This window comes from Apium graveolens, chromosome 7, assembly GCF_009905375.1.
Source record: "Apium graveolens cultivar Ventura chromosome 7, ASM990537v1, whole genome shotgun sequence".
Classification (NCBI taxonomy): Eukaryota; Viridiplantae; Streptophyta; class Magnoliopsida; order Apiales; family Apiaceae; genus Apium; species Apium graveolens.
The window spans coordinates 271,264,597-271,327,546 of NC_133653.1; the positions used below are offsets into that span (position 1 = coordinate 271,264,597).

The 62,950-nt window shown below is 33.8% G+C and overlaps 7 protein-coding genes across 7 annotated transcripts; 3 read left to right on the forward strand and 4 right to left on the reverse strand.

The window, feature by feature from the left end:
* Window positions 1–17,977: 17,977 nt before the first annotated feature.
* On the reverse strand, window positions 17,978–19,999 carry LOC141672861 (zinc finger CCCH domain-containing protein 1-like). Its single transcript, XM_074479551.1, has 4 exons — window positions 19,974–19,999; window positions 19,346–19,624; window positions 18,489–19,273; window positions 17,978–18,337 (listed from the first exon to the last, which is right to left on the reverse strand). Exons 2-4 carry the CDS (start codon window positions 19,581–19,583, stop codon window positions 18,236–18,238), a joined length of 1,125 nt encoding a protein of 374 aa, XP_074335652.1. The 5' UTR covers window positions 19,584–19,624; window positions 19,974–19,999; the 3' UTR covers window positions 17,978–18,235.
* Window positions 20,000–24,864: 4,865 nt separating this feature from the next.
* LOC141672445 (glutamate receptor 2.2-like) lies at window positions 24,865–28,890 on the reverse strand. The gene is made up of 5 exons (XM_074479051.1): window positions 28,575–28,890; window positions 26,674–27,875; window positions 26,273–26,588; window positions 25,761–26,158; window positions 24,865–25,635 (listed from the first exon to the last, which is right to left on the reverse strand). The coding sequence occupies exons 1-5, from the start codon at window positions 28,858–28,860 to the stop codon at window positions 25,189–25,191; spliced, it is 2,649 nt and encodes an 882-aa protein (XP_074335152.1). The 5' UTR covers window positions 28,861–28,890; the 3' UTR covers window positions 24,865–25,188.
* Window positions 28,891–30,842: 1,952 nt separating this feature from the next.
* LOC141674969 (epi-neemfruitin B synthase L1AT-like) lies at window positions 30,843–32,114 on the forward strand. The gene has a single exon (XM_074481671.1). It carries the CDS (start codon window positions 30,843–30,845, stop codon window positions 32,112–32,114), a length of 1,272 nt encoding a protein of 423 aa, XP_074337772.1.
* A 1,098-nt stretch (window positions 32,115–33,212) lies between these two features.
* LOC141674970 (pentatricopeptide repeat-containing protein At1g19720-like) lies at window positions 33,213–35,327 on the forward strand. The gene has a single exon (XM_074481672.1). It carries the CDS (start codon window positions 33,213–33,215, stop codon window positions 35,325–35,327), a length of 2,115 nt encoding a protein of 704 aa, XP_074337773.1.
* A 972-nt stretch (window positions 35,328–36,299) lies between these two features.
* LOC141672800 (putative eukaryotic translation initiation factor 5-2) lies at window positions 36,300–39,677 on the reverse strand. Its single transcript, XM_074479476.1, has 2 exons — window positions 39,522–39,677; window positions 36,300–38,231 (listed from the first exon to the last, which is right to left on the reverse strand). The coding sequence occupies exon 2, from the start codon at window positions 37,922–37,924 to the stop codon at window positions 36,584–36,586; it is 1,341 nt and encodes a 446-aa protein (XP_074335577.1). The 5' UTR covers window positions 37,925–38,231; window positions 39,522–39,677; the 3' UTR covers window positions 36,300–36,583.
* Window positions 39,678–41,514: 1,837 nt separating this feature from the next.
* LOC141672006 (vacuolar protein sorting-associated protein 45 homolog) lies at window positions 41,515–48,661 on the reverse strand. The gene is made up of 13 exons (XM_074478485.1): window positions 48,508–48,661; window positions 46,853–47,054; window positions 46,650–46,729; window positions 46,137–46,364; window positions 45,825–45,950; window positions 45,638–45,718; window positions 45,396–45,537; window positions 45,083–45,261; window positions 44,203–44,358; window positions 43,508–43,615; window positions 43,314–43,435; window positions 41,928–42,059; window positions 41,515–41,803 (listed from the first exon to the last, which is right to left on the reverse strand). The coding sequence occupies exons 1-13, from the start codon at window positions 48,595–48,597 to the stop codon at window positions 41,743–41,745; spliced, it is 1,707 nt and encodes a 568-aa protein (XP_074334586.1). The 5' UTR covers window positions 48,598–48,661; the 3' UTR covers window positions 41,515–41,742.
* Window positions 48,662–54,566: 5,905 nt separating this feature from the next.
* LOC141671704 (beta-1,3-galactosyltransferase 7-like) lies at window positions 54,567–60,617 on the forward strand. Its single transcript, XM_074478018.1, has 11 exons — window positions 54,567–54,784; window positions 55,341–55,440; window positions 55,752–55,810; window positions 55,904–56,106; window positions 56,222–56,285; window positions 57,552–57,624; window positions 57,719–57,839; window positions 57,929–58,016; window positions 58,121–58,246; window positions 58,587–58,696; window positions 60,220–60,617. Exons 1-11 carry the CDS (start codon window positions 54,696–54,698, stop codon window positions 60,366–60,368), a joined length of 1,182 nt encoding a protein of 393 aa, XP_074334119.1. The 5' UTR covers window positions 54,567–54,695; the 3' UTR covers window positions 60,369–60,617.
* The last annotated feature ends 2,333 nt before the right edge of the window (window positions 60,618–62,950 follow it).

Consider the following 62,950-nt stretch of genomic DNA (forward strand, 5'->3'; position numbering starts at 1 on the left):
TCTTGCAGCTTCAATTAAAGATCTGTTCTTTCTTTCAACAACCCCATTTTGCTGAGGTGTTCTTGGAGCTGAGAACTCATGCATTATTCCATTTTCTTCACAGAACAGCCTTAATGTCAAATTCTTGAACTCAGTTCCATTGTCACTCCTGATATTTCTAACCTTCAAGTCAGGATGATTGTTGACTTGCCTGATGTGATTGATAATGATTTCACTTGCTTCATCCTTTGATCCAAGAAAATAGACCCATGAGAACTTTGAGAAATCATCTACAATCACTAAGCAATATCTTTTTCTTGCAATAGACAATACATTGACTGGTCCAAACAAATCCATATGTAGCAGCTGTAATGGTTCATCAATTGTTGTTTCAAGCTTCTTTTTGAATGATGCTTTCCTTTGTTTGCCTTTCTGACAAGCATCACATAAACCATCCCTTGAGAATTCAACTAGAGGGATTCCTCTAACTAAGTCCTTTTTGACTAGATCATTCATTGTCTTGAAATTCAAGTGGGATAGCTTCTTGTGCCATAGCCAACTTTCAACTGAGCTTGCTTTGCTGAAGAGACAAGTAATGGATTCTGCATCTGTAGAGTTGAAGTCAGCTATGTACACATTTCCTTTTCTAACTCCAGTTAGAACCACTTTGTTGTCTTTCTTACTAGTGACAACACAGGCTTCAGAATTGAAGGAAACTGTATTCCCTCTATCACATAGTTGACTGATGCTCAGTAAATTGTGCTTGAGACCATCAACTAATGCAACTTCATTAATGATGACATTCCTTGTTGAAATCAAGCCATATCCCATAGTAAACCCTTTGCTGTCATCTCCAAAGGTTATGCTAGGGCCAGCTCTCTCCTTGAACTCTGTGAGCAGGGAGAAATCTCCTGTCATGTGTCTTGAACAACCACTGTCCAAGTACCATAGATTTCTTTCATTTCCCTGCACACCATAAAATCAATCAATTTGATTTTGGTACCCAAGTTTCCTTGGGTCCATTCTTGTTAGCCTTTCTCCTAGACTTCATTCCTCCTGCATCTTTAGACTTAGGTGAGTTTGAGTCAACCTTGGTCTTAGATGTAGTTGGTTGAGGTGTAGGGTTAGTCACAGAATCATTTAGCACATTTGTAAAATTATTAGGCATTGATTGTGCAAACATGTTATTCCATATGGGCATATTGTATGGCATTTGAGGCATACTACATGCAGCAAGATAAGGATTGTTAAAATATGGCATGTTTACAAAATGTGCATAAGGATTTTGTTGAGACATAACAGGCATAGCATGCAGAGGTGATGCAGACATATTAGGCATAGAAGAGGGTACAGTTATGGGAGTCTTCTTAATGGATTTACAATTAGCAGATAGATGATTAACACTACTACAATGCACACAGCTTTTTCTAGGAGCATACCTATCAGGTGTGTAATTGTTGTGTTTATTAATTCCTACCTTCCCATTTCTGTTGGATTTTCTTTTAGATTCCTTTTTATCCTCAACCATCTTGAGCCTATTATTTAACTGTTCTAAGGTCATGTGCCCTACATTCACCTTACTGACATCTTTGGATGTGCTTGCTTCTTCTTTGACAAAGTTCTTTGAAGTTGAACCAAATTTTTTGTTGAGTTTCTTTAGATTCTCTCTTTTAGAAACATCTGCCTGTTTTAATTGAGGAACCTTCAACGGATGCTCCTTTTCTTCCTTCAACGGATAACTTTCATCATCCGTTGACAGTCCATCAATTAATTCTAGTTTCTTTTTATTTTTATTCCAGGCAGTTTCACAGAATGATTCAATTCCTTGGACCTTAGCAATTTGAGCACTTACATCCCTAGATGTCTTCCAGGCTTTAATCACCTCTTGCTCTTTCTCTAATTGATTGGAAAGTATTTCTACTTTCTTAACAGATTCAGCTAGTTCATTTTCAACAGATATACAATGCAACTTAGTTTTCTCTAGGTCAATCATCTTATCTTCTAACAAAGCATTTCTATTACTTAAAAACAGATTGTTCTCTTTAATCCTACTATTTTCTTTAGCAAGAGATTTAAGAGATACACGCAAATGATACAATTCAGTAGACATGTCATTAAAGGCATCATTGCACTCTTCTTTAGTAAGCTGTGTTAAGTCAGTAGTGATTACCTGATTGCTTGATGAACTAACTTCATTTTCTTCAGAATCAGCCATGAGAGCAAGGTTGACATACTCCACATCTTCATCCTCTTCATCTCCATTAGCTGCCCAGTCCTTTTCTTGAGTAATGAAAGCCCTCTCCTTTTGCTTGAGCAGATCAAAATATTTCTTTTTGTAATCTACTTGTTCAAATTTCTTCTTTTCAGAAGTTGGCTTTCTGCACTCACCTGCAAAGTGTCCACTTATACCACAATTGAAACACTTGAACTTGGATTTGTCCACAGTGTTTTTGTGAGGTTTAGTGGCTCTAGTGTTTTTCTTGAATTTCATCTTTGTAAATCTTCTGGACAGAAATGCAAGATGCTCATCAATTCCATCTGAGTCATCTTGGCTGGAGTTGTCTTCATTTTCAGCAACTTGCTCTTTCCCCTTGCTTGATTCCTGACTTCTTATACCATCTTTGGAGTTTGATGTAGATCTCGCAGTTTCTTGTCTGTATTTCCTCTCATTTTCAGCTACCAATGCAACTGAACTTCCTTTCTTTCTCCCCTTCTCCAATACCTCATCCTGTTCCAGCTCTAGTTCATAAGTCTTCAAGATTCCATACAATCTTTCAAGAGTGAAGTCCTTATAATCTTGAGAGTTTCTTAAGGAGACAGTCATGGGTTTCCATTCCTTTGGCAAGGATCTTAAAAATTTAAGATTTGAATCCTTCACTTGGTACACTCTTCCATACAGCTTCAGTCCATTCAACAGCTTTTGAAACCTATTGAATGTTTCATTTAAAGATTCATTTTCTTCAAAATGAAAGTATTCATACTGTTGAATGAGAAGCTGCATTTTGTTTTCTTTCACTTGTTCTGTACCTTCACACAGTAGTTGAACTGTGTCCCAAACCTCTTTGGCAGTTGTGCAATTTATCACATTATCAAACATATCCATGTTAAGACCATTAAACAAAATGTTCATAGCCTTCTTATCCTTGTGGACTTCATCTGTGTCTTCCATTGTCCATTCTGCTCTAGGTTTTGGAATGGATTGACCAACAGCAACTGTGGCTGTAGCAACTGTTGCTACTTTGTGGGGAATGTGAGGACCATTCTCAATGCAGTTTACATAACCTTCATCTTGGGAGAGTAGATGAAGGTGCATTTTCACCTTCCAATGGTGATAATTGTCTTTGTCAAGAACTGGGATCTTTACTCCAATATCCTTCTTACTCATCTTTGTTAGATTCCAAGATCTTTAAACTCTTTGTATGTCAAGAGCTCGCTCTGATACCAATTGTTATTCCTAGTGGACTAACAATGAGATTTACAGAAGGGGGGTTGAATGTAAATCTCAAAACTTTTTCAAGTTTTGAGCAGTTTATAAAGTTGTGTGTTCAAGAAGAACAAGTGTGTGAATTGCTTTAAGCTAATACAGACAGATATATATTCAAGCACAAATGTAAAGAACACAACAGACCTTAAAAACTTTTCTGGTGGATTTGTTGTTCCACCAGAGATGGTATTTTAGAAAATCTGTGATTAAACAACGTTGATCACAGCTGCATCCTAGTACAAACTAGATGAATTTTCTCTCAATATTTTTCTAAACAGCTCTGGAAAATTCTCTTCTAATTACTAGCTTCTACTTGGTTTATATATTACCAAGTGTACAAGTGAAAAACAATATAAAAATACAGTAATAAAATAAGTTCTTCACTTGCTTCTTTTCCTGTTCACTCCAGTACTTTGTTGACTATTGCATCTTTGTACTGAAGAAGAACGGCTGCTTTTTCTGTTGTTCCTGAAATTCGGCTACCACATCTCAGTTGTCTCTATCAACCCATGTGCCTCTGTTCTTACGTACAACTACCCCTTATCAACGGCTAATCATTAGAGCATCCGTTGAAGCTTTCATCCGTTGAAGCTTTAGAGACATCCGTTGAAGCTTAGCTTTTTATCCGTTGAAGGTCTTTAAGTCATCCGTTGATACCACTTCATTTATACAAAATTACAAGGCATGAAGTATTTACAATTGGCCTTCCTATCTGCATATCATCTAGTAGTCAACATGACTCATAGTTTCTCTCAACTTCCAAGAATTACATTTTAAATACAGAGACTGAAATATGCTACAACACTAAACTTATTTCTAAGTAAAGCTACACCATCAACGGATAGCCAAAGTGGTCTTATCCGTTGAGGCTACAGACACTAAATTTCTACTTAAGTATTTTGTTAAACATATCATCAAACTAATGCACATACATTCCTAACACACATTTTTTACATTGTTTTCTTGGAGCATCTGCAATATAAGCAAAATTGTTGCTTTTGTTTATCCCAATCTTTCTATTTCTATTCTTCTTCTGCTTTCTTGCATCTTCAGTTTTTATTTCCTTGACAGGTATCTTGGAATCTTGGTTGATCATGGGCTTCTTTTCAGCTTTGGAAGTTTGAGTTATTTCTGTATTTTTCTTCTCATTGTCTTCATCAGCAATTTCTTGATTTATGATCAACTCTTCTTCACTGAAATCTACTTCATATACTTTGAACATAGGTGAACTAACCTTTCTCAGCATAGCTGGGATATCTTCATTTTCTGTTGCTTTTCCTTTATCACCTACAGCTTTTTTTATTGTTATTCAAGGCATCATAATCAAGACCAATAGCTATATTAGCACATGGCTTGTTCTTCTCATGGTATTGACCAACCAACTCAGATGCATTCCTGAATGATTTCAGTTTCATCTCATTCTTCTCAATCTTTTCTCTTAACACGGCTTCAATCTCACTTGCACACTTTAACTTATTTTTCAGATATTCATTTTCATTCTTGACTGACTCAAGCTCCACAAGCAGCAGATCCATCTTTTACTTCTCACTCTCAAGCTTCTCATTAGCTTTTGTTAGCCCACTGATTTCTTCAATAGCTGCTACTAAGCTAGTGTGTATATGAAACATCTTCACACTCATCTTTTCCACAGTCTCCTTATATTGACTAGCTTTTAAATCAATAGTGGTTAGAGTTGGTACCTTTGATTTTGAAGTGAATGCTTCTCCATGCTCAAAAGTCATAAGTGCATAGTTTCCAACCTCTTCATCTTCATCATCAACATCAGTATCATCCCAACTATTTCCTTCTGCAATATAAGCTTTTCCAGACTGCTTTTTCAAGAGAGCTTCAAACTTTGCTTTTAGTTCAAGATAGGCCTTGTCTTTCTTCAACTTTTTAGGCTTTCTGCATTCAGTAGCAAAGTGACCCAACTCATCACATTTGAAGCAAATTATCTTTGATCTGTCCACTGATCATGTTTTGTAGCCACCTTTGCTGACTGGATTGTACTGAGTTTTTGGTTTCCAATTATTGCTGTTGGAAGATTGTCCCTTTTTTTTGAAGAACCTTGGCTTCTTGACTCTTATGTTGGAGAATTTCCTAGCCAATTAAGCCATGGATTGGTCCATTTCATCTAGCTCATCCAAGGTGTAATACTCATCTTCCTCCAGCTCCAATATAACTTGCTTCTGAGGTCCTTTGTTCTTTTGTTCCATAGCTTGAACAACTGGAACTTGATCATCTTGCTCATCTTCACTTTCTTCTCTGTCATTCACAATCAAAGCACTTGAACCATCAACAACATGACCATGGTGTGCTTTCAATGACTTTCTTTGTAGTATTTCAAGTTCATAAATTTCAAGATTCCATAAAGAACTTCCAAGGTCATTTTGCTTGAATCTCTTCCTTCTGTAATGGTTGATATTTTCTATTCAAGATGGTCAGGAAGAGCTAGCAAGAACTTTAGATTAACTTCCTCAGCTTCAGAGTATTTATCATGTAGCTGCAAGTCATTTATCAATTTATTGAACCTTTCAAAAACTTCAGTGATACCTTCTTTTGGTTTAGCCATAAACCCCTCATACTGAGAAACCAGAATCCTCCTTTGTTTTAACCTAACCTCCTCTGTTCCTTCACATACGATCTCTATTTTAACCCAGATCTGTTTGGTTGTCACAGTTGACAATGTTATTGTACATTACATTGTCAAGTGACTCTATCAAGATTAGCTGCAAGCCACTATCCAGAGAGACTTTTTCTTTTTCAGGTTCAGTATATTCTGAAGGATCTTTAGGAGCATAATCTGCTAGAATGACCATGTCTCCATCTGTAGATTCCTCAATTCTTACCATGGGGGTAAAAGGCCCATTCTTGAGGATCTAAATGTATAAAGGATTGTTCATCCTGATGAACAGCAACATTTTCTTTTTCCATAGTGTGTAGTTAGATCTGTCAAAGGTGGGGATTTTTATACTGTTTAGCTTCTGTGTATTAATTCTTCCAAGTTCTTTAATCTGTTTACTTTCAGATTTTGCTCTGATACCACTTGTTGGGTAATGAATACAACACAGAGAGGGGTGAATGTGTTTTGGACAATTTTAATGGCTTTTTGATTATCTTAAACTAGATGAACAAAGCAGACAAGAAATGTAACAATATTATGTTAACTGAACTAAAGACAATGCACACAATATTTTAAAACTCACTTAATTTTATATAAAAATCAAGCTAGTGTTTTGCTACAAATTTTTGGGTTCTTGGTATGTTCATAACTCAGCTTCTCTCTTGAGAGTTACAAGATTTTCTAGATCTATTTTTGTTACCTCTTAAAACAAAGCATCCAGTGTTTACTTTATAGAACAGTAAACACTGATTTTACACAGCTGGCAATAACATGTACCAAACCCTACTTTAAGTTAACTAAAATTTTCTATTTCTAGCTTAGTGTATCTTTGCAAAACGTGCATGCCCGTGACTTTACTTTGTTAGTCAATCTTGGCATTTGATCTTGTACTCTTCAAACTGCTTTTTGTAGATTTTTCAAATTAGTTAATGATTTGTTTGTTGATTGATAATATTGGATATTTAACTGATCTGCATTCTGTACTTGAGTTTTACATCGAGATCTCCATTTTGGTATATAAAGAACTTGACATCTCGATAAGTATAATGGCTTATCGAGATCTCTTATTACTCTATAGTTGTTTTGACTTTCTCTATAAGAGAACTTGGCTTGTCGAGTTCTCTAATCTTCATGTCTTCATTTTGGCTTATCAATATCTCTGAGTTCTCTATGAAGAAATGACTTGTCGATATCTCAGAGATCTCTAGTGATATTTAGACTTATCGATCTCAGAGATCTCTAGTGATATTTTGACTTGTCTATATCTCCAATCTTCATGTCTTCATTTTTGCTTGTCGATATCTCTGAGACTTCTCTATAAGCTTTTATTGACTTCTCGATAAGTCATTCTGGAGTTCTCGAATGACTTCTCTATAAGACTTAATCTGTGACTTGTAGATATCTTGACTTAGAATGTTTTTCAAAAAATAGATTTATTCAACTTCAAGCTTCTTCACACTGTCTCTGAGCCATGATCTTCTTCCTGAGTTTATTCTTAGACTTGAGACTGTTTACTAGAAAAATACTCAAGTCTAATCTATTTACACTTTTACAGACTTAAGTAATATAATACAGAATGCAAACTTAGATTATCATACAACTTAGTTAGGACTGTCAATTTTGACTTAGTCTTGTTAAAGTACAGGTATGTATTCAATATTATATAAAACTATAATAATTGAATAATTAAATGTTCTACTACTAAATAGAAATACAAAAAACTTCTGATCATATTATATGGCATTTTTCATACAGCAACGCATTGACATATCTAACATTAAAATGTTTCTTGGTTCTATCCCAACATGATAGTAGCCATGACCAAATTTGACATATTTTAACCAAAAAATAAAAGAAATTGAAAACCTCCACAATACAATATTTATGTATGAAATTGAATTTGTACAAATTTTTATCTGAATATGCATAAGTAGAGGTTCCGACAAATCCTACTTTGACTTGTACCGCCTAATTCCGTAAGAAACTTTGTCAATCCAAAATTTGATGCATATGTGCTCATTTTTTGATCTAGCAAAATAGAGTTAATTACATTTTGCAACCCCTACCTTTCATTAAATAATAAAATTATATACTTACTTTCAAAAATACAGTTTGCAACCCCTAACTTTAAAAATCAAATACAATATGCATCCCTTTAACTATTTTGTTAAAAATATTTATATTATGGAGGGTAAAATTGTTTAGCAAAATATTTAAATAATAATATAAATTTTTTTAAATTAAACTAAAATTTTAAATTATAAAAATAATTTTAATGTCAATTATTTTATTACTCAGTATAATTTTAAAAATTCTAAAATATAGATATATTTAGAAACTTTATGATTAAATATATAAACATATATTTTGCTTAATAAATATATTTTTAGTATTTATCACTATGATTAATTTAGAATATTACTAATAGAATATAGCTATAATTTTTTTCATGTAAAAAATGTATTAAAATAAATATTTTAATTAATTTGAAATTTTAGTTATTAATATTAATATCTCAATTTCAATTTTTTAAGCGCAAGTGATGCATGTTGTAGTTGATATTGAAAGTTAAGGGTTGCAAACTCTATTTGCAAAGTAGGTATACATTTAAATGAAAGGTGGGGGTTGCAAAATGCAATTAACTAGCAAAATATTACTTAGTTTTAGATTATAGTGTATCAAGGGATTATCCAATTGATTGTGAATATAATCAAGTGGTTTATCCACATTAATTGTTATGTTAATGGACAAGATGTTCTATTTAACAACGACCCTAGGCTTATAGGTATGCAAAATAGCCAAAGAACGGTTGAATGCTTTTAACACTGGAATCAAACTACCACCCACTAAAATTTCTATGAAACATATAAGAAAATTTAGTATTTTGTTGTCACAGAGCCAATAGGTGGCCAACTAGTGATACTAACACGGTTAAAAAAATATTATACTATTGTATTGGACTAAAATAAAATTACAATTCAATAATAAAATATTGGTTGATATACAGACATCGAAAGATAAAATAATATTCAATCATGAATAAAATATATTCAAAAACAAACTAAGTATAATTACTTAGATTTACACTACAAGAAAAACGGCTTTTTCCTACCAAGCAAATCAAACCAGAAAAATTTGGTTGGAATTGCTCTACCATTTCCTACCAACCCGTAAACTGGTAGGAATTGCTCTAGGTGGGGCCCAGATTTTGTACACGCAAGCACCAAAACCTACCAATATTGGTGAGAAACTCAAAACCTACCAATTTTGGTAGGTTTTGACCAAAATTTGATACCGAAATGGTTCCACCAACCACGTCATCAGCCCTCACTTATTTCATTGATTAAACTTTTTTTATGAAAAAAGAAATAATATCATCAATCTGAGACCATTTCCTACCAAGTTTGGTGGGAAAGTTTTTCCTACCAAGGTTGGTAGGTTTTGGTAGAATCTTAATATGAAAATAACCCCACCAACCATATCAGCAGGCCACGTATTGTTAAGAATATATAACATTTTTCTGAAGTATAAATAAATATCAATAATTCAGGTCGTTTCCTACCAATATTGGTAGGAAATGGGAGAAAACTAAGAAAAATGTGTTTTTTCCACTTTTCGCTCATTATTTGTCACATTTCCGTTGATCATACTCTAAAAACATATATATATATATATATCTATTCATTTTAATAGTGAAACTCTAAAAGTTAGTTGATTACACTAACAGTCCCGTGTTTCCATTTGTTTTTTGGATAATTATAATTATTACGAAAAAAAATATTAAATATGAAAATGATTCGATAAATTAAAACTTTTCAAGTGAATTGTCATTTTATAGTGAAATAAAACTAGGAAGAAAAATTGGGTAAGAAAACAATTATAAATAAGAAAATCGTTTAGAAAACAAAATGTCGAGATTGTTCGAAGATTGAGTTAGATTTTCAACTCAAAGTTTCGGGGATGGGTTAGACATTTGGATTTTTTTAATAATACAACCTTACGGATTATTATATATATGAGTTTTATACATGTAATTGAAATATAGAATTTTTAAAAATTAAGCTATTATGTTTTTATAATAGATTTATAGAAAAAACTGCAAGAAAAATATATTTTTTGTACATTTCGCCTATTGTTTGTCACATTTCCGTTGATCAAACTCTAAAAAACATAAACATCTATTCATTTTAATACTGAAACTCTAAAAGTTGGTTAATTAAACTTACAGTTTTGTGTTTCCATTTGTTTTTTGGATAATTATAATTATTACGAAAAAAATATTAAATATGAAAATGATTTGATAAATTAAAACTTTTCAAGTGAAATGTCATTTTATAGTGAAATAAAACTAGGGAAAAAAATTGGGTAAGAAAACAATTATGACTAAGAAAATCGTTTAGAAAACGGAACGTCGAGATTGTTCGAAGATCGAGCTAGGTTTTCAACTCAAAGTTTCGGGGATGGGTTAGACATTTGGATTATTTTTAATAGTCCAACCTTACGGATGATTAGATATATGATTTTTATACATGTAATTGAAATATAGAATTTTGAAAAATTAAGCTATTATGTTTTTATAATAGATCTATAGAAAAAAACTGCAAGAAAATTATTATTTTTGTACTTTTCGCCCATTGTTTGTCAAATTTCCGTTGATCAAACTCTAAAAACATAAATATATATTCATTTTAATAGTGAAACTCTAAAAGTTAGTTGATTACACTTACAGTCTCGTGTTTCCATTTGTTTTTTGGATAATTATAATTATTACGAAAAAATATTAAATATGAAAATGATTTGATAAATTAAAACTTTTCAAGTGAAATGTCATTTTATAGTAAAATAAAACTAGGAAGAAAAATTGGGTAAGAAAACAATTATGACTAAAAAAATCGTTTAGAAAATAGAACGTCCAGATTGTTCGAAGATTGAGTTAGAGTTTTAACTCAAAGTTTCGGGGATGGGTTAGACATTTGGATTTTTTTAATAATCCAACCTTACGGATGATTATATATATGAGTTTTATACATGTAATTGAAATATAGAATATTTAAAAATTAAGCTATTATGTTTTTATAATAGATCTATAGAAAAAACTGCAAGAAAAAAATATTTTTTGTACTTTTCGCCTCTTGTTTGTCACATTTCTGTTGATCAAACTCTAAAAACATAAACATCTATTTATTTTAATATTGAAACTCTAAAAGTTAGTTGATTACACTTAAACTTTTGTGTTTCCATTTGTTTTTTAGATTTTTTTAATTATTACGAAAAAATATTAAATATGAAAATGATTCGATAAATTAAAACTTTTCAAGTGAAATGTCATTTTATAGTGAAATGAAACTAGGAAAAAAATTGAGTAAGAAAACAATTATGACTAAGAAAATCGTTTAGAAAACAGAAGGCCGAGATTGTTCGAAAATTGAGTTAGGTTTTCAACTCAAAGTGTCGGGGATGTTTAGGATTACACACTTGGATTTTTTTATTTTTATTTTTTAATAATTCAACCTTAGGATGATTAGATACATGAATTTTATACATGTAGTCGAAATATTGAATTTTTAAAAATTAAGTTATTATATTTTAATAATAGATCCATAAAACAAACTTTTAATTCCTACCGGAATTGGTAGGTTTTGCCCAAAAAAGTTGTTTGTCCTTTTCCTAGTTGAGTATTTCCTACCAAGTTGGGTCTGAAATAGACCTAAAATTGGTAGGAAAAGGCATCACCTGAAAATAGTAATTAAATTGTTATTTTAACAATTTCGTATAATATTCGATTTTTAATAAATATTATCCAATTTTTTAACTAAGATATATTTGTTTGTTTTACTATATATTTTAGGGATATGATAAAATTTTTAGAAAAAAAATAAATATATTTGGTTTAGTAGTATTTAGTCCTATATTGATATTTAAATTTTTTTAAATATTTAATTTACTTTTTAATAATTGCACTCACACTAAAAATTAAAAAAAAAATCGTTAAACCCCATTACCTACCTATATTGGTTGTAGTTTCACGAATATTTTAAACATGAAAGTAAATTCAAAATTTTTAAAATTGGAGCTAAATCCAAAAATTCAAAAACAAAGTCCAACTCAAAACCTACCAATATTGGTAGGAAATGAACTTTAGTTTCACGAAAATTCAAATATGGAGCCAAAACTAAAAGTTTTAAATATGGAGCCAAAACCAAAAATTCAAAATTTTCATCAAATTCAAAACCTACCAGTATTGGTAGGAAATGAACCTTAATTTCACAAAAAATTCAAATGTGGAGCCAAAATCAAAAATGAAAATTTCAAATACGGAGCCAAAATTAAACTCAAAAATTTGAAAATTCCGCCTAAACCCATAACCTACCAATATTGGTAGGAAATAAGTGACTTCAACCTATAAACCACTATCTTCCTCTTTTCACTTTCAATTTCATCTACTCCACCAAAATTTCATTTCATAATTTCTCCATCCTCTTCTTATCTTTTGGTAAATATCTTCATCCTCTTCATTTAAACCATCTCATATATATGTATGCATTTCAATATTGTTAACATATTTTTTATCTTCATTCGTTTATATAATTACTTCTTTGTTTTTACTACATGTATTAATTCTTCATGTACGTTAATGACTACTAACATTTATAATCTCTTCTTATGTAGATTTTATTCACTCGAGACCAAGAAAATGAAACAAACAAAGAAGAAAATGGAAAACTCACAAAGAATGTAGACAAATTATTCAACAACGATAATGAAGAAATTACAAAAAATGAAGGCAAATGATTTAACAATGATGAGAACTTGAAGATGATTAGTCTTAACTTTTGAAACATCTATTAATTATTGTAATGAATTATTATTTCTAATATGCAATTACCACGAATATGTAATTTTTTTTAATGTTATAATGGTGATATGTCCGGATTGTGATTTATGATGATTTTTTCAAATTTTGGTTATTGTTATATGCTTATGATTTAGATATTAATTTATGTACAACTTGTTCTACATTGTTATCAATGAAATAATTTTTTTTATAAAAAAACTGTCCAACATTTCCCACCACATTCAAGCCATTTCCTACCACATTCAAGGTATTTCTTACCACATTCAAGCTAAACAGTGGTAGGAAATGGTTGGTAGGAAATGCTGATATTCATGTCTTCTGACATAAAATCTACCATTCATCAATCAAAACCTACCAGTTATGGTAGGAAATACTCACTCAAAACCTACCAATTTTGGTAGGAAAAAGGTCTTTTTTGTGTCAATTGCCACGTGGGAGGACACGTGGATGGGTCCCACATGCCAACTCATCAATCTGACCCCAATTTGTATGACGTGGCAGCTGATATGGCAGGTGACGTGGCCGCCCATGTGGCGTGCCACATGGGCGGCCACTTGGCAAGTGGGACCATTTGAGATACAAGCACCAATTCCTACCACAAAGCAATTCCGACTGGAGCAAATCCCACCAAGCCTTATGGTAGGAATTGCCCCCTTTTAATAATGGTTTTTAAGGGATTTTTTAAAAAATACTCGAGGCTAAAATTTTTTTTGCAAAAATAGTTTCATTTTTTTAAAAAAAATTACAAAATACTTTTTTATTTGTAAAAATACAATTTTTCAAAAAACTTTTTGCAAAAATACGATTTTTTGCAACTTCATTCAACTATATGCAACCTTCGATAAATTTATGTAACTTCATGCAACAAAAAAAACTCGATTAAACTAGTTGCATTTCTTGATTTTGGTTGATTCCGTATTTTTGTAAAAAAATCAGAAGACAGTAAAATCGCAAAAACCTTTGAAAAGTCAGTATTTTTGGTAATTTCTCTTTTATTTATGTGTATATTTCTAAACTATTAAAAATAATATAAATACGAAAATTGAAAGTTTTGTTGGTAGTCGTATGATAGTCTTTTAATCATCTGTAATTTGGTCATCCTATAAATTTATATTTATATTTAAAATAAAATAATTTCATTAATAAATTAATATTCATAATTTAATTATATGAATACAAATAGAATTATATCTGTATGGGCCAAAATAAAATAATATATATTTTATTCACCTTGACAAAAAAACTATCATATTGAACTGATCTAAAACAAATTTAAAATTAAAAGATTATTAGTTGGTAGGTACTGTATAATGGTCCCATAATAAAATAAAATAATATATACTATTCATTCGAGTTTAAAATAAATTATATTATTGATATAGGATATAAAAAAATAAATAAAATTATTTAATTTTGATGCATCGGATTAAAACTAAATAATAAATACTACTAATACGGTTAAAAATATTATACTATTGAACCGGGTTAGAAAAATAATTAGAATTAAAATATAAATTTTTGGTCGATATAATAATATTTGATAAAAATAAAATATTGTATACTACACATTCGGGCTAAAAATTGATATTACACCCTGATTAAATTAAATAAAAAATAAACTCGATATAATAACTTGGATTTGGTTAATATAATGGGTTTATATAAAATTTGTGGATTTTATTTTATGTATATAACAATTATACTACCTAAAATAAAGATAATAAAATAACTATTATTTAAAACAATCGTGCATCGCACGAGTAATAGATGCTAGATATAATAATGTACACACTACAGCTACATTATTTTATTATATAAATCAACTTTAGGTCTTCTTTCGGAATTGGTTTGGGTTACTTCATATTTGGTTTAGGATAATTCAGATGTCGAATTTTAAATCAGATATTAGTTATGAACACCTAAAATCAAATTTCAAATATAAATTCTTTCGCATTGAAATTATAAATCCATATTCAATAGTTTCAATTCAAATTGATTTGGTATCAGCATATCGAATTATTTTGTTCTTTGTAAATATTGAAAATAAGTTACAAAATAGGTGTTGTTCAAAAATTACAAATACGGTAAACAAAATAATTGTGCAATTATCTATGCACTAGATAGAATATTTTTAATCATCCCAACCGCTAAGAAATTAAAATTCTAAAAAAATACGAATCATAAAAAAGAGGAAAAATAATAAATCTTACTAATTTATTATCGATTGAATTCGATATATATGGTTACATCAAATTTATCAAATTTATGATACTAATTACGCTGGACATTGGGTTGGAATAGTAACACCACAAGTAGCAGCAACTTTTTTAGCGCCGGGAGAATTAATATACTTTGCATAAATCGGATTTTTAAGATATTGGCAAAAACAAGGTTGTTGTGCTTTGAGGTTAGAACAACATTCAGGTGTCGGTGGTATGTTGGGATCTATTATGGATGCAAGGCAAGCCGCTAATTCCACCGGATTGCAATCTGACTTCGCCACTTGTACCTCTGCTAACATAATTACAGCTATTGCGATCATTGTAATCACAATTTTGTTGCTCAATCTAGTTCTTAAAGCGATTGCCATTTGAGAAAATTTTGATGATTATCAGCTATTTTTAATTACAACGACTGATAGTGTAATATTTTGAGATGAAATAGTTGATTTTGCAATGGTATTTATAGGAAAAAGTAGTATCCCTAATAAATGTTACTGATAAGTAACTTATATCTAAGATTTAATATATTTTAATAAAATGGGGCCATCATAAATGAGAAAATTATATAATAATGGGAGATGATATTATATAACATATCAAAACAATATTTGAGGAGATAATTAGATAAATTTGTGGAGATCCCAAATCCCAAATCAAATGTAAAACAAAATCCCCTGGGCCATGGGAAACTATTATTCATTAACATGCATCTTCTAATAAATGTTATATATGTGTACCTTGATATAATGTATAAATATATGTAACTTATGAAACGTATATATAAATTAAGTGGGGCCAGTATAATTGAGCTAATGGATTGCGGATGTTATGGATAGTTTAAAATATTAATCTTTCTTTACTTTCTTTTTCTTGTCTATTTTTACAGGATTTATCACACATTAGCCCTTTAATTTTACTGAAAATACACATGAAGTTAGAAAATGTGTCTTTCTGCCTCTGATGTATGACTTTTGTGTAAAATTATGATATCTACCCTAAGGTAGAGGGTAATATTGAATCTATGTGTAAATATGTACAAATATGCATATTTTAAGGGTCAATACGCTCAGTTTGTAAAAAGACTTTTTTCATTTATTTTCTCTATCATTTTTTTTCAAAATTCATTATATATATATATATATATATCTATTTTTTAAAAAATAATAAATTTTAAGTATAACTTTATGTACTTCAATATATATATATATATATAGTTAATTGTCTTTGCACTCCTCAACTTTGATAAAAAAACAAATGTTTTCCAGAAGTTTCGGAAGTAAATTGCATCCCTTAACTTATATTTTGGCACTCATTATGCACCTCTTTCATAATTTCATTGAATTGAACAGCGGCAAAATTGAAAAGTCAGCAAAAAAATTAAGTATATTAAATTTTGTTTCTTTTAGATCATATTAAAAATTAAATTTTGATACAAAATTGCAAATTTTACATTTTCAAATAATACTAATAATTTCAGTTTTGATTTTCATTCTATAGTATTAATGCTAATATTTTACAATTCTACTAAAAATAATTTTAACAATTAGTTTTGATTATATACTTAAATTTAATTGTAGCGAGGTTGTAAAATTTTGAAATTAATTGTGTAAAAATGAAAATTGAAACTGAAATTAGTAGTATTATTTGAATATTCAAAATTTATTATTTTATATATTTAGAATAATTAATTTTTAATATTATTTTAAAAAAAATATTTTGATTAATTATAGTGCTGAATTTCTGATTTTACTCATCCTAGTTATGAAAAATATTTCTTGAAGACTGGCCATGAAGCAGAGACTCATCCACGTAATTACTTAGAATTGCTTTTGTTATATTCATCATGTTCGTCGATCGATTATTTGTTATATTCATCATGTTCGTCGATCGATTAATCCTAATCAGTACCTAAATATAATAATTAGTGCCTATTACCGATTCTTACGAACTTGGGTGAGAGTGATATTCCTTGTCTTATCTCATGCATTGGTGCTCCGTGATCATCCTTTTCAATTATACAGCAGCACTTTAACAATATCTCCTCATCTCCTCAATATCTTGAAATAATTTTCATATTTACTGACATACATGATACATGGCAACTGGTAACATATATAGTATTGGCAATGCACTGTTAGACACTCGAGATTATTTTTCAGCAGCCCGAGAAATTACCAGTCTTCTAAATAGAGCTAGCAAAGAGATAGAAAGGAAGAAAATAAGAACTTACCAAACCAGATCCTCCAAATCAACCTTGAAGGTTTTCGCAGTCCTTTGAATACACATGCATAGCTACTGATAGATCTTTGCATGATCAAAATCTCAGGTGCCGATAATGTAAGTGCTTATGCAATACCCGACTGTTGCCTTAAGCACTGGGTGAGCATACTGGCAACACTAGCAGAGTAGCAGTAAACTATGAGGAGGCGTTTGGATGCATCATGGGAATGGGAATGGGAATCGGGAATGGAATGGGGTTTAACGGGAATGTGAATGAAATGGAAACCCAAGGGGTATGGTGGGTTTGATTTCCCAGAACCCCCAAGATAGAAGGAGTTCTCATTCCCCACCACTAAATTGGTAATCCAAATACTATCACTTGGGTTTAAGGTTCCGATTCCCGTTAACCAGACACATTAACCATCAACCAAACACCCCTGAGTATTAAAAATTCATGGCGGATCAAGTGCTACATTAAGAGGAGGTTAAAATTTTTAGCGAAGAATAAAAAAGATTAACCGTTTATCATCTGCATTTAGGCTAAGAAACCCATGAACTAGCATGAAAAACAATTAACAATCAAACCTCGCCATAATAAAATTGCATGACCAGTCAATAACTACATTAAATGGAGGTTACAGTAGTAGGCAAAAGAGTGAAGTGATTGTAGTACAGTTTTAAAAACATTGCTCATCTTCATTTAGGCTAAGAAAACAAAAATAACCAGCATGAACCCAATCAAGCCTCGCCATAATACATCGCATGACTGGACTATAGCTACATTTGAAGGAGTTTACGATATCAAGCAGAGAGTTAAGTGATTACAAATACGTTCTGTTATACTTGTTTCTTCATCTGCTGAGCACCAATTTTCTGCGAATCTCTTGTGCTGTATTGAAAATGCCAAGCGTTGGTGCGTTGCAGACAAAGCACTTTTTGTTCTTTGCGTGGTGCTGTACACAGAAAGAATATAGTCAATATAAGCTAAAAATTTCAGAAAAGAAATCAAGGTTAATATTTTCGGCAAATTTGACTGAAATTTAGTGAAAATGAACATTTAAGTAGGAACGGAGGAAGCAGATAATAATTCACAGGAAGGCTAACCTTCAAAGCACATTGCTCGCAGAAGTAGTGCTTGCACTTGGTAACTACAGGATCACGAAATGCCTGACTACAAATAGAACATTCAAAGGGCAAGGAATCATCGCAATGTTCTGCATCCTCTTCAATTCCAAGCTCTTCTCGAGCCAACTTTTTCTGTATCGCCTTCTCTTTCTCATCCCACTCTTTCTCCAGCTGCCATCCTGACTTGTAATCTCCACGGTCATGCAAATACTTGCACGAATCACCATACCCACAGTACCCGCTTTCCTTGTAATCTTTACAAACATCAGGCTGATAATCAAACCTAGTCGACACCCTGATATGAGCTGATGCACGAAGAGGCCCATGTGATCCACCTACTTTCTCCCCTGCAACTGTTTGATCTCTCCTAAACCCCGCTTTATGATCAACATATGCACTAATTCCTCTGTACACCTTGTCATCGCCACCACTTTTAAGAACCCTCTCATGTCTTGCCCGGGCATCTCTCGTAAACTTAGTCTCCGTCTCAAGGGCTGCTGTTGCCCTGCTATCATTCTCAATTTGAACTTCACTAGAAGACTCAAATTGGAACACCGCCTGGTGGTTTTCAGTTTCGCGAGAAGTAATTAAACGTTTTAGTGCAGTAGAGAAATGTAACCTACCATCCGACACCAAGAATTTTTTTCTCTTAAGCAAATTAGTCTCAATTACGGAAGCTTCATCTTCCTCAACTTCATTATCCTCAGTACGATCCCGTCTCCTGGTATTCTCGTTTCTTGTTGTTTGGTTGAAATAATTGATCACTGCAACAAACAATATATATTAGCAAACATTCAAATTAAATTAGTACTAAAACAAGATAAACTACTAAGTACCTGACTCAGATTGTCGAGGATTAGGAGGATCGGGTAAATCTGACATCCCTGACTCAGATTGTCGAAGAATAGGAGGATCGGGCATATCTGCCTTCCCTAACTCAGATTGTCGAGGAGTAAGAGGATCGGACATATTTGCCGTCATTGACTCAGATTGTCGTGGACTAGGAGGATCGGGCATATCTGCCATCCCTGACTTAGATTGTCGAGGACTAAGAGGATCGGGCATATCTGCCATCCCTGACTCAGATTGTCGAGAACTAGGAGGATCGGGTTTATCTGCCATCCAATTAAAAGCCTATCACTAAAGACCGAAAACACGTTCTAACAACAGCTTCTGAAAGTACGACAATCAAAAACAAGTTACGCAAAAGGCAGATAAACGAGCATGAGATCAACGATAATAAAATCACGCGAAACAAGAATTCACTTATACGTGCATGAAACTGACACATGCAATATTCGACAATAAATAAAATCACGAAAATACGATACAAGGATTCTTAAAATCACGAGATATAGGAGCATGAAACTGATACTGGCTAATTAAAATATGATTTAACAGAGAACAGAGAGATTAGACTTGTGTATGTAAACTAATTAATGAATCTTCGAGCATTAGCTATACCTGAAACCCTAGGAGTGTGAGAGCGCGCAAGCGTAAACCAACGATAAGAGGAGGCTTATAATTTTTCGTGTCAAACCCGAGTGTATATATCCTTTTAAAGTCGGATCAGGTTTTGATAGGCCAGAAATAATCAGGCCAGATAAAAGAACAGAGGCCCAAAAGAGATGTCACCCCAGGCCCAAGCCAGAGTGGCCCCCGGTGCCACGTGGCATAGAACAAAAGAGTCAACTGTCTCATGTTACCCAAAATGGAACAATTGCATCTCAGCCATTCACGGGTAATCATCCCAAGACAGCTCTGATAGAGAAAGGACACCTGACCACACAGCCCATCTGGACCGTCCAACCTGTCACCAACCAAGAATGATCAAAGGCCAGGATGAAGAGGTACAAACCCCAAAAACCCTAAATCTTGGGACCTATAAAAGACCCCAAAAAGAGGGTTTTAGGGGTTGAAAAACATTGGACTGCTACACACATATACACACACCCTCACATATTTTTGAATAGCTCATTCTTCCCTCTTCTTCTTCTTTTTCAAGAAAGTCCATTTCTTATTCTCACGTCGGAGTTGTCGCGGGTCACAACCCCCCTCCGGTTCTGTTTTGCAGAGACCCTTACTTAGCAGGTTAACCGCACTCCAACCGCTACGGAAGTCAGGTCCCCGCACGTGTGAGAAAGGAGAAGACCTGGGAAGAAACCGAGTTATCATTGGCGCTAAAAGGAGGGGAAGACCTGCACAAGGAACAACAGTCATTAAAATGAACAGGGCAAAGATATATAACAGGAAAAATACAAGGAAAAAAACTACTAAGGCAAAACACTTACAGCCAACATTATACAATGTTTGATTATCTAAAACGGTGTCCCGGGTCCACTGGACACCAAGAGCAACCACAAAGTCGTACATCTTCGTCAAGGCATCTCCACCAAGCTTCTCGGATGGGAACCTGCTATTTTTCAAAGTAGTTTTGTACAAAGGCATAAACTCCAGGTCCCACCCCCGGACGAAGATGAACTCCTGGTGCCAGCCCCGGAGCGAGTTCAACATAAAGACTGGAGCCTTTTTGGCATCGGAAGGGAGCCCACAACCATCTATATTAAAGGTAAACTCAAAAAGAGGAGGCAAGGTGGACTTTTTGATTTTAAAAAGATAGTGAAAAAGCTTAAACGTCGGAAGGTACTTCTTCACATGGCAACAGGCCAGAAACCAGGAAACCCACTTAACAGAGTTCGGAGCTAACTGGGTGAAGGGTATCCCGTAGACGTCACGGCACAAGGACTTGATAAACTGATGGAGATTGGGTCTCATGTTACACAGATGTTCTAAGGGAATTCCTACCCAACCACCAGCAGGACGGTGATAAACTCTTTCGTGAGGCTCGTGCCACCTCCACTCCATATCATCCCCGAAGTAAAATACGGCCTTCACCGGATCATCTACCTGCTGAAAGATGTACTCGGAGAGGTCGGGATGACGGGGGGCAGGAACATACCTTGTCCCGGGGGTATTATAAAAAAGTTGATCCATACGGGCCCCATCATAAGGTTCTAAGCCCCCGGGCCTATAAGCAGTGGTAAGGTCCCTAAAGTAATAATCATGGGGAGGGCTGTTCTCACGAGTCCGAACGAAATAATGGTCAATGTCTATCCAAGACCCGTCTCTCCTACCCAAAGTCTGCCCGGGGTTTAACAGGAAGGTAGGCAGCTCCTCAACTATGGCTTGGCGACGGGGAGGCATATTTTCTAGTTCCGGGGAAGAGTCACTGGAAGAATGTTCGGGAAATCCAAAGTGGGGACGGTCAGGTCTATGTTTCAGGTTAGCTAATTGTTTCTTTCTACCCATCCTAACCATATAACCCCGGAGTCTATGCCATTTCGGGAAGAAAAATAAAAGAAAGAAACACAAAAACTACTCAGAAACAGTTAACCTCAAAATCAAAATACCAAATTATATCAAGCAACCTATACATACATATATACTCCTATAACATATGTTATGAACAGTCACGAAAGTGAAAATCAAGCCCAGTTTTACACAGATTAAAACCCTTATTCGCACACATACACATACCAAAATACAAACCCAGATTCTCTACAAACATCGACTTCTTCTTCGCAGAACAAAAAATATAAATCTAAACAGCAAACAACCTATTTGACTCGCCAAAACTCGACACAACAAAGATAAACAAATTCAAATACTTGAGTACACATGCATTCTAAAAACCCAAACTATAATTACTCAATAAGCAATCACGAAGAAACAAAAAGAAGAATGATGGCAAGTTTAAGAACTTACAAGAAAGCAGGAGAATAAACCGGCTTCAAAAAGCAAAGAGGCTCCCAAATTCGACTTGGAGAAAAATGGCTGAAAGATTTTGTGTTCGCAGTTGCGTAAAGGAAAAAGAAATGAGAAAGTGAGGGTATTTATAGGCACAGAAGGAGTGTTAACCCCCTCAACTACCCCGCAATCCGGTCCGTTGATCGAGCACACGTGGCGCAATCCTAAGCGTCTAGAAAATAACCACTGCAGTTAATGATTACATCGCTGTAATTATTTAACAGGCGCGACTTTTGAGGCAAAAAGGGGGGGAAAACTACAGCCTTTCGTGCATATACATATACTTACACATATATTTGTACAAGAAGCTCAACAGCCGTTTGACACCCCGGGAAAAACGCCAAAGTACTACCCACCTGTCGCACCTGCACCCAGACCTACCCAAACACAACCCCGTGGACTTGTATCCAACAACACCCCGGGGTTAGGGGCCACAAATCAAAGGAAAAATGGCGAAATTTTTCCAAGTGCCAAGAATTAAAAGGTCTACCCAAACACAACCCCGGGGACTTGTACCCAACAACACCCCGGGGTTAGGGGCCACAAATCAAAGGAAAAATGACAAAAAAATTCCAAGTGCCAAGAATTAAAAGGCCTAACCAAACACAAACCCGGGGACTTGTACCCAACAACACCCCGGGGTTAGGGGCCACAAATCAAAGAAAAAATGACAAAATTTTTCCAAGTGCCAAGAATTAAAAGGCCTACCCAAACACAACCCCGGGGACTTGTACCCAACAACACCCCGAGGTTAGGGGCCACAAATCAAAGGAAAAATGACAAAATCTTTCCAAGTGACAAGAACTAAAAGGCCTACCCAAACACAACCCCGGGGGACTTGTACCCAACAACACCCCGGGGTTAGGGACCACAAATCAAAGAAAAAATGACAAAACTTTTCCAAGGACAAGACCCAAAGAGCCTACCCAAACACCACCCGGGGACTTGTACCTAACGACATCCCGGAGTCATGAGACAAATCGAAGAAGTGAATGTTTTCCAACTACTCCCCCATCCGGGAAAACCCGCATGTGGGAGTGGGAGGCAAATGATAGGCCAGAAATAATCAGGCCCAGATAGAAGAACAGAGGCCCAAAAGAGATGCCACCCCAGGCCAAAGCCGGAGTGGCCCCCGGTGCCACGTGGCACATGACAAAAGAGTCAACTGTCTCATGTTACCCAAAATGGAACAATTGCATCCCAGCCATTCACGGTAATCATCTCAAGACAGCTCTGATAGAGAAAGGACACCTGACCACACAGCCCATCTGGACCGTCCAACATGTCACCAACCAAGAATGATCAAAGGCCAGGATAAAGAGGTACAAACCCCAAAAACCCTAAATCTTGGGACCTATAAAAGGCCCCAAAAAGAGGGTTTTAGGGGTTGAAAAACATTGGACTGCTACACACATATACACACACCCTCACATATTTTTGAATAGCTCATTATTCCCTCTTCTTCTTCTTCTTCAAGAAAGCCCATTTCTTATTCTCACGCCGGAGTTGTTGCGGGTCACAACCCCCCCTCCGGTTCTGTTTTGCAGAGACCCCTACTTAGCAGGTTAACCGCACTCCAACCGTTACGGAAGTCAGGTCCCCGCACGTATGAGAAAGGAGAAGACCCGGGAAGAAACCGAGTTATCAGGTTTCAATAGAAAAAATGTTAAAAATAACAATTTTTTTGATGTAAATTGCTGAAAATACTCATTCTGAAAGTGGATGGCTGAAAATACCAATTTGAATACGCATTTGTCATTTGGGTATCCTGTTTTGTACTAGATACGCATTTGTCAAACGGGTATCCAATTTTTTTTAAGATACCCATGCGTATCTCAATGGTAATACCCAAACTATAAATACGTATCTCTAGTAATTTTCTTAGATACCCAATTCTCAAATGTGTATTACACTTACCCAATTATAAAATGCGTAACCAAATTACTCGTCTTGTAAGGTTCACGGCCTTATCGAGCCAGAGCCTGTATTATTTTTAATATTATATATAAATATTTATTTATATATTTAATCGAATGAAACTTGAGCCGAACCAATCATATTTTGAGTTTTTGTTAATATTTGGTGCAATCGTTTCGAGTTTCTGAGCCGAACTCGAGACTATCAAATTTTTTACGAGCCGGTTTTTGAACTTGGAATTAAAGTTTCGATCAAACTCGAGCTTGAGTCCTAACTTTTTAATCGAGATCGAGGCTAGCCTACCGGTGTTCGATTTGGCTCGACTCGGCTCGATTACACCCCGAGTTATGTCCAATAAATTTAGAGAAATAAATGAATATGCTAGTACTGTTTTTTAAAATTTTACGTTTTGACTATTTTCTGAAAATATTTGCAAAAAAATATGGTTTTCAACAAAAACCAACCAAATATGCAAAAAAAATCATTTTTTAAAGATAACTGAAACTATTTTTAATTGCATTTGAGTTATGAATCTGATTTCGTCGAGCTATAAAAATCGTAATTCGCAAAAAAAACAAATCAAAATATTGTATTTTTACAAAAGTTAAAGTAACAATAAGTCATGTCTGCATTATAAGGCCTTGAAAAACTCTACCATCTCTTCACTCTATGGTACATGCTAAACATTTTTCAAAGAAACTGTTGTACAATTTTCGGTGTTAATGCATCAATCTGTAATCTGTAATCTGTAATCTGCAGCCTAGCTAAACATATTGGTACATCTCAAGAAATGAAAGAATGTAGATTTATACATCCCCTAGACAACTCCCTAAACCGAGCTATGATATCGTGTCTAGTTACGGGTCGCTCTAAATCTTTTAAGGCTCTGAGGTTAGTCCAATAGGATATTATACTCTTTAACACTGTTAACCGTTGTTCTGTATTTAAGCCCTGATTATCTAACGTGAGGAGCATCCTGATGATCTACAACGCTTTCTACATCACTTGCTGTACTAAAGGATTGTCTGGCTTCCAAGTAAGGATCATCAGGACGAATTCTCGGGCTTTCTACGTTGATAACTCTAGCAGATGTCTGTCTTCTGTAGCGTCTCCATCTCTTGATATAAGCTTTGAAAACATTTGTGTGTTCTGTCTCGGGCTTTAGAAAGTGTCGAATGACAAACATGACAAGAGCAATTGTTGATGTGCATCCGGTTAACAGAAACAGTATCGAAAAGCTATTTAAGCCAATGCTAGCCTCTGCATCTGAAATAGTATCTGCATCCACACACTCTTCAGAGTTTATGTATTTTTTCTCAAGTTCTAAAAGCTTACCGCTTTCAGTAATGTTCATAATCGCGTTGTTTATGCCTGGAAGCAGAGGAAAGCCCTTCTCGAATGCCTGCCATCGTATACATAAAACCATTGGTTTGATTGTATATTGTAAAAATAGAAACAGATGGTTCTTTGATGGTTCTTAACAGAGCTAGCTAGGAAAAAAATGTATAGGAAGAGATGAGAACTTACGAAACCAAATCCTCCAACCTTGAAGGTTTTCTCGGTTTTAATGAAGCTTTTACAGTACTGAGCAAGAAACACTTTAGCTGGAGGAACTTCAAGAAAGATCCCAGCTATTTCTTTAGAGTTGAGAGCTTTTGCATATCCAGCTGTTGATGGATACTTTCTGACCTTTCCAGGGTCAAAACCTAACGTGCCGATTATGTATGATCTAAGAAATGACCCTTTGCAATAGCCAACTGTTGCATTCATCTTCTTGAGTGTTGCAACATCCTTTACAGCCGGTTCAAGCCTTTGAGCAGTGAGCATACTCGAAAGGCTAGCCGTGTAGCTCTGTGTGATTATTAGTGCCACAAAAAGCCACACCACCATTGCCATCCTTGATAAATTACTATGCAGTCTGTCTCCTGTATATGTTTCCCAAAAGCATAATACTATTGTCACATACCTCTGGATAATAAGCCATCATGTAGTGCCTTCAACAAAAATTAGCATATAGTTGTGATAGTGCAGAAACTTACCGCGCAAAGTGAAGAGTGTGCTAAACGCTAGCCAATAGAGAGTTCCAATTTGGTTCCAGACAGGTCCTGATCTGAATTCATCATTGTGATTTCTCTCTATCAACCAAACTGTAAAGCCATTGTAGATGGTAATGGCTACAATTAGGCCCCACATTTTTCTCGTAAAGGGCTTCATGAAGAGCCACATTCGACTAGGTAATCTGGATCGAATTGGGACTATCAACACCATTCCTGATTCTGTGTAAGGCTGTGAAAAGTCTGCATACTTGTGTCTTGCTTCCAGAATTGTTACGTCGCCAGCTACTGCAGAAAAATTCTTATCAAATAAAAGTTGATTAGATTCCAAGAGCCATGGATTAACAAAGTAGCTAGCTACTATAACATTGTTTGAATAATCTTACCCCTAAAGATATTTGTTCCACCAAATCATTATATGTCCCTCCATTGAACGGAACATATTTGTAGGTCAGGTCTTTGTTTGCAATCTTCATCACTTCTTCGAACACTTTAATGGAAAATCCATCATAAGAAGTTACATTAGTTCTGGGATCAGTGTCAACCTTTACAAATTGTCTAAATATCGAATGTGCAGGCACACCCACCCTAATTGGCTCTGATCTACCTGCAAGAATACGCCTCTGTCTTTCGGTGTGCCATGGCTTTGCCAGCCACAGGACTTCTTTCAAAACCTCGACAGAAGTGTGGTGAAGTGCTTCATCATCAAGTGTTTCTGAAAATCCAAGTCCTTCCGTCCAATAACCACTTTGATAACTCTTCCCAACTACGTTTACTATCTCCACTACTTTAGCAGGAGCTATTTTCCAGTTGGCACATTGAAATTCTTCCCTGGATCCACTAAAATAATCTGTTGAAATTCTTTGAATGGCGTCGTAGGCCTGAGAGGCAAAGATGCCAGGCTCAACATATTCTTCATCAGGAAAAATATTCCTGAAGTGTGACTGAAATCTTTTCCTGAAATCTTGAAATTCCAACGAGTTCTCGTGAAAGTAAGTCTTGGTTCCAATGATACCCTGCAACAATGACATGTTTTTGGGACTGACAGAATGGAATTGATCAGTAATGCTGTCTGTTGCGATCCATACATAGCCATCTCCTGTCATGTTCAGTTTCTTTGCATTCTGGTACAGACGATATCCGGATTCAAGAGTTGCATGGATCACAAAAACTCTGTGATTCTGTTTCTTGAGCTGAATAAGCTCCTTTTGTAGTGAATTCAGAGAGAATGAGGTGATACCAAAAATGTGAGAGAGTTCACCTCCGGATCGTTGAAGTGCCTCAGAAAGTTGAGAAACTATCGACTCGGGTGAGGATAAGGTAGGCACATTCTCGTATATCAGAGTAACTTTATTCAATCCCCAAGATTGTATGATAGCTGCAATTGCATTCATTTGTACTTTCTGGATTGGTGTAGCTTGAAGGATGCAAGGGCATTTAGGCGTTTTCGGAGTTATATCAGCAAAAGATAGAAATACTGGTACATCATGAGCTTCTTCACTAGCTACCTCGGCAATTGCTGATGCTTCCTCTCGTGTATGAGCTCCCAAAATGAGTTTTACACCATGTGTTGATATAAGCTCTTTTGCTGCATCAATGTGCCAAATTGCAGGTTATTCAGCATGCAAACAATGTCTTATATGTGAATGTATAAAAAAAAGTCTTTTGTTCAATAGCGTAAGATGCTGTTGAGGAAGATCCTGTTGCGGCCTTTTTTTGACACCGTTGGATTTTAGATGGACCGGTTACTTAACACGTGTAACAAATGAGCTGTTACCACCCATTTGTGCGAATAGATTGGATTTTAAATTTGTCAAATTTTTTTACCTTTTTCTGACACCGTTAGATTTTAGATGGACCGGTTACTTAACACGTGAAACAAATGAGCTATTACTACCCATTTGTGCGAATAGATTGGATTTTAAATTTGTCAATTTTTTTTACCTTTTTCTGACACCGTTACATTTTAGATGGACCGGTTATTTAACACGTGAAATAAATGAGCTATTACTACCCATTTGTGCGAATATATTGGATCTTAAATTTGTTAAATTTTTTTAAATACTCACGCACACATGACTCTAGTAAGTCTTTTTTTTTTGACAAATTAGGCTTATATGCCTTACAATTGAGTATCTGTTCTAATCAAACCCAGAACCTGGGACGACAAGAGATAAGTCCTTAAACACTTGAACTATCTCATCCCACTCGACTCCAGTAAGTCATAATTTTTCAAAAGAGAGGAACATCCGCTAGGCTAAAACCTTGCAGAGACAAAGAAATGTACCTGCTACAGCTGCACGGCCAGGTTTGCCTTGGGAGTTTCGACACTGAAGAACCAGATGATGTTTCCAAATGGAACTAAAATCATCAATCGCCATCTCTACTGCAACTTTAGCCTCTTTCCCTTGTCTACACGTTTCATCAAAAATCGCGGCAATGCTAAATATTCCGTTCCCTTCATGCTTCACTGTCGGGCGGATCAGGCTGCCGTTCGCTGCTCTTACTTGTGTACCAAACAACGGGTACCGAAACGATATAATAAGAAAGATGAGAAAAGAAACAATGTTCATCAGCTCTAGTTAGTTGAATTATAAGGCAAAGAAAACTAACTTTGTTTAGTTTTATTTTTTTGATTCATGAGACTTATATAGTTGATGTGTGGTAGTTGTGAAGAGGACCAGTTCAAGCTTCAAGCAATCCTAGTACTCCCAAGTCCCCACACAAAAGTCTATGATAAGACTATAGTAGAAAGAAATTCATTGATACCTTCTTATGGAGCTTTCATGAAGTTACACAGTCTAAAATATTCATTGTCGAGAGTTCTGACTCTTAGCGACGGTTATCTTTTATCGTCTCAGAATTTCGATTCTCACGTTATCCCGATATTTATTAGAACATGATTCATTTATAAATGAACGTAAATATTATTATCAGAAGAATTATATTATATATAAATAAAATTGAAAATCCGTCTTGTTATTCTTTTTTTATTCGTAATCTTTCGATAATTAAATTGTGCAGTTAAACCTCGATAAATGAATATTCGTGGGATCGATATATTTTATTCATTAATTGAGATTATTCATTTATCGAGGTCAAAAATACACCGTTTCTACTACTGCATTCGTCCCTCCCAATTGTTATCGTTTCTATGAGGATAGTTCTGCACACATTTTAAGATGAATAGAAAGTATAGTTCTGTAACTTTTTTAAAAAAAAAAATCTTTTTCTAAATAAAAGTTTAAATATTCTATTATTATTCAGAAAAATAAAAAAAAATAAAAAATTTAGAACTATACTTTATATTCATATTAAAATACATATCGGACACTCTCATAACAAATGGATGGAATTGCAAGAATATATTGGAATCGAAAAAATATAATTATGTGAGGAAATTATTAATTTATCGAATATTCATTTATCGAGATTTCATCGTACTCGGGAGTATTAGAATTTTTCTTATGAAATTTTAAATTAAATTCTATCTTACCCCCACCAACCTTGTAGATGTGACAGGTCTACGAACTTTTCTAAGTACTTGCATGTTTAGATTTATTTTACTTCTTGTTTTCAGGTCAATATTCTCTTAGAAAATTATTTTACAAGAAATTTTAAAACTTTTGTATCCAGAAATCATTTGGCAGCCAATTTATTAATTTTATATATATCTAATTAAAGTCGCGTCTCGCAATAAGAACGAGATGACTGTTGATTAAGTCTACAGTGAACATGAAGTTATTGACTAGAAATTAAATTAGAGTAATTACATTTGTGATTTGACTGACGACCGAAATATGTAAGGGAGTTCTCAATTGAAACCGTTCTTAAATACTGATTTGTAAAACAATTCTCGAATACTGATTTGTAAGACGTATAGCTGTTAAAACAGTTTACTCAAATCACGTTGTCAAAACAGACAATTACAGTTAATTATCAAATAGGGCCCTTACCTCTCCATATTTTAACGTATCTGATCGTTTAAATTTTTGCAAGAGTTTAATTTTTTGCAACATGCACAAACTCTACTAATATGTATTATAATTATTAAAACAGTTTAGTCAATTCACTCGTCAAAACAGTCGATTACAGTTAATTATCGAATAGGACTCTTACCTCTCCATTTTAACGTCTCTGAATCGTTTAAATTTTTGTAACATCCACAAACTCTACTAATATGTATTATAATTGTTAAAACAGTTTAGTCAATTCGCTTGTCAAAACCGTCGATTACAGTTAATTATCGAATAGGGCTCTTACCTCTCCATTTTAACGTCTCTGACCGTTTAAATTTTTGTAACATCCACAAACTCTCCTTATCTGCATGAAACTGTTAACATTAATATAACATCATTTCGGATATCATAACCGCATAAATCCGTTGTTTTTAATATTAATAATTTTTCAGATAATCTACTTATCTGCACTCACATGAAAATGGTTATAAGATCCTTTTGAGAATGCTATTCTCTCCATGCTTGAGAAAGTTGTATTAGTCGAAACATTACAATTCCGGACAGGAAAAGCTCGTTTTTCTTGTAGTGTTAAGACAATGAATTTCAAGGCACAAGTTGTGTCTCGAGAAACTATTAAACCTGCTACTCCAACACCGAAACACCTTTCAACTTTCAATCTCTCTCTGAAGGACCAATTATCTCCCAAGTTTTATGTTCCCGTCGTTTTATTCTATGCATCGAGCCCCGTCGTTGATGAAAAGAATCCGAATCTCTTGAAGAACTCGCTCTGTCAGACCTTAAGTCACATGTATCCGCTGGCAGGGCGGATCAAGGACGTATTTTCCATCGAATGCAGAGATCAAGGCGTTGATTTTGTTGAATCTCGCGTTGCTGTCAGCGTGCCTACTATGCTTAACAACCTGAAAATCGATCAATTGAGGGAACTAGTTCCCTTTGATCCAGAAACAGTACCAACACGCGAAAATCAGCAGTGTTTACTAGGTGTCCAAGTGAACTACTTCAGTTGTGGTGGCATTGCTATTGGAATCTGCATTAGTCACATAATTACAGACTTTTCGGTGATACACAATTTCTTCAGAACCTTGGCTGCTATCACCCGAGGAGAAAAGATTGAAGCGAATTTTGTCAGAGACTGCACGACACTGTTTCGTCCTCAAGATGTCAGTGGCTTTAACCAGCTCGAGGTTGAGAAAGGAAAAAAATCGATAGCCAAGAGATTTATTTTTAGTAACTCTAGTATTTCTGCCCTGCAACAAAAAATCGAGATAGATGTAAAGAAACGTCCAAGTCGTGTAGTTGCTGTCTCCACGTTCGTATGGGCTTCAGTCATCGCAACAAGTCCAGAAAAAATCTGGTTCATGACAATGCAGATGAATTTACGGAACAAGATGGGCCATTCTGAAACCCTGCAAAACAGCATAGGAAATCTCACACACACTATAGTAACTAGTGCTGGCTCTGAAACTGATTACAGAGCTCTGGTCACAGAAGTTCTTGATTCGATACATGAAGTAAGTCCCGAGTTCTTGAAAATTTTATACGATAACAAAAATTATTTTACGGACTACATGAAGGCAGTGGAAGATTTTGCAGAGTATTCAGATGGAATAGGGTTCTTTAGTACTAGTAGCTGGTGTGGATTTCCTATATATGATGTCGATTTCGGGTGGGGAAAGCCTGTTCAGCTAGGGACTACTAGGATACCAACTAACTGTGCCTTCTTGATGGATACTAGGGATGGTAAGGGCATTGAAGTGTGGGTGAGTTTGCCAGAACAATGCATGAAGAAGCTGCAGAAAAATTCAGATTTTCTTGCTCATGTTTCTATGATCAGAAGTTGCCTGTGATTATGATCATGTTTAGCAGTTGAAGTACTTCATTTCCATCCGTTGGTCTTGAAAAATTTTAGAAATAAATGAATTGGTGAATTTGTTTGCCGCTTAATTATGACTTTTTGCTATTTTTCTATTTTTTCTGAATATAGTTTATTTCTTAAGTGGTATTTAGTTTAAATAGATTTCGCGATGAGAAAATATCGAACCCGGAAATAGAACTTTGATTCGAGTTGACACGGGTACTCAATGAACGAATACAAGTTCGGGTATCATTAAACGAGTTGAGACGCATATTAAAGTTAAACGAGTTCGATATCTGACAAACCGGACTGGTGTAATAGACGAGTCCAGTTTACTCGAAAGCTAAACGATGAGCGGGTTTAGACGAGTCGATCTGAGTTTGCTCGCATGCTCAACAATTAAAATAATATAAAATTATTAAAATTCAATATATATAATTTAAAATATATAAATTTTAAACGAGTTCAAGTCGAGTCTTCGAATTTGAGCATAACTCGAGTTAGATACATGCTCGTGTTGTTTAATTAAAAGAGTGGACTTGTATATGAGCACGAACATAATCGAACTTAGTTAAACGAGTTCTCACGATCACCCCGATTCAAATTACAGACCTAACTAGAACCTAAAATTAAAAAGAAATAAGTTCTTACAACTTTTGTTCTAAAAATTACCGATTTTATCGATTAATTACCCGATTAATTATTTCAATATGCTCTAATCTGATTAATCATTATACTTTTTTCTTAAATTAATATATCTAGTTTAATAAATTAATTATTTTTGTATTTTATTAAATACGTTAGATTAATCACCGATTGTCTAATTAATCACTGAAATGTTACTATACTGAATAATGTCAATTTCCGCTTTTTTGAACCATGCTTATAATTTGAATAAAATAATAAGTTGATTTTATTTAAATTCCATAGTTTCAATTTTTTTTTATTAACAAGAAAATCACTCCTATCCAAAACCTATATATCTCTTTCACTTGATGTTTAATTTGAAGAACATTTTACACAAATTTTGCGCGCGAAAATACAAAACTTATGAATCTTTGCCACTTCTATCTTCCACTATAATCTGATTATGGCAATTCTACAAACTGGGTTTCTTCCCTATAATCATCTTGTTTTCACAGACAATTTTTCCCCCATTTTTACTCCCCAAAAAACCAATCTTTTTTCGAAAAAATTGTCGAAAAATGAAGCCTTAACGGCTAGAAATCTTCATCTCAAACGCACAGCATTGTTAACTAAGAAGAACCCACATTCCCATTTGGGTTTAGAAGCTGATATTAAGAGAAGAAATTGTGATTATGAGGTTGAAGAAAGTGAGGAAAGTGGCTCTTTTTTGAACATTTTCGAGTCGAATTCGAGGTTTTTGTGTTATAATTGCAAGCAAGTTCATGGGTATTTTGTGAAATTAGGTGGGGGTAGTTGGAGTAGTTTGATTGGGAGTAAGATTGTGGTTTTGTATTTGAGGAGTGGTGGGTGTTTGGATGATGCACGGAAGGTGTTTGATGAATTGACTGAGAGGAGTGTGGGAGTTTATGCGGCGTTGATAGGATCGTATTGTCGGTGTGAAAAATGGGTGGAGGTTTTTTTTGTGTTTGGGTTGATGGTTTTTGATGGGGTGTTGCCGGATAGGTTTCTTGTACCGAGAATACTTAAAGCTTGTTCTGCGGTTAAGTTGGAGAGGGTGGGGAGAATGATTCATGGGTATGTTGTGAGGCGGGAGTTAGGGAGTGATGTGTTTGTGAGTAATGCGCTTATTGATGTGTATGCAAATTGTGGGAAATTGGGGTATGCTAGAAGTGTTTTTGATGTTATGCAGGAGAGGGATGTGGTTTCTTGGACTGCCCTTGTTTCGGCTTATATGGATGAGGAGCTTGTACATGAGGCTGAAGAAACTTTTAATTCGATGGAATTAAGTGGAGTGAAACCTGATTTGATATCATGGAATGCACTTGTTTCAGGGTATGCACGGAATGGAGAAGTTCATCGATCCATTTGTTGCTTGGAAGAGATGCAAGTGAATGGGGTGATGCCAAAGGTTACTTCGTGGAATGCAGTGATTTCGGGATGCGTCTACAATGGATGTTATGAAGATGCTTTAGTTGTTTTCTGTAAAATGTTATGGTTCCCTGAGAGACCTAATGCTGTGACAATAGCAAGTTCCCTATCATCCTGTGCAAAATTAGAAGATTTGGAAATTGGCAAAGCAATACATGGTTATACACTTAAACGAGAACTTCATCAGAATGAACATGTGGTGGGAGCGCTAGTTGATATGTATTCTAAATGCACCAGAAATGATTGTGCGGAGAAAGTTTTCCTAACTGCGGGAACCAAGAACATTGTCATGTGGAATGAAATGATTGCTGCTTATGTAAATGTAGGAAAAATGGACAGTGCACTGCAATTTCTTAGAACTATGCAAAATGATGGCATAAGACCTGATGAATTCACCTATAACACGTTGCTTGCTGGACTTGCAAGAAATGGTTACAAGAACGAGGCATATGCCCTTCTATCAGAAATGGTATCAACGAATTTAGAGCTCGACGTTGTTTCTTTTAATGTTCTGATAAATGGGTTTCAGCAAGCTGGGCTTAGTCGTGAAGCTCTTAAATTGTTTCGTAATATGCAATCACCTACTATAGGTTGGTTACCCAATCAAACGCCAAATTGGTCGGTAAGACCAAATGTTGTCACAACAACGGGTTCTCTTGCAGCTTGTGCTGATCTGCTTTCACTGCAGCAAGGAAAGGAAATCCATGGTTATATTATCAAGAACGGATTTGAAGACAACATATTTGTACAATGTGCATTGGTTGACGTGTATGCAAAATGTCATCAAATTGGTTCGGCAACAAAGGTTTTCTGGAACATGAAGGATAGAAACACAGTAACATGGAATACTATAATTTCTGGCTTCATTAAGAATTCACAACCTGGGAAGGCTCTCGAGTACTTCAGCCAAATGCTTCGTGAGAGTATCGAGCCAACCTCAATAACCTTTATGATTCTAATCACAGCATGCGGTGAAATGGAAGATCTAAATCTGGGAAAACAGTGTCATTGTTATATTTTGAAGAGTCTGCTTTCTGAACACAAGAATGCTCTTGTACATGCTCTTAGAATCATGTATGAAAAATGTAACTGCACAGAGGACGCCACGTTGGTCTGCGATTCAAAATGACTAGAAGTTCTTGGTATGTTACTTTCATTTACTAGAACTAAACGTTAGTGAACTCCCATTATCCCATACTCAAATTTAAACAGAGCAAAAAAAAATTAGGCTTTAATTTCGCAAAACAAGGAATAAGCAGATGATTTAAAGTCTCAACCATCAATCTGGATGATCTTGAAGAAAGATGTCGGAGAGAATTTTTAACAAGGGAAGTCTTAAGTGTAGCTGAAGCACTCTACAGGGACTGTTTTGACAAAAAACTAAATTACTAAGTTTACCAATGATAGCTTTAGAGAGAAAGGTGTGGCTAGCTTTAGAGCTTCTGTTATAGAAAACACTCATTCAACACAAACCCCAGCTCAAACTCTTAGCCTAACATCAACTGTGTCGACGAATTCCGTAAATGGATAGGTTAAAGAATGTTTTGGAAAGAATCCTGTGTCGAGGACCGATGTGAAACACATGACTTTTTACTACACCCACGAATACATCGGTTTTTAGCATGTGTAGCTCTTGTTTATTGACGATTTTCTTTTTACTACACCCACAAATACATCGGTTTTTAATATGTGTAGCTCTTGTTTATTGACGATTTTCTTTTTACTACACCCACAAATATATCGGTGTTTAGCATGCGTAGCTCTTGTTTATTGACGATTTTCTTGCGGTGGTCAACTTCCGTGCATCACTGCATCCTATATCATCGAAACAATCTTCAACCGGATATGTTGTGTTACTAACCTTACCAAACAACTGGATTGAGCTAAATCCAACTTTGGCTGGATCTAACTTTCATTAAAATTATAAAAAATAAGATAAGTTAATGTGTTTACGTATCACAACACTTGTAGATATTAGAACCAAGCAAAATGACTAGTGACAATTATGTCATCCACTCGAATTTATCAAATCAAAATTAATAACATATCAAGTAAATATACCGCTAGAATGAAGGCAAATAATTACCAACAATACTTGAAATAAAACAAAAACAACACATGACATAAAACTTTTAAACCAGTTCAAGAGTCAAGACAATATTTTAAAACATAGGAAACACTGACAAGCAGCACCACACATAACTACCATAGATGAGACTCCACTGCCTGGACGGGCAGAATTTATTCTCAGACCACAAAGACAATTCAAAACACCAGATTCCGACACCAGACACCATCTTATCCAACCGCAAACACACAAACAGAAGGAAAAAGAACACAAATGAAGCAAAAGAGCAAAACACCCAACATGGAAAGAACATGGGCTTATTCGTCTTCGGTTTCAGATTCAGCACTCTGAAGCCACTCAACAAATGGTTTAACATTCTTCCACATCGCAGAGCCTTTATTACCGCCATTCAGGCCCTTCTCATACCACTCCACAATAAACTCTTCCTCAAGCACATCATTGTCATAGAGAACTTTCAGAGCCAACGCCACCTCCTTCACGGCCTCTGCACTGGCTTTCACACAAAATGCTTCTAGGGCATTAAGTAAAACAAGTTGAGATCCTTCATTCTGAGTAATAGCTGCTAGATAGTTTTTCTTCTTAGTTACTTCCTTCGAAAAACCTTTCCCAGCTCCATCAAACATGGCTTCAAAGAAGGCATCAAAAACTTGCTGAGTTGTACCTGAGAGGGTATCCAGAAAAGGATTCAACTTGCTTGCCGGGGAACCCTTTTTGAGGTAATCCTTAATCTCAAGTACAAGCTTCTCGTGGGGGCTGCTAGAATTTGCAGATGCACCATTCGAGCCATTGACTTTGGGTTTCTCTTCACGAGTTGGAGAGTATTTTCCAGACTTTGGCTTCTCCTCGGTGGTATTTAGCATAACCATGCCAGCAGTCACAGCACTAAGCTGTTCTTGGATCCTCTGTTTAGCCGCTTCAGCTGAAGTATCAGTCTGCCATTGGATGTCATCATCATCATCATGGTCAACCACTGCTTCAATTTCATCAACCTGGCTTCCAGCAGGAGAGTTATCCTCGTCAGATACATTTGCTTTCTTCTTGCTTACTGCTTTAGAAGAGCCATCCTTAGTGCTTCCTTTCGGCTTTACACCTTCCTTTTTCAGCTTCTTCTGCTCTTCATCCAAAGCCTCACCTGCTTTTATTCGTTCTTTCTCAGCTCTCCTCATTGCTTTCTTGTCTTTACCCCCCTTCTTCTCAGGAGGATTCTTGATGATGAAGGTTGTGAGCTTGTCTCTCATATCAACATCTGACAAATGTCCACATGCAGCACATTTCAGAGTAACCATTTGTGTTTTTGTGATAATGATCTCAGTCTCAGGGTTACCACATCCATAACACTGAACATATTTCTTGATAAAGTTCTCCAGAAGGCCAGCGAGTTTGGCAGTGTCATGAGCCCCATTAACATGTGAAGTTGCAGTTTTCTCGTCGTACTTGGACTGAGCTCCAAGCTCACAACCAAAATACTTGGTTGTATAAGCAGCAGGCCTACCCAAGGCCTTGGCAATATCAACCATGTTGACAACATTAGTCTTGATGCCATTTCCTCGGCCTTCAATCTTTGTTATCATTCTTGGCATCTTATACCTGTAGAAGGCATCATCTTTGTTCCCAGCACCAATGTTCTGCAAAGCCATCTTTAAAGTAAACTCCGGAAAATAAAATATTAGAGAAGGTAAAAGGAAACTGTTTTAAATAAGGCAGCCTCTTCAATAGTTGGACAAGGTCGCATAAATTGGCAACCCTCGAAGTTTCTGTTGTATCCCTGATGTGCCTCAAAATGCATACAGCCAACTTTATCCTTAATCCTTGTTGACGGAGAATATTCACCTTGCAACCCAAATGTTGACAAAAACAGGGTGGCCTGTTCAGACATAAAAGAAGCTTCTGACTTACAAAAACTACACTGTGGCTAACAAGGTTGCAGATTAACCTTAATGTATCCTGAAAATAAATAAAACAAGAAGTCAGATATTGTCGATATTTAAGATAAAGAAACAATTGCAGAAAACAATATTCATATCTCAGTAGTATACTACTTCCATTTCCATAGCTAACAAAACAAAAAAAAAATCATCAGATAGATTGCATGATATGGCACAGACGCAGGATTGTGCTAAAGACACAAATATATGATTGGGTCAACTTCGAATCCAATCCGAATAAACATATAATCTGATATCATCTTATCTGTTTCCGAATATCAGAAATAATCATGTCAGTCCAAAAACAAGTAGATATACAATAAAAGGCCGTTGAATTACCAAAAAAACTAAAAATTTCAAATTACATGTTCCCGCGAAAGTTTATCCATACCCAGCAACATCATTTAACAGTTTTAAGCAATACAAAAGCAGGCTAAATCCCATTTTTAAAGCCCAATGCTGCTTAAACATGCCTTTTAGGTTAAACTCATAAAGACTGACAAAAATTCAGCATATATACACAACTAAAACACACAAATATATATTCGTATAATGCAGAAACAAAAATCTACAAACATAATAACAATAACAATAACATCAAAGTGTACTAGGCGGCAGCAATCCAACAAAGACACACACATATACCTTTACCGATTTAAATCAACAAACTAAATTTACAGTTACCGAAAAATTCACAAGACAAAAATTAAAATCAAACACTTACCACTCAAAATCTCAATACCAAAACCTAGAAACTAACAACTCTTCACTCCGATTTCGATAATTACAAGCAACATCCAAACAACACATGGATTCAATATAATACTGTAATCGAAACCATTCGATAAAAACAAAACCAAATAAACACTTGCCGAATCAGAAACTCGATACAAAAACCTACAAATCAGTAATAACTTACCACTCAATATCGAAAATCACATCAGTTGATCGAATTAACAAATCGATCAATCCGCAGAGTCAATCCAATCAATTTAGAACATAACAATACAATACAAAACATAGATCTACAAAACGACAGCGTTTAACACATATCAAAACTCGAAACAGTTGAATTGATTAACAGTTTTGAGTATTAAACATGAACAGATATTAATTGAACTAGATTTATCATCATATTACAGATTATAATAACAAAACAATTAAAAATTATAATTATTGAGGGGGAGGGAGAGAGAGATAGAGAGGGAGAGAGAGAGAGAGGGAGAGAGAGGGAGAGAGGGAGAGAGAGGGAGAGAGAGAGAGAGGGAGGGAGAGAGAGAGAGAGGGTTAGGGTTTGAGAGAGAGATACCTGAGAGAGATGAGAGAGAGAGAGGAGAGATGAAAATATGTAAGGAGAGATTGTTGATGCGGCGAGAGAGATATGAAGGGAGAGAGATGTGTGTAGAGTGGATGGGGTCTATATATAGATATATACAAACCCTGTACGTAAAGGATTTGGGCTTTGTTTACCTAGGGCTGCCTTCCTCACCGCCTCTCTGTCTCTTTTACTTTTCTACTTAAACCTAATTATTTGCGATTATTATTTATATATAATCTCTTCATAATTGTCTTTTCAATATAAAAAATATTGGATATGCTCGATCCTCTTTTATTTTGCGAAATGTTATTTTCAGAATAAATTTTTTATTTCCAGAACTGAAAAAGTATGAAAAGATAAAATTATCCCTCACATTATTTTTTTTCGTTTATTGTTACTCTGTATGTATGGGGCAGTTTTGTCTTTTCATGCTTTGTTTGTTGTGAAAATTAAAAATCAACAATGTAAATAGCATTTTCCATCTTCTTGCGGTTCGAATTCAATTCTCGCTCCATGCTCAATTTATATTAATTTTGTAATTTATCTCTCTTGATAATCATCTTTTCAATATCAAAAAGTTTAAATATCCTGATTCTATTTTATTTTGAAAAATGTTATTTCCAGAACAAATTTTTTATTTTCAGAGCTGAAAAAGCATGAAAAGATGAAACAATTCCTCGAATTATTATTTTTCGTTTGCTGATATTGTGAATGCTGGGGTAATTTTATATTTTCATGCTTTGTTTGCCCCGGAAATTAAAAATAAGCACCGTAAATAGCATTTCCCATCTTCTCGCGGTTCGAATTCAATTTTCGCTCCATGCTCAATTTATATTAATTTTGTAATTGTTATCACAATAAATGAATATGCAAATAAAATAAATGAATAACGATAAATAATTTTTATAAAAATGTGTATTTAGTATTAACTTTAAAGTTATATTGAAAGCAAAAGCTCAACTTTGCCCGCAAGGTTGGCTCAGTTGATTAAAGAAAGGAAAACTAACCTCATGGTCACAGGTTCGAGAGGAGAATTTATGATTATGCCTAATGAGCCAGAGTCTGTCGCTTAAATGCGATTTACCTTAGTTCACGTGGTTTGCAGACTATTACGTGAACCAGTAGCGTTTACCCAGTGCGCACCCGAAGGGTAGCGGCTGCGGGTTACCTACGATAAAAAAAAAAAACCCAACTTTTGTATATATTTTATTTCCATCTCAATAAAGATATTTAATTCAAAAATTGGTATAGATCATTTACAGTAGCAAAATAGGAAAATTATATGTAATGATATTCAAAATATATTTTGTGTTAAAATTGCAGTTATAGAAAAGTTTATTTACTATCTTGTCTTGATTATAAAGGTTAGTAGTTGGGATGGAGAAAGGGATTAAGAGATAATTCTAGCTGAAAAAGACTTGAGGAGAGGGCAACTTCACATATATTTGGAAACTTCATATCTTGGTTTATCTTCTATGAAGAGCATGTAAATAGCAACAATTGAACTTTCACAAAATTCAACAAAAATAACATTCAGAATGTCTCAAGATTATAAAAGCTAGGTTATTAAAAGATTGATTTCTTGTTGGTTTGAAGTCCAGATAACTTTCTTAAAATGGCAACAAACAAGAATTATTTCAAAGAGCAAGAGAATATGGATAAATTATAAAGCATATTCTTCCATGGTAGAAATGTTAAAACCTTTCTTCCTACCTGGGATAAACAAGGATTTTGATACAGGGAGGACATGATGATATTTACGGAACCGATCCAAATTGCTTCAATTTTCGAGAATTAAACCGGGACTAATTTTCCCTAGGTCCGCCACTTTCAAAGATTGCTTACAGTGTCGCATTTTGCATGTTTATCGGGGAGGAAATTGCAAGTATTAGATACACTAGGCATACAAAATTACTTTTTGCTATATGCATACAACCATATTCTGACTGAAATGGCAAAAAAACTATATTTGGCCGCATAACTAAATCTTATCGACTCTCTGTGCATATCCAAGACATCAAGTTAGCTGCAAGTCATTATCGTTACTCATGCTTAAGTTAGAAACTGGAGCATGAGATTAACCGTAATTTCTCTCACCGGGCATGTATATTTTTATAGACGGGAAAAGATTAAACAAAAACATCATATGATTGGCATATAGCACATATGTACATTGCCTTGGGAAGAGCAGCTTGGTGAGATGGATATAAAGTTAAATCACACTGGTCCCGGCTCGAGTAATTCTTTGAGCTTCTTCCAGGTCCTTTAGAAACCTACACACACAATTAAAATACGAGATGTATGGAATTAGTTAACAGGTCAAATTAACGCAGTAAATACTTCCAACCATATCAAAAGTATGATATTTCCACAACTTTAAGTACATATATTACAGACCTCTTAGAATTAAGAACTGCGGAACCACCAAGTATAAAGCGAATCCCAGAATTAGTGGCATTCTGTAAAGCAACTGAACGTGATTCCTCAAATGTTGTTCCGCCAATAATGAAAATCACAACCTCCTGCGGCCTAACAGCAGTGAAAATGTTCCCCAAATAACAATACAGTTAAGTATCATCACATAGTCATAGGTATCATACCAATAACTGAAGAGAGAAATGAACATAACCTAGACATTGTCTAGCAACTACTGCATACAAAAAGAAAAATTGGCCAGAAAATATACCAAAGGAAGAGTAAACAAAGAGTAAATTAATTAAGCTTGTAAGCTCTAGGTGCCAACTACAAAATGAGTGAAAAGTTAAACTTGTATAATTAAGTCCTGCCAATTGAAATGAATTACGAGATTAGGAGTGAACACAAAAACTCTTACTTCAGAAATACATATATCTCAAATAAAATGTGAAACTAATGTTTTAAAACATTTTGGCTGGACAACTAGATATCATAAACAACTATGCAAGGACTTGCTATGGGAACACACATATTCACTCACACTCTCATTCACACATAACCACTGCAGATTCAAGTTGTCATGCCTTCTACTGATGCTTTATATTCTACGACTTCATTTTCAAATTCTCAAGTTTACAAGAATGAAGAAGCATTATTTCTACTCCCTTCTCATGAGTTTTTAAAGGTGCAAAAGCTGAGGAAAGTAAAGGGAAGCAAAGTAAAAAATTAAGTGTAGTGGATAAACTCAATCATGTATTCCTGATTTCCTAGGTTTTAACGGGTTGTAACAGAGGGGACACGAACATAGATAAAGATCAATATGAATGATAGAAGCTTATATTGGAATTAGGAAATATTTTAAAAACCACTCGTTCACTATACCTTCCCTTCATCTCCCCCTTGAAATAAAATAATTATAGTGAAAGGAAATAGCCATCTCTTACTTCTCTTCCCCTCTATCAAAAGTTTTGCAGCCCGGAAATAAGTAAGAATTTACCAAGTTTATTTGTTTACATCTTCTTTTCTCCCGCTTCAAAGCTCGAGAGTTTGGTGTAAAATAAAACCAAGTCAATAACAAATACTCTCTTAATTCCCTTCACATGGCAACTACAGAGGCCCAAGGAAAAATAAAAACACAATTGATGCAACTATGACCAGGATAGCTGGTATTTTCTATATTTTAATGTTTAACACTTTCTTTACCTAAATACACGCCATTATTTTAAAAAATTGTATTATAAAAGGATCATACAACATATAAAACTGGCATGAATCATATTTGAGCAATTATCAGTACTGGGAAAGCACAGGGCGAGATTATATAACAAGCTCGCTCAACCAAAAATTCAACAGAGAAACAGGACAGACCTGGCCTGCTGAAAATGATTTCCGACAAAAGGATAGTCCACATCTCTCAATCTACCCTTTGTGATGCTTTCCATGATTTGAAACACTAGAGGCTGGTGTTGTGTGTACACATTTTCAACCCCCTGTGAACAGTAACTTAATTAGTATAAAGCATCTACCAACAGTATTATATAAAGACAAAGGAGGGACTTAACCTTGAGCCCACGAGCCATGTTACGAGCAATATTAAGAAGATCTCGGTTTCCATAAAGATCCCCAGTCCGCTTATCAGTACCAGCTTGCTTCAAAAGAAACTGGACAAGCTGCCAATTCACCAAAGTCAATTTAGTAAAAGAAATCAGGTTTTCTACAGTTTGCAACAATTAATTTCTTAATTATCCACTAAACCTTGGTTCCAAATTCCAACTGCGTCTCTAATATATTGAAAATCCTTTAGTTAGCTGTTTAGAAGTAAGTTTTTGCATCGAACATTAAAATCAAAGTCCGATCATCCATGTCAGTAGCTCAGATCACCATCAGTAAAACTAGGTGACCTAAATTAATGGCAATTCTGGTACCTAATTTTAGGAGATGAAAAGCAAGCCTGTACCATTATTGACAATCACGGCATAGAATCAGTAAATCCCTTCATTGACACATGGTGAATTTAGGGAAACAAAACTTAATTTTATAACCCCTCAAAAGGGTGGAATTCAAATCCTACCGAAATAAATTTCACATTTCAGGTGAATTTGGAGAGATTTTGCCATTTGAATTAAATAAACTTATTCATTTGTCTTTCTTCACGTAATACATTCATCTGAATCGAACAAACAGAACCCAGAAATATATGCACATGCAGTGTAAATCACGGAATTAAATTTTGTAAATTGGATTTCAATATTATTACCCCAGGCTTGTACTTGGGAGATCGAGAAGCCAGTTTATTAAACAGCTGCATCAGCTGAACAGGGCTCTCCTTCTCATAACGCAAAGCATACAGCATGACTAGTCGTAGACGATCGATATCAGAGACACTTTCATTATTCAAAAGATTTGTCACTGCCTGTAGGGGAAAAAATTAAGTTAGATAATCATGCAAGCCGTTCAATATATCGGAACAACAATTCTAAACTACATGTATGTAGATATAGACAACTATCACATTACAAGGTACTGTTAAGAAAAATCTTATTTCATGGAAATACAATGATGCCTACAGAAAAATCTTAGTCACTTGTGCAGCTCCTCTGATATATATGTAATTCGTAGTCATGGTTCACATTGAGAAACAATAACATGACATCTACCATATCCCTGAGTCCCGTAAAACATTCACAAACATCTACAATTCACACATTCGTGGATAAGAAGCTAGATCAAACTGAATTTTCCAACCATCCTCTGTATATCCTTAGATCGGAAACCTAAATCATGCAACTTAGTATCCTGAATGCTATTAGTCCAATTTAGCAAAAAAGCTTTAAACTACTTACCTGACAGTATTTTAGAACGCATTGTAAAAGCTTCCCCAGATACCTACTTAGTAACAGAACGAAAGCTATTAAAAAGGCTGTTGATACAGCCTGTAGGGAGCATCTAATAATGAAATAAGTAAATAACCTATCTAACAGTCTTGGCACTCTCCCTACGTAAGATGTTATTCCCTCTTTACAAGTAATATATATCAATTACTAACAGATCTACATATAAACGAAAATCAACATCAACCGGATACATATTTTAAAAATGCAAACATGTCACTAATTTTTTTTTAAAAACCAGACAACCTCAAATGCTGCTCCTTGGCCTCCATTGCAAGCCAGTTCTTGTTCTGCTTGAGAAACTACCATCAGTTTCCGCTCTTCAACTATTTTGCTCATTTCTGTAACCAAGGTTACGTGTTTTGAAACATTGCCATGCATTTTTCTATATTCTGGATAGTTGTCAACAAATTTGGCCATGTCCTCTGCAGAACTCAAAGAGTTGACAGTCAAAAAATGTACCAAAATCAGAGAACTTGGCATGGTATGACAAGAATGGAGAGGGTAGCATGGTGTGACAAGTGAGAACAACTGAACAATTGGGAATATCAATACGCACCTACTGTCTGAATATTCTGGTTACTTTTTGCAACTTGTTGAAAGTCATCAACCATCCGCTTTATACTCATACCAATATCTCCAAAATTTTCATACATGTTAGCTTTGAAAAAGGTATCTTGTTCAGATGACAATACCAGTTCCTGAATACATTAAAAACAGCAGAAGAATTCATCGGTTATAGTTCATAAAATACAAGCATAACTTTCTTTGGGGGTAAATAAAAAGAATATTTATTATAACCTGCTGATCCTTCGAAAATTTTCCAATATTTCCTAAATCCACTTTATTGTCTTGAATGCCTACCAACTCGTGAACCATTGCCTATATACAATTAAAGATGATGAGCTAAATTTATCTCAATTTTAATCAATGTAGTTCAAAACCAGTAATCTACTTGTGGCAAGTTCATTGTCCCAGCCCAAAGTACCTGGTAAGTCCATTGATTCAGTAGCGGAGTGACAGGGTCGTCTCGTCTATCTATAACTAGCAACATCGGAGAAATTTCTGTGCGTCTGAAATCAAATAGACCACTTTCCTGCTGGTACATCAGCTTCTGCATATTCAACAATAATAAATATATAAAAATGATATATCAAGAAATGTTAAATCCACGAGTGAGGGTCTATTGACTCAAATTTATACAATAAGCACAAGATACTAATCATGTGAAGTGTAAAACATTATAATAAAATGCACTTTAGAAGGACACGTCTATTTTGATTGTATTTTCTTTTCTCACCCCTGCTTCCTGAGCAATCCTTTTAGCAACATCAGATGTCCGCGAGTATCGAATAACAGGTCGACGTTTTAATGCCAAGAATATAGCAGCGAGTCCGTCAACTACTCGATCACAAAAGGACTGCAGATTTGAATGATCGACGACTGCCGGAAGCATATACATGTGGTTTGCAGGAATGTTCAACGTGAAATGGTAAGGGTCACTTGCAACAAAGTCGGCATAGAATTCCTGCAAATTTATTGAAATGAAAACCAATTAACAGACAGCTAGACAACTCTTTCAGCTTAATACAAGACCACAGTGATTTTATAATTATAGTCAATAAGTTCCGATCACTTTCATTCTGAGCTAAGAATAATTATCTAGAAAAATTTTAAGTAGATTGTTGCCAGCCAAATAAGCTGCAACAAAGTGCCAGATCGAAGTCAAGTGTTTTATTACATGGATTCAACAACAATTGATTCAGAGAAAAAGAAATTATAAAGTGATTTGTGGTTGCAACAAGAAATTCACCTGAACTTGATGGACAGCTTCATGTTCATCCGAATCAGCTAGAATGTGCAATTGGGTATTATTCAATATGTTGGAGAAGACTGTCAAAAGGAAAATTGTTTTCATTAATATAGCGTGTTGGTGTTAGTTAAATAACTAGCTTTTACTGGGCACAGAAAAACTTCATGATCACTACTCTGTACAGAGTACAATAATAAACTTACAAAGATGATACTCTCCGAATCGAGGACTGGCCAGCTGTCTCTTTATATGTTGAATATTCTTCGATGTTGGCCGGACGAAGTATATTGCTTTAAGATGTGACATTGCTTCTATTGACTTGGCTATAGACTCTACCAGTTCTACCAAAAAAACTTCCTTCTGAAGAAGCTCCGACTGAGAATACACTACACTTACGATACTAACCTGTAAATTATTTACGACTTAGATTACACACCAACAGAAGTCAAAAGGCAACTGTAAATAAGCCACTGGAAAACTGACAAATGCTTCTAGCAATTGTAAACAAAATTCTTATCCATTAGGGGTTTAACTTTAGCAGTTCCCATATACTTACGATACTTGATCGTAGTTACATTATTAGTATGAAGACCTAACTCAAACAACACAATAGTATCGAAAAAAGACCTAACTCCCTCATATTCAAAAATTTCACTTACATCATTTCAAGCCACTCGCAAAATTTACGATAACTTTAATTCAGCAGAAACATAAAGACGTCATCAAAATAACGATACATAACTCAAATAATCCGATATTTCATTCCTAATAGATAGATCATTCTATTCCTCTCCTCTACCCTACCTCACACTTCTATATCCACTAATGTCACCAGCTTACATCATTTCAAGCCACTTGAAAATTTACGACAACTTATTCAGCAGAAACATTAAGATGTCATCAAAATAACGCTATATAACTCAAATAATCCGATATTTCATTCCTAATCGATAATTCATTCTATTCCCCTCCTCTACCCTACCTCAAACTTCAATATCCACTAATTTCACCAGCTTACATCATTTCAAGCCACTCGCAAAATTTACGATAACTTAAAATGTCATCAAAATAACGATACATAACTCAGATAATCCGATATTTCATTCCTAATCGATAAATCATTCTATTCCTCTCCACTACCCTACCTCAAACTTCAATATCCACTAATTTCACCAGCTTACATCATTTCAAGCCACTCGCGAAATTTACGATAACATAAATGTCATCAAAATAACGATACATAACTCAAATAATCCGATATTTCATTTCTAATCGATAAATCATTCTATTCCTCTCCACTACCCTACCTCAAACTTCAATATCCACTAATTTCACCAGCTTACATCATTTCAAGCCACTCGCGAAATTTACGATAACATAAATGTCATCAAAATAACGATACATAACTCAGATAATCCGATATTTCATTCCTAATCGATAATTCATTCTATTCCCCTCCTCTACCCTACCTCAAACTTCAACATCCACTAATTTTACCAGCTTACATCATTTCAAGCCACTCGCGAAATTTACGATAACTTAAAATGTCATCAAAACAACGATACATAACTCAAATAATCCAATATTTCATTCCTAATCGATAAATCATTCTATTCCTCTCCTCTACCCTACCTCAAACTTCTATATCCACTAATTTCACCAGCTCGCATCATTGCGAGCCACAATTCGATTCTTATAATTTACGAAAACAACTAAAATTAAGCAGAACTCTCAAAAATCACAATTACACTACCACAGCAACGAAATTACAACAGATCAACTATAAGCACGAATAAACAATTAAAATTTGTGAAAAAAAAGGGTTAAATAACAGAAAAATGAGGGATCAAAACGGTACCGTATCGGAATCGAGGATGAGAACTTTCATTCCAGAGATATCTTGTAACATTCGATTTATATAATCTTTTACAGCTGAAATTAACACCATTTTTTAAGAAATTATTGAATTTAATTGCTTAATTACTCTGAAGATCTGTGTGTATAACTGTATATGTGTGTATATTTGTTTGTTGTAGGGCAGTTAAAATCCGGGTGGGTGGGTTAGATCCGAGTGGAGTTGGGTTTGGGTAATGTGGGGACAACCCGGCCCATTAGGTAAGATGGTTTTTAAAAAATATATTGATTATTTTTAAAATTGTAATTGAAAGTTTTTTTTTTGTCAAGTAATTGAAAGTTTATTTGATTTGTGTAAGTTTGTGGATTGAAATTATAAAGCGATGCTTTGACCAACTGAGTTACGAGACCTTTTTAAGTTTTAATGTTAATATAAATGTTTATTTTTAAATAAAATATTATATGCGTAATATTTTTATAAAATAGGGAAACGTTGATTTTTATGATTTTATATAGGGTATATAGGTTTGATCATATCTATACTATATTATAATAGACGAAATATTAAAAGATTGGTAGTCGGTCGGTCGGTATTTGCTGAAATTACTTAATTACCCTTACTTAATTACCCTTACTTAATTGTTCTAATTCTAATTATGGGGTCGATCAATTCTAATTATAATTGATATTGAAATCAACTTCCTCTATTATTTTACCAATTTCAATTTTATTTTATATCGAACTCTATATCACTATAATATATATTAAATTCAACTTCTTCTACCAATTTAGCTTTTAATTCATATCGAGTTCTATATCATTTTAATTTGTTACATCGGGCTAAAATAAATTTATACAGACTAAATATGATTCTTAAAATTTGGTTGATATATAATGTGACTCGGGTTAAGATAAAATAATAATATTATCAATCCTCCAAAAAAAAATATACTAATCAACTTGGATAAACAAAATAATATATTTTATTTATCCAGGATAAAAAAATACATTATACAATTGATTCGGACTTACACAAAAAAACAAAAAACATATATATTAATTATTCAGTCTAAAACAAAATTATCTTATCGATCCGGATTTAAAAAAAAATCAACTAAAAATAATTAGATTAATTTGGTTAGTGTATTAGGCATCGGGCTAAAATAAAATAATGGAAATCACTAATCCGAGATAAATCAAATTAATATTAAACCAAGTATAATTCGTATCCTATTCATGTGAAATAAAAAATCAAATTTTATTTAAAACATAATTTTTTTAAATACACTTAGAATTTTCAATAAAACTATATCATTCAATCAGTAATATTGCCCTTTCAAAAATCTTTTATAGAGTTATATTTAATCGATCAAGTAATCACCATGCTAAAATAATAGTTTTTTAAGGTACCAACATAATGGAGATATTATATTTTTACCCTCAATAAAATAATAATTTAATTATAATAATATTTCCCCCCTTACCAATGTTATCACTTTAAATAAGTTTAAATGTTCTAAAAAGTTATGAACATATATATTTTATTTATATAATTATCATGAAGTCATATCATTTAAAATTTTAAATAAACAAAATTAAGAATTAAATTCAAGTATTTTTTCTAAAATTAACTAATGTTAAAAAATATATGTGCAGTTCGTGTATCGCACGAGTTTTAAGCTAATATATTCTTATATATATGTTTAACATATTATCAAACTGACATCGTAGATATTTATACATTTCGATTAGCATACATACAAACTTACATCTGTCAACATTAGTATAATGATCTCTTATTTGGGAGTTGTAAATCATGATCCAATTTTAAGTAGTTAATTGATCATGACTTGGAAGACCAAGTCTAAAACAAACTATAAGAAACGTCAATGCTGAAAAATCAGCATATACTTGAACATGTAACAACAAATGATAATTATGATCAGTTATTGAAGTTAGAATTGGACACTCTTAGGCCCTGTTTGGTATTGCTGTTGCAAACAATTATAGAAACTTTTTGTCTGAAAAACTGTCTAACAAGTGTTTGGTAAATTATAAAAGCTGTTGTCTGGAAAAGCGATTTTGGTCTAAAAACTGCTGTTAGTAAAAGTAAGTCCCCATACTTTTGGAAAAAGCTGTTTTCAGCTTTTGCAGAAATTAGCTATCACGCTGTGTTCCCAAATCTAGGATAGAAAAGAAAAGAATAGAAAATAACTAATTTTCCTTTCTCTCCTAATCTTTCCAAAAGTGGGAAGAAGATTTTGGAGACAAAAATAAAGAAAATTTCTTTCCAAATCTGTAGTTTTTTTTTGATTTCTTTCATAAAAGTTGTTCGGGAACAAGCTGAAGAAATGTATTATTTACATTTCTTTTCTTTTCTCTCCAAAAAAAGTTTCTGGAGCACAGCGTCAGTTTCACCATCAAACCTTCTCAAAAACATTATTTTTATATACTATATATCAAAATATGCATAAATTAAAAAAATTATCAAACAGTCATCTAATTTTCCTGACAACATTTTTTCTCACAGCACAGCAGTTTTCAACAACACTTCCAAACGGAGCCTTAATCTGCCTTCAAAAAATGACAATTTGAAAAGTACTTAGTTTTAAACACTAGAGCAAGAAGTAAATGAGGATTATCAACAAAGTTCAAAAAATATTTTATAAGATAGGCATATTAAATTTATGCAAATCCTGAAAGTCTAAACTCCCTTTAGTTTTTTCCATGCTCATGTTATCCTAACATAATCACCAAATTTCTCTTCTCACAATTGCCCTGAAAAATATTCATGACTTTCAAAATTTTATTATACGCTCTAATAATGGTTCATAAGAATTCAACATAATTTTTATATGTAGAGTTTCCTAAGTGCTTTATTTGAAAAAAAAGAAGCGGCCATTTGCAAATAAGTGATGAGTTAAACTCATCGATAAAGTCGTTGTACAGGTCTTGCACCCGTTAATAATTCTGTTATCAGCTCTATTATAGAAATCCGCCGATTTTTCAAAAATCGGTTAAAAATCGGTTAAAAATATTTGTCCGATTTGACCGATTTCCGATAAATCGTCGATTAATTATCCGATTTTTTAAAAATCGTCCGATAAATCGTAAATCGATACCGTAACCGAATAGTTCCGATTTCCGAAATCTGTAACACTGGTTATTAGCTGTTTTCGTAATATATGTCTCATTCTGTAGCAAAATGGAATAAGAGACAATGGTGATGCATAACATAATTCAATGATCCAAGTGTTCGAGAAACCATACTTTGTATTCAATTTTTGAGATAATTCCAATACACTCGATCGTGTATTTTACTTTTATCAAATTTTAGAATTATTTCTCCCTTCGAGTTAGGGATGGCAACGAGTCGGGTATTGTAAAATCCAAATTTAAATAATTTAGGATTATTCAAATTCAAATCCGTCGATTTTCAGATCAATTTGGATTTTTTTGAGTATCAAAAATTACTAATGATATAATCAAACTTAATAACATTGATGCATACAAACATCGTTTGTCACATTTATATAGTAACTAAAAATAAAATGATTAAACTAATATGTAATCAAAAATATTAAATTGCATGAATCGACATGATGAGTGAAATCTAAGTCATGTTAATAAAATAATATTTAATATTCGATTAGTGATGATTTTTTTCTGTAAATCTATAAAAACTACACCTTAAATAATAAAATTTAAAATGTGCGATTGAGAAAAAAAGTTGCAATTCATTTTATAAGTGTTGAGATTAATCTAATACTAATCAAACAATAAAATAAAAAAAATGTAAATTATAGGGTAATGGTCCTTAGTATCACAGTTTGGGGAGAAAAGACCCGAAATCTCACGGGCGTCGAAAGATGACCCTTATTATCACTCAGAAACGCAAAATTTTATTGCGTTTTATTTTCAAATTAAAAACCACAATTTTTTCTTGCGTTTAGCAGCTAGACTGATGTGATTGGTTTATAAATTCAAGAAAGAAAACGCAAACTTTTAATGCATGAAGTCAATAACGCATTGCAAAAATGCGTTTACCTAACAAAAATTGCAGGTCCAATTGACTGGCCCATTAAACAATCGGCTGAATCTTCAACTTTTGGATAAACAAATAATTTTTGGACGTTTTGAAGAGATGTTAAGGGCCATTTTCATGATATATGATATTTTGGACCATTTACTTCCAAATTGTGAGATAAATGGTCTTATTTCACGTGGTTTGCAGACTATTGCGTGAACCCGTAGGGTTTACCCAGTGCGCGCACCTGAAGGGTAGCGGTTGCAAATTACCTACGATAAAAAAAAAGGGTTTTGTTTCAAATTATACGTTATACATCTAAAAAATTATATAACAAAATATGTAACTATTATATATTATTTATGTATTCATGTACGGGGCTTTTACAGGGTTTCAGATTACGATCGGTCCGAGTATCGATCTCATAAAAAATCTAAATTTCATATTTCAAATTCGATAAATTCAAAATTTCAAATTTTTAATTGGATATCCGTCGAATCAAATTAGTTTGTCGTCGACTCATCCTTACTCCAAGCCACTGCGCTCTCCCTTCATGCGGTGTATTATTGTAAAAGCCAGTAGCACACTGTTGAATATTAATCACATGCAAGTTTAAAGTTGGTCACTCAAGCCCAACTACTTATAATCTTATCAGCTACACTAAAACTTGTTTACCAGGCTATACATATGTTTGTTTCAACATTTTAGCTTCTAAAATATTTTCCAATTGGCATAATATAAGTGCACATAATCAAGAAATCTAATTCATTTATCAGCAAACAATTGCTTATCTCATTTGCTCACATGACAAATACATTTATTTTGCTTCTACACTATCTAGTGTGGCCCCAAATTGTTTTATTTTCTTTGGTCTTCAAATTATATTATTCAATACTTCATTTTCATATTATAAAGTGCTTCAATCGGATTAACACATTTGACAATTAGCTATTTTGGTACTTAAGAAAAACAGTGACATATATTTTATAGATACTAATATTGGATTTTTTTAAAAACAAATAGACTTATTCGCAATACAATCAAATTCTTGACCTCCTTTAAAAAAACAAGAGCCCAATTATTGAACCTTTAATAAATATTTTCGATATAGTAACCTGTAATATCTATGGATAACAATATCAAAATTATTGACCGCAAGGTAGCTCAGTTGGTTATTCAATTATGTCTTTTGAACCAAAATTTGTCGCTTATAACATCTCTAATAGAGGTTGTCAAGGGTTTCTCAAATCTTATCTGTCATGACACCCTTGGTTGATAACCTATTGGAGTTATATGATTGCCAAAAGAGTTTGCTCAAATCTTATGGGACATGACATTCTTCGTTGCCAACATATCAGAGTTGTATGGTTGGCAAGAGATCGTCTGACAAGATTGCAAAAACTTGGCAACTTCCTAAAATTGTTAAAATATATTATAAATGCAAAAAATTTATATCAATAATGCTCTTTTTAGTTTATGAGTCATTTACAATTTAATTTAAGAGACCATGTTGACAACAATTAAAGGTCGCTAACTATTAGATTACAATGTTGCCAAATTGATATAAAATTAAGTGAAAATAAAATATTATTAATATATGATGATTTGGCAAAGTTGGCCAGTAGCTTGACAACCACTTATTATAGATGCTCTTAAGTGATAATGTTGCCAAATTGATATAAAACTCAGTGAAAATAAAATATTATTAATATATGATGATTTGACAAAGTTGGCCACTAACTTGACAACCACTTATTATAGATGTTCTTAAGTGCGGTTTATCTTGACTCATGCTTTACAGTTTATTGCGTGAACCCGTGACCAGTATGTACCCGAATGATAGCGGCCGCGTATTATTTATGATAAAAAAATCAAATTATTTTTACTTAATAATATTAAAAAAAATATGTGATAAAATTATTCTTTTATCAAATATTTTTTTTCCGAAATTTAGTTTGAAAATTTGAAAGCGAAAAGACATCTGACCAGACCAGAAAAACCAAGTAATAATGCTACTTTCTTACAAGAAGACAACCAAAGCTCTTCATTTTGGAAAACAAACACACTACTAGGATTCTTGTTTCCACCATCAAAATACTTACACATTTCTGTATATATATATATACTTCTATCCCTCTCTAGTTAAAAAGATAAGATAAAACAACATGAAGAGAAACAGTGGTAAAATCTCTGCAAAATGGATACCCATTTTCTCAGTTTCTTTCTTTTTCTTTGGCATGCTATTTACTAATAGGTATGTCATAAAGATTGAATCTTTTTGTGTTTTTAATGCAATTCTTGATTGGTTTGTGTTGCTTTGTTGATCTGGTTGTGATTTTAGTGTAAAGGTTTGAGCTTTATTGTGTTTGTGTTTGAAAAAAGTGTTTAATTTGTGAAGATTTTAGCTTTATTTTTCACTAATAGGTCAGTAAAGATTGAATCTTTTTGTGTTTCTAATGCAAATCTTGATTTATTTGTATTGTTTTATTGATCTGTTTGTGAGCTTGGTGTAAAGGTTTGAGCTTTATTGTGTTGTGTGTGAAAAAGGTGTTTAATTTATCAAGATTTTAGCTTCTTTTTTCAAAGATTATGTGTCTATTCACTTTGGTATCTGCACTTTCTTGGTATAATTCTGTTATTTGATCTGTTTGTGATCATAGTGTAAATGTCTGAGCTTTATTGTGTTGTGTGTGAAGAAGGTGTTTAATTTGTGAAGATTTTAGCCTTATTTTTAAAGATTATGTGTTTTTTTTTTATTTTGGTATCTGCAAATTCTTGGTCTAATTGTGTTTTTGATCTGGGTTTTTAAGACTGTGGGCCCCACCTGAATCTAGTGGTCAGTTGATGTCAAGGCAAAGACAGGAACAAGAGCTGCAGATCATTTCTGAGGATTGTACAACTAAGAAGAAGGTGTGTGAAATTGAATTTCTTACAACTTGTTTGTTTGAATTTTGTATTGAATGCATGTATTTATTAGTTAAATTGCTATCAAATTATGTGGAGCCTTTGTGGAAATAGTGTCTTACTATAAGGATAAGGTATCCGTATATTTAACCCTGAGACCCTGCTCTACGAACGGTATAGACTGTCGTCGGGTATTTATAATTTGGTCTGGATGAAATGCGAAATGTGCATTCAATGTTTTAAAAATATTCTTTATTTGTTGTGTATGATCACTATGAATAAGTGTAAATGCTGATTTTTAATTGTACTTGTATTAGAAACCGGAAGAAGATAAGGATGTGATGGGAGAAGTTCATAAAACCCATGATGCAATACAGTGAGTTTTGAGTCTTTGTTGTTATAGTTCGTGTGTTATTGAGATATGTAGGTTGGAAGTAACTTGTTTGTGCATATTCCGTGGACCTTATAGATCACTAGACAAGTCGATATCTATGCTTCAAATGGAGTTGGCAGCAAGTAGGAGTGCGCAAGAGGCAGTTAAGTCTGACGGAATAGCGGATTCTTTGAATGAGGAGCAGCCAAAGAAGAAAGCTTTTGTAGTTATTGGAATTAATACTGCATTTAGTAGCAGAAAGAGGCGTGATTCAGTTAGACAGACTTGGATGCCTCAAGGTATTAAATAATTATGGTATATTCAACTTAGCAATTTGGTTGCAAATCCTAATATAAGGTACTCTGTGGTCTACTGGTCTAGAAAAGATCTGACAAGTTCATTAAACATGTTTAGGGGATAAGCTTGTCCAACTGGAAAAGGAGAAGGGAATCATTATCCGGTTCATGATTGGACATAGGTAAATTGCTTATTTTTGGTTTGGGATAATAAAAATTGAACTTCAAGTACGTTCTCAATTTTTTGTTTTGACTAATTATAAAGATGAATTCTCACATGCATATTTAATTGCTAGCTGTATCTCTTTGAAGCAGATTAAAAGCCCAAGGGATAGTTACTGACTATCACTTTTTAAAGCCCAAGATTGCATACAAATACAAATTATACTTATTCTCGTTTGTTAAACAAAATCATTGGGCAAGATTTGTTTCCTAGTATGCCTCCATGTCATTCGCCATGTAAATTCTTCTCGTTTTTTAGAGAAGGTTACACTAAACAAAAGCTTATGATGGCACACCGTTCTCCTTCATTGAAATGAATATACGTTTATTTAAGAAACTATAGAAGTTATCAGATATTCAACCAAAGTGCTTAAGGATTTGTTTACATTAAGGCAAGGCTTGTATCAATGATTCAACCTTCTTAATTTATAAATTTTGAGTCTTGCCAAGGACCCAACTTACTAATCAAGATGAGCATATATGATTTTTTACTCAATCAAAAACATCCAGCTTTACTTAGTCAATCACCAGTTCATTTGAGAAGCGTGCTAAACGCAAATTGTTCAATTAGCGACCAAACTATACGTATCGGAATCACTACTTTAACTTAAAAAAAATCCTATATATGAGTGACCACATTGTCTATTGGTTTAAACCAGCTACATAGGTGGCATGATAAAATAATTATTTTCTCTTTTCTTTCATTTTCGGCTGGAAATGTCATTTGAATTGTTAAATTATGAGATTTATAGAATGCGAGTAATTTGAAAGTAAGTTTGGTTCTTGGAGCATTCAAGTTTCGTATGATTTGTTATATTTTTGTCCTGAAGTAATTTTCTACACTTGTTAGTGTTACAAATATCATAGTAGCTTGATTAAATAATTAGCTGGCTTTATATTAAATAAAAGGGATCATAAAGTTAGACGACATAACCCATGTAGAACGAATTCATACGTATCACACAGTTCCTCAATACTACCATATTTTGATCTCAAAAGTATTTCTTCAGTCAATTCTTTATGCAGTTCTGTATGTGGTAAATAATGAATTTCTATACTTATTCCTGTAAACCTTCTGGATGTTTCTTTCATTTTTACTCTTTGTCACATATTATCTTTATTCAATAGTATTTAATAAAATAGATATTAATTACATGGTAATGTTATTTTTTTTTTAATTTCATAAAGGAATTCAGTTTGACACTCACCTTTGTCGATTTATCCAGTGCAACATCAAACAGTATTTTAGATAGAGCTATTGATTCTGAAGAATCTCAGCACAAGGACTTTCTCAGGCTGGTAATAAAAGCAGAGGCAGCTTCGAAATGTTTTCTTATTGTTGTAATTTGAAACTGGCACCTTACTGAAGTTTGGTAAATCTTGCAACCTGTAGGAGCATGTTGAAGGATATCATGAATTATCTGCAAAAACAAAAATATTTTTCTCCACTGCTGTTGCAAAATGGGATGCTGACTTCTATGTCAAAGTTGACGATGATGTCCATGTCAATTTGGGTACAACTACTTCTCTTTCACCCTGTCTGCTTTGTTTGAATATTAATCGGTATTGTCCAACTTATCTTTGTTATATGTTCAATCCGCAGGTGTTTTCGCTGCAACTCTTGCCCGTCATCGGTCAAAGCCGAGAGTATACATGGGGTGTATGAAATCTGGACCTGTTCTTGCTCAGAAGTAATTTTAAGAACTTATATACTGACATCAAGTTATCTTCCAGATAAATTAGTACTAGTAGTTAAATACTATCTTTCTTCTAAACGTCGTTATGTGTTACATAGGAATGTCAAGTACCATGAACCAGAATTCTGGAAGTTTGGAGAAGATGGAAGTAAATACTTCAGGCATGCAACTGGACAGATCTATGCTATCTCAAAGGATCTGGCTACATACATCTCAATCAACCAGTAAGTACAATTTCTGTTGCCAGTCAAGCTCAAGCTAGTCTTGGATTCTTGGTCAATATCGTGCAATATTGAAGCTGATATGTGGTGCATAACAAGTTATTGATCTTCCGTTTTGTTATCGAAGTAGGAATTTCATGGCGTTATTCTTCAGCCAGCAATAACTAAACTGCGTCTCTGCAAAAAATATAAATTCTGAAAAAATATAATATATCCTGGTTGTATGTCCAATATGTTGTAGTCTATTCAAGTGAGGCACAAGTTAATTTTATTAGCACAAAAAATAACAAGGTACTTCAATTTCCTAAATGCTTCTAAAATGTTGGAGATGCTAATTTTGCAGGCCCATATTGCACAAATATGCCAATGAAGATGTGTCTCTAGGATCATGGTTTATCGGTCTTGAAGTTGAGCACATTGATGATCACAATATGTGCTGTGGAACTCCGCCAGGTACTAATTCTTTGAATGTAAATTTCATTATATGATTGTTTAAATTTATTCAAGTCTCTGCTAAAGTAGGGCTAGTTGGCCTGGCACTTCAAAAACACTTATGGTTGTTATAGTCTAAACTCGTTGCCTAGAACCAGTGACTGACTAGGTAGTCTTCAGAACTAAATTAGAGAAGCTTCCAGAATCAGTGGATTTCTTAAAAATTAGCCGCATGGAAGTGTTTTTATTTTTTAAGTCAAAACAGATGATAAGTGAGGGGTTCTCCTGTTTCCTTTATTAAAATTGTTTCTAAATATGCTGCGTCACCCTAGTTGTTTATATCTGTGATTCTTCCATATTACAATGGGAAGGGGTGGTTTTGGTCGCCGCAGCTAATTGTTTGTGGACCATCACTAGCCGCCATGGCCCAAACGAAAGTAAAAAGACTTCTAGCTCATAGTTGTTGTAGTTCTGGTTAATAAGGGAACAAAGTGACAGTCTCAAAAAACATATAATTAGACCTGGCAAAAAGTAGTTTTGGACTGGTTTTGGATCCTAAATATGGATTTGGTTTGGACCTAAATCCAAAACCATATTAAGTCCATATTTAACAAAATGCGGTTGTGAATTTGGATTGGTTCATAGTAGATATGGTTGTAAATATGGATAAACCACTCTGATTAGTAAACTTATATACAAAATGACATTATGCTTTCAATTCTCATTAATTTGTTAAATAAAGTAATAATCTCATCATTCCAACAGTGTATATATGCGTGTTTTACATTAAGAGTAAGCAAATACTAAAGGGCAATAACGTAAATTAACTCCAATACATGAAGGATTAACTGATGCTATTGATAGTGTGTTTCAACACCTGCATAATTAATAGAGAGAGTGACCGATAGGCCACCGCCTAATCATACAGCCTGACAGTTGTAGTCCAAATCTATGAAATGTGGATGCTAATATGGATTTCATAGTTCAGATCCATATTTATAAGTAAAAGTATGCTCAGGAACCAATCCAATCCACATGATAATCTGTGATTTTTTGTTGAACCAATATCCAATATTTGGACTGGTTTGGACTGGTTATCCAGTTTTAGACCCAGATTGCCACCTCTACATATAATAACTGGTACTGTGATTCATGTTAAAATGCTTGGCACGTAGCTAAATGGATGATGCCAGATGGTTACATGATGACAACAAAATATCAAAGCTTTCTTATAATGTGGTGCCTGCCAGCTGCTTCTTACAATGCTCCTAAACCACGCTCTTACTTAGATAACGCTTAGACATTTTATTAAACAGGATTTATCACTGACAAAATACTTGAAATCCTATAAAAGAGGATTTATCATTGGCAAAATACTTGAAATCCTGTTCACTGTGAAGTGCTAAATGCAGAATTCCACCAGAACTTTGATTTTCTCCGCTACTTATCAAGACACATGGTTACGGTCACCTAAAATAACATATGTTGTTCTATTTTCTTACTACAAGATTCTCCTTAACCTTTATATAATTGTGACATGGCAGATTGTGAGTGGAAAGCTCAGGCAGGTAATGTATGTGTCGCATCTTTTGACTGGAGTTGCAGCGGAATCTGCAAATCAGTGGAGAGGATGAAATTTGTTCACGAAAGGTGTGGTGAAGGCGATGAAGCTCTATGGAGTGCTCTTCTGTAAATTCTTACCGATATCCACTGATGATCTTTTGCACACAAGAAACTGCCCTTCTCAGCCACCAGACTGCGATAGGAACTTCTAAAGATGATACCAGTTTTTATAACCTATCATCGACCACATTCCAGAGCGGAAAAATGTATAAATTATATGTAACTTCTATTCCAGATTGCAGGTAGTTGTTATGCTTGACATTTTGATTCTGATTTGTAGAAATTTTATCAGAAAATGAAAATTTTGTTCTTCATTGCATGCCCTTGATAGAACTTATTGCTTCCTTGTCTATTTTGTACACAATAACCCAAAATCTGACCTGTGATCAAGTGTGTACTAGCCACAATAGCTTGCCCTTGTTCACTTAAGCTAATTACTATATTTCTTTGATCAATACCTAAATTAACATGAAATAAAATAAAAACAGAGTATTTATATTCTATTGATAAAAGCTCATTCCAGAGCCTCAAATTTTCTTCCCTTCCCATGCTTTATATAAATTATTATTATACATATAGTTTAAATAGAAACAAGATATAATGGGTACAATTTCACATTATTAAAGGTACAATATATGGATACAAAAGATTGTGAATTTGTGAGCTGTTAAAGAATTAAAAAACAAAGATTCCTAGCTATGATTTGTTAGTCTGTCTGCCTATGAAGAAGAAATAACAAGAAGCTTGCATTATAGTTTTCCACCATATCAGATCTGCATTTATTACTTCATTCACATTACTCATAGCTTTTAACATATCGTTCACGGGATAATTGTTACGACATATTTTAGTGTTCACTTACGTAATCTTCAGATACTCTTTCATTACTTAATAACATTACATGTCATTTTTAACTTTCGCTCGTTATATAATTGTTACGACATATCTTTCCGTTTGACAAATCTTAAAATAAGTAACTTATAATTTAAACTAAGTGAGTAATAAGTTGATAAATGTGTATAAGTTATACAGGTATTTGGATAATTTAACTTATAAGTCATAATTGTTTTTATTTAAATTAACTAAAATAAATAATTTTTAAATATAATTATCTTAATTCTTATATTTTGAGTTAGATTAACATTTAAAAAGTATATTTCAAAACTAAAACTGATAAAAAAATGAAAAATAAAAAATAATTTAAAAAAAAGTATGTCGTTACTAACATTCAACTTATCAGCTTATAAGTTGTAAATTCAACTTATAAGTCGAGTTGACAACCACTCGTCAATAAGCTGTTGCGGTCTTATAAGTCAATAAGTCGGCTTATTAAATTTGACAAACAGCCCAAGGTAGAGTGTTGAGAAATGAACTTTTCTTGATGTTCACTGAGAGAAGAAGACAGTGGTAGTGTTAAAGTTAACACACATGCAAGTAGATAGGCAAGGGTGACAACAAAATATATAAAAACAATGCTCTTTTATTTTTACTTGATGTGGAACACAAGTGATGAGAGTGTGTTGTCTTGTTCTTGGTCAATAAAGAAGAAAATTTCATATGGCATGTTAGGTGTTCCCCATGTTATTGTTTCTATTTCTTTTTCAAAATAATGTTGCCCATGTTCTTCATCAATTTAACTAATTTAAATTATTTTTTTTACCTTTTTAAAAAATTTCTAATAAACTTAATTACAGTTTAGTTTACATATGGTAGGGAGAGAACATACTAAGTAACAAAATAATGTTGAGTCCTCCCACATTTGATATTTTTGAAGTTATAAACTTAGACAATAAAATTTATGTTACTTTAAAGATGAATTTCAATGATCCTAAAGAATTCAAGAATCTTGTAAAGAATAGATAAATTGTTTTCGACAAATTTTCGAGAATTATGATACAGTATCAAGAACGGATCTAGCAAAGGGTTCTAGAATTTGGGCATGTTTGGCAAATATTATAAGCCAACTTATTGGTTTATAAGCCCGTAACAGCTTATTGACCGGTGTTTATCGACCCAATTTATAAGTTGAATTTATAATTTATAAGCTGATAAGTTAAATGTTAGTAACGATGCATTTTTTCTCAACTTATTTTTGATTTTTTATTCTGTTTTATCAATTTTAGTTTTAAAATATATTTTTTAAAATGTTAATCAAACTTAAAATATAATAATTAAGATAATTATATTTAAGAATTATTTATTTTAGTTCATTTAAATAAAAAAAAATCTGACTTATAAGTTAAATTATTCAAACACTTGTAAGCATTTATCAACTTATCATTTATCAGTCACTTATTCGATTTAAATCATAATTTAATTATTTTAAGATTTCTCAAACGGGCACAAAATAAAACGTTTTTTCTTAAATGATTCGTCCTTGTTAAGTAACCGGTCATTGTAAAAGTTTAAGGTAGCAGATTAATGTCGAACATGATCTTTTTGGCTACGATTGACAATAACAAATATAAATAATACTAATACCAATTCCAACAACATATATTTAAATTAAATAAATAGGGATGGAAGGACTCAAATATGAGTCTTTTGCTAAACCGAGTTCTGATACCATATTAAATAACTAGTTACACTGAAACCTTAAATTAGTAAAGGAAGATTATGATATTATATACTTTAAGCTAGTATAGGAAGATT

Coding starts and splice junctions, on each gene's coding strand:
- LOC141672006 (XM_074478485.1), bottom strand. CDS start 48,597: ATGGTGTTAATTTCAGCTGTAAAAGATTATATAAATCGAATGTTACAA. Junction 47,055..48,507: donor TCATCCTCGATTCCGATACG/GTACCGTTTTGA, acceptor AATAATTTACAG/GTTAGTATCGTAAGTGTAGT. Junction 45,951..46,136: donor GGATTGCTCAGGAAGCAGGG/GTGAGAAAAGAA, acceptor TTGAATATGCAG/AAGCTGATGTACCAGCAGGA.
- LOC141674970 (XM_074481672.1), top strand. CDS start 33,213: ATGGCAATTCTACAAACTGGGTTTCTTCCCTATAATCATCTTGTTTTC.
- LOC141672445 (XM_074479051.1), bottom strand. CDS start 28,860: ATGAACATTGTTTCTTTTCTCATCTTTCTTATTATATCGTTTCGGTAC. Junction 26,589..26,673: donor TGGAACAAATATCTTTAGGG/GTAAGATTATTC, acceptor TTATTTGATAAG/AATTTTTCTGCAGTAGCTGG. Junction 26,159..26,272: donor CACACTCTTCACTTTGCGCG/GTAAGTTTCTGC, acceptor AAACATATACAG/GAGACAGACTGCATAGTAAT.
- LOC141671704 (XM_074478018.1), top strand. CDS start 54,696: ATGAAGAGAAACAGTGGTAAAATCTCTGCAAAATGGATACCCATTTTC. Junction 55,811..55,903: donor AAAACCCATGATGCAATACA/GTGAGTTTTGAG, acceptor TGGACCTTATAG/ATCACTAGACAAGTCGATAT. Junction 57,625..57,718: donor ACAAGGACTTTCTCAGGCTG/GTAATAAAAGCA, acceptor TGCAACCTGTAG/GAGCATGTTGAAGGATATCA.
- LOC141672861 (XM_074479551.1), bottom strand. CDS start 19,583: ATGGCAGATATGCCCGATCCTCTTAGTCCTCGACAATCTAAGTCAGGG. Junction 19,274..19,345: donor TCCTCGACAATCTGAGTCAG/GTACTTAGTAGT, acceptor TGTTTGTTGCAG/TGATCAATTATTTCAACCAA. Junction 18,338..18,488: donor GCGAGCAATGTGCTTTGAAG/GTTAGCCTTCCT, acceptor TTCTGTGTACAG/CACCACGCAAAGAACAAAAA.
- LOC141672800 (XM_074479476.1), bottom strand. CDS start 37,924: ATGGCTTTGCAGAACATTGGTGCTGGGAACAAAGATGATGCCTTCTAC.
- LOC141674969 (XM_074481671.1), top strand. CDS start 30,843: ATGAATTTCAAGGCACAAGTTGTGTCTCGAGAAACTATTAAACCTGCT.